Source organism: Chlamydotis macqueenii, unplaced genomic scaffold (genome assembly GCF_036417535.1).
Source record: "Chlamydotis macqueenii isolate bChlMac1 unplaced genomic scaffold, bChlMac1.mat HAP1_SCAFFOLD_187, whole genome shotgun sequence".
In the NCBI taxonomy this organism is placed as follows: Eukaryota; Metazoa; Chordata; class Aves; order Otidiformes; family Otididae; genus Chlamydotis; species Chlamydotis macqueenii.
In genome coordinates, this window is record NW_028239079.1 from 234,070 (window position 1) to 305,634 (window position 71,565).

At 45.5% G+C, this 71,565-nt stretch overlaps 1 long non-coding RNA gene across 2 annotated transcripts; it reads left to right on the plus strand.

Moving 5' to 3' along the window:
- Window positions 1–52,689: 52,689 nt before the first annotated feature.
- Window positions 52,690–57,084, plus strand: LOC147596074 (uncharacterized). Of its 2 annotated transcripts, none has more exons than XR_015261624.1 (3): window positions 52,690–52,990; window positions 53,087–53,579; window positions 56,883–57,084. It is a non-coding gene; the product is annotated as an uncharacterized LOC147596074 (long non-coding RNA). The 2 variants fall into 2 exon arrangements; XR_015261625.1 differs by lacking the exon at window positions 56,883–57,084 and adding an exon at window positions 54,944–55,134.
- The last annotated feature ends 14,481 nt before the right edge of the window (window positions 57,085–71,565 follow it).

Genomic DNA, 71,565 nt, shown 5'->3' on the forward strand with positions numbered 1-71,565 from the left:
CTTTTTGGCGCTGCCTCCCCATGACCCCTCTGTCTTGGGATCCTGGGGGCGCTGCCTGTGTTCCCCAACTTGCCCAGTGCCCCCCACCCCCAACGTGAGTTGCCACGTAAGGCGCGCACGGTTTTGGTGGGACTACCCCCCTGTGCTGCCCAGCGCTGAATAAACATACCTACTTTACAATCTTACAGATTGTGGAGTCCGTTTTCCGCACGTCAGTTTGGCGAGCCAGCCAGGAGGATCTCTGCTTGGCTGCGGGATCGACTGCGGAGCGGACGCCCCTAGGCGCGCCCCGAGCACTTTCCTCGGAGGAGCCTCCGCTGCCAGCCGCTCACCGCAGGAGCAGACAACGACCTCCTGAAGCCGCGGACCAAACGGTATGTTTAATGGTAGGGGCCTGTAAGTCGTACGCGTGGCTGGGGCAGCTGGTAAATCGCGCAGAGACGTCTGGCGTGCAGCATAGTCCCCGTTGGTTGGGTACCCAGGTTAGTTTGGAGCATCAAAGGGGACTCGCTGACCGATAGAGCGGCCGCTAGCGATCTTGGGGGTAGATCGAGCGAGTCCGAGGTAACCGCTGCATCCCATTGCTGGGAGCCAGGATGGACCTGCTGATGATCGGTACATGAGAAGCAGGAGAAGGGTAAGCGGGCCTCTTTAACCCGGATTTGGAGATAGTTTAACATCAGTAGGTGAGTTTGTTCTTGCAACCGTTTTGCAGCTGCTTTAAAAGGCTGGTATGAATGAGGGATCCCTGTGCTGTATGGTTAAGAGAGTGTGGTTGAGTGATTGATTGTAAGTGTGGTGTGGAGGAGTGAAATAGTTAGTCTAAATTTGAATCATTCATTGAGACCCTCTCACAGAGGAAATATAAAATGGGCAACACTCAAGGGGGAATATTAAGGAGAAGCCCCCTGGGCTGCATACTCGCCCACTGGAAAGATATTGCCGGGGGTGGAGGTACGGAAAGTAAAAAGACTCTTATTAAATATTGCAATCAGTGGTGGCCATTGTATAAGTTAGAGGGTGAAGTCAAGTGGCCGTTCAATGGAACGTTGGATTACAATACTTTGTTGCAGCTTATGTTGTTTCTTAGAAGAGAAGGGAAATGGGACGAGGTGTCGTATGCAGATATGTTTTTTACCCTACGAAATCACCCAGAGTGGCAAAGGGACTGTGGGATGATATCCCCGCAGGACCCTATGGTACTCGCACTCGAACGGGAGAACAAGGGGGGTGGGGGCAGGTTAAAAAGGTGCTGTTCATCATGCAGCATTGGGCAGAGGTGTACGAAAGCAGATAAAGTACGCCAGGTTCCAGAACAAGATTTAAGTGATTTGTTTAAACCTCCCCCCCGATCACAGGACCAGGACGCAGACTCGGAAGGGACATCGAATCCCCCTGATAGCCCTGTATCTTCCCGTACTAGACAGAAATCTGCTCCGACAATCTTACAAGCACCCCTCCGGGAGGCGGTGGGGCCGGATGGCGGAACAATGTTAATTAAAGTACCCTTCTCCACCGCTGACTTGGGAGAGTGGAGAAAAATTGCTAAAGATTACAGAAGCGATCCGGTAAGTGTGGCTAAACATTTCCAGTTCATTGTAAAACAACATAATCCGGACTGGAAAGACATACAGCTGCTATTAGAATACATGACTGAAACGGAGAAGCAGTTGATTTTAAAAACGGCAGGAAATCTAGCCGAGGATTATTATAAAGTTACCGGGGGAGATGTTAAGGAACACTTCCCCCTCCAGGACCCGAAATGGGAGGTAAACAGGTCAGTACATATGGAAAGATTGCAGGAATATCAGGAGTGGATTTCGAAGGGGATGGAACGGGCAATCCCTAAGACTATAAATTGGTCAGCCTTATATGCAATTAAACAAGGTCCTTCCGAGTCTCCATCTGAATTCCCGGATCGACTGAGGGATGTGATGCGTCGTAGCACGCCGCTGGACCCGGGGTCTGAGGAAGGGATACAGCAACTAGTTTCTCTGCTCTGTTCCTGGGTCAGTCTACGGGGGACATAAGACGAAAGCTTCAAAAGTTGCGTCCTGCGGAAAGCAGGAATTTAGAGATCTTGCTGGATGAGGCTTGGAGAGTGTTCAGTAATAGAGAAGAAGGGTATCGGCAGGGACAAAGAAGGTTGGTGGCTGTCGTTCGGGGAGATGGGGAGTGGAGAGGTAGGCGAAATCAGCCTCGGTTGGGGTTGGAAAAGGATCAGTGTGCAATGTGCAAGGGCTTTGGCCACTGGAAAAAGGAATGCCCAAGGAACAAGAAAGAAGGCCGGAGGATCCCGGCGAATGTGAGGATAGCTCATGTGATAGAAGACTGACGGGAACCTGGGGAGTCTACCCTAGCGGATCCACTGGTTATAATTAAGCTAGGGGAAAAACAACAACAAGTAGAATTCTTAGTAGATACAGGGGCAACATATTCGGTTCTGAATCAAGCTTTGATGCCCCTGGGAAATGATTATGTCATGGTAAAAGGAGCGACTGGCCAAAGTGAAAAGGCATATTTTTGTAAGCCTCTAAAATACAAATTGGGAAAACAATGGGGTATCCACAAATTTTTATATATGCCCAACTCCCCGAAAGCACTTTTGGGGAGAGATCTATTGGAACAATTGGGAGCAAAAATTATATTTGAAAAAGGAGAAATTACTCTGGAGGTAAAAGATCAGCAATATATTCAGATATTGAGTCTAACCTTAACCAGTCTCCCCTCAGAAGGAAAAATTAATGAGGCAATCCTAAACCAAGTGTACCCGGGGGTATGGGCTACTGATGTACCTGGAAGGGCGAAAAGTGCTCCACCTGTTGAAGTTAAGGTTAAGGAAGGCCGACGACCGGTAAGAATTAAACAATGTCCCCTAAAGAAGGAAGACAGAGAAGGAATCCGGCCGGTGATAGAAAAATTTCTACAGTTAGGACTATTAAAGGAGTGAGTGTCAGAATTCAATACCCCTATATTACCTGTTCGGAAACCCGATGGGTCATATAGGGTGGTCCAAGACTTACGGGCGGTGAATAAGATAACTGAGGACCTCTACCCAGTAGTGGCCAATCCATATACCCTGCTGACTGTGTTGACACCTGAACTAATTTGGTTTACTGTTTTAGATTTGAAGGATGCTTTCTTTTGCCTCCCTCTCCATGAAGCCAGTCAAAAATTGTTTGCGTTCGAATGGGAAAACCCTAAAAGTGGTCGGAAGACCCAGCTCACTTGGACGGTGTTGCCACAAGGATTTAAAAATAGTCCTACCATTTTTGGGAATCAGCTTGCAAAAGACTTAGAATCCTGGGAAACCCCATCTGGGGAAGGAAAATTGTTGCAGTATGTAGATGATATCCTGATTGCCACGAAAACAGAGGAAGACTGTATGGCATGGACGGTGAGTCTGTTGAATTTCTTGGGACTCCAGGGATACCGTGTCTCCAGGAAGAAAGCCCAGGTAATGCAACGTAAAGTGAATTATTTGGGCTATGAAATTAGTGCGGGGCAGAGAACTTTGGGACAGGCCCGCAAAGAGGCAATATGCCAGACTCAGAGACCTCAGACAGTAAAGGAGTTACGGACTTTTCTGGGAATGACCGGGTGGTGCCGATTGTGGATCTATAATTATGGACTGCTTGTTAAACCACTGTATGCTCTGACAGCTACTGAGCAGAAGCACCTTGAGTGGAACAAAGAGACCGAACGAGCCTTTGAGCTACTGAAAAAGGCGTTGATGTCGGCCCCGGCCTTAGGACTCCCAGATGTGAGTAAGCCGTTTCTTCTTTTCTCCCATGAGAAACAGGGTATTGCCCTGGGAATATTAGCACAAGATCTGGGTCCATATCGACGGGCAGTTGCCTATCTCTCTAAGCAGTGAGACGCCACTGCAAAGGGTTGGCCTGGATGCCTACGGGCGGTTGCAGCTGTGATACTGAACATACAGGAAGCCCGAAAGTTTACCCTGGGCCAGAAAATGACTGTTTTGGTGTCTCATACAGTATCAGCAGTACTGGAAGCAAAGGGTGGGCACTGGCTCTCTCCACAAAGGTTCCTGAGATATCAAGCTGTATTAGTAGAACAGGACGATGTGGAAATCGTGGTCACTAACATTGTCAACCCAGCTTCTTTTCTCGGTGGGAACACAGGAGAACCAGTGCACCATGACTGTTTGGAAACCATCGAAGCAACATATGCAAGCCGCCCAGACCTGAAGGATAGCCCCATGGAAAATGGGGAAAACTGGTTCACAGACGGGAGCAGTTATGTCTTAAATGGCAATCGACACGCGGGATATGCCATCACTACCAGCCAGCAGGTAATAGAGTCAGGGCCTTTGCCCATGAACACCTCCGCACAGAAGGCAGAAATAATTGCCCTAACCCGAGCCCTGGAGTTGGCCCAGGGCAAAACTGTGAACATTTACACGGACTCAAAATATGCCTTCGGAGTTGTGCACGCACATGGAGCAATCTGGAAAGAAAGAGGACTATTGAACTCCCAGGGAAAAAATATCAAACATGCAGAAGAAATTTTGAAGCTACTAGAAGCTGTCCAGCTCCCTGAGAAAGTGGCAATTATGCATATTAAGGCACAGCAGAGAGTGAGCTCCGATTTGGAGAAAGGGAATGAACTGGCGGACAGAGAGGCAAAACAAGCGGCCAAAATGAAGGTGAGAATAGAAGGGGCTCTAATTCCTGATAGGCAAATCTCTCTAGAAGGTAAGCCAGAATATACCAAGGAAGATCAGAAACTTATCACAGACTTGGAAGGGTCATATAATGAAGAGGGGTGGGCTTATACCCCACAGGGAAGACTAATTATTCCCTCTTGTTTACTGTGGCACTTGATACGGGAGGAACATAGAAAAAGGCATTGGGGAACAGAGGCTCTGTATGAACATTTGATAAGGGAAATCGTGGCTAGAAACTTATATACCACAGTGAGACAGGTGACTCAACAGTGTGACCTTTGCCTCCAGACTAATCCAAAAAATACTCCCAAACCAGAAATGGGCCAGATTGGGAAGGGCAATGGGCCTGGACAACAATGGCAGGTTGATTTTACAGAACTTCCAAGAAAAGGGGGGTATCGCTATTTGCTGGTATTAACTGATACCTTTTCAGGTTGGCCAGAAGCGTTCCCAACTAGGACAGCCAAGGCTCGGGAGGTAACTAAAGTGTTGGTACAAGAGAGAATACCACGTTTTGGGGTTCCAGCAACCATATCCTCAGACAGAGGACCACATTTTGTCTCAAAAATAGTGCAACAAATCAGCCACCATTTAGGTATAGATTGGCAACTTCATACCCCGTATCGCCCTCAGTCGAGTGGCCAAGTAGAGAAAATGAATCACTTAATCAAACAGCAAATTGTGAAATTGGGACCAGAAGCAAACTTAACGTGGCCTCAGTCACTCCCTTTAGCCCTTCTGCGTATACGAACGAGACCAAGGGCAAAGGAAGGACTGAGTCCCTTTGAAATTTTGTATGGACGACCCTATGGAATACAGAGGGGAATGTCTACGCAAGCTGGGGATGAAATTATGACTTCCTACACGGTGGCATTGGGCAAACAGCTCAATAAAATTGGAAAGCATGTAATTGGGACCCGGGGAAGAGGTCTAGATGAACCTGTGCATGATATACAACCTGGAGATGATGTATATGTAAAGTCTCTTGCAGAAAAAACCTTGGAACCACAGTGGGAAGGACCATACCAGGTACTCCTCACCTCCTTTACAGCAATCAAGATCAGAGAGCAGAATGCCTGGATACACCACACTAGGGTAAAAAAGGCACCACAAAAACTCTGGACTTCTGAAGTTCAGGGACCCCTAAAGCTTAAACTGAGAAGGTAGAATGTGGATTAAGGTTTGTGTAATCCTGGTAAATCTACAAATGATGAACATAGCTGGCAGTAAAAGAATTTACTAATTTTCTAGAAAAGGGGGGACTGAGAGAAGGAGTTAAAGAAATCTTAATAGATATGGCATTGATTAATTATTGCTGTGCATCCTAAGGAATCAAGTTGATAAATAGTGCTTAATGTTTTGTTAACTACTTGCTTAATAATTTGCTAACCATTGTGCAAACTATTTGAAGCAGAAAGTCTTGCAGTTCTTCACGAAAGACAGTTCCCGGTAAGGACTAGGGGGGTCGCTTCAAGAACCAGCTAAAACCGACCCTGCAGCTTGAATGAAAGCCAAGGGATAACTGAGTTTGCGCAGGAACAAAAGGTTACTAGCGGTGACGAAGAGGAGTCACCTGCCTTCATCCCCACGACCCCCGACGACCACCAGCAGGAGGCACTGCGCAAGCCCAGACAGGAGGAGTTTATGAAAATGACCCCTTGGGACTAATTTTAATACGAAGCGGGGATAGGTCATGCATATGTCTAGGCGTATTGTGAAACTTGATGTATATGTAACATTTGGTTGTGTAAATTTAAAGTGAGTTGCCACGTAAGGCGCGCACGGTTTTGGTGGGACTACCCCCCTGTGCTGCCCAGCGCTGAATAAGCATACCTACTTTACAATCTTACGGATTGTGGAGTCCGTTTTCCGCACGTCAGGAGGAACCGGCCGTGGCTCGTCCGGCTGAACACCCAGGAGCGGAGCGGTAGGGGGCTGCTGCCACCTGGTGACGGAAAGCGGGAACTGCAGCTCGGGAGTCGCGCATGCGCAGTGCTCTGCCCTTCTCCCGGCAGGCACTGTGTTCGGCCTTCGGACTGCGCATGCGGCCGGGAGCAGCATGGCGGTGTGCGGCCGGCGGGTCCCGGCGGCGGTGACGGGTGAGTACCGAGGGCACCCGTGAGGTGAGCGAGCCCCTTTCGTGGCTGCAGCGCTGTCTCCTGCCCGCCCGGGGAGCCTCAAGCCGCCCGCTCGGAGCCGAGCCGGGCGAGGGCAGCCCCGGGGAGTGACCCGAGAGCAGAGAGAAGGGAAGAGGGGCAGGAGGGGGCCCCCCCTCCCGGGCGGAGACGCCGGGCACCTCCCCAGCTCGCCAGAGCTCCCCCCGAGCCTCCCCCGGCCCCGTGCAGCTGCCCGCCGCTCCGGCGCGTCCCCTGAAGCCTGTCCCGTAGCACCGGGCCACGCCCTGCCCTGAAGGCTGCGAGGGGGGACCTCAGTGTATCTGGAGAATCCCCTGCGGCAGCAGGCGCTCCGGCCAGGGGCCGCGTGCGGTAATAACGGTCGCTGCTTCTTCTTTCCCTCTCCCAGAGGCCGTGGCTGTCCGTTCCTCCCCTGGGAACGCTGTTGACTGCACTCGCCTCAGGCTTGTGTGGGCTGTCTCTGCCCGGCCGCGCTCTCCTGGCGGTGCGGGAGCGAAAATGAACGGATGGAGCTGTTACCGAAATCCGGAATAAAACTCCTTAACAGCAATGAGAAGTTAAGAAGCAGGCACTTCTTTATTGCAGCGCTGGGCGCACGGGGGATCGCTCCACCTAGCGTGCGCACCCATTTGATCAGCAGCACGGGTTAAATACACATTAATTATACATATTCATTAAATTCCAAGAAATAATATGCATAAACATAAATTTTCTGAGAAACCATTACATCATTTCCCTACCCACTCGCGCATGCCCAGTCTTTTGAGTCGAGGGTCTTTTGGTGGTCTTGGTGGTCATCAAAACGCCCCCTCCTCAAATTCGCTGGTCAAACTCCTCCTTGAAATCTCCATATCTGGTCTTGAGAACAGGTCGCGGTGCTGCTTGATTTTCCTGGCTCCAAAGTGATGGCTCAGGGCCTATTTCTGCAGGTGGGGTTTGGGGGTGTTTGGGACTTACCATTGTATTAAAGATATGCTAGGCTAGCTTCTAACAAATGCGTATTATAAGATCTCTAGGGTCCCACTCCCTCTAAGGACAAATAGATTTCGTATAAAACTTAACCTATGTGACTACAGTTCTACAGTTAGCAAGAATCACCTCATACTGATATTTAATTTTCAACATTTATGTCATGTAACATTTCCCCCCTTTGAGACTTATTTAATTTTTTTTCAATAAGTCTCATTTACTTATAACTAATCTCCATAATCAGTAAACCAAAAAGTATTATTAGCATTACTACTAAAATTCCTTTGATAGATTTCATTATTTTGATATGATTTTGTCTAATTCATTAAAAATGAGAGACTGTTAACTTTAAATGACATATTTCTTTAGAAATCCATTGTTTCTGTTTTGGAGGCTGTGCTTCTTGACTCTCAAATAATGAATCCAAGAATCAATATCTTCAAATTTAGGGGCTGTATATATTGCTAGAAGCACCTGATATGGTTCTTTCCATTTTTATTGAAGAGTTTCTGATTCCCAAATTTTCAGGTACACGTAATCTCCTGGTTAAAAATGATGAACTGGGGAATCTAAAGAAAGAGGCTCTGTGGCAGTTCCATATCCATATCAGAGTTCTTCCAAGGGATATCAAATACAATTCCATTTCATTATCCCCAGTAGCAGTCACATTTTGAACAAGGGTTAGAGTCTGGTAAGATTTTCCATACATTAACATATGGACTAATTTTAGTCCTAGATCTGGATTGAATCTTGATTCTCGGAAGTGCTTAAGGAAGAGCATGAGGCCATTTTAAAGATATTTTCTGACAAATTTTACTTGTCTATTAGATTGTGGCCTTCAAGGAGTGTGTAAATTCAATTTGATTCCCAGAATTTTCCTCAATATTTGAATAATTTCAGACACAAAATGAGGACCTCTATTTGATTATATTCTTTTGGGGATTCCAAACCATGATATTATTTCTTTTAACATATTTTTAGCCACTTCTCTTGCCTATTGGTGCGACAGGAAAAGAAAATCTTTTGGCCATATTTACTAATACCAATAGATATCTATATCCATTTTGTTGTGGCAATTCTGAAAAATCAATCTGCCAATAATTTTCAGGCAAGTTTCCCATATATATGGTTCCTGGGGGTGGTTATTTAATATTTCTCGGGTTATTCTTTAAACAAGTTTCACACTTTTTGTTACTGATTTTATTAGCTTTATCATCCTAACACTAATCACCTGTCTTCTTAAATCACTGATCATTGCCTCTGTTTCCCAATGAATTTTTCTATGCTTTTAGCTTTGATTGTGGTGAGACCACAACTTGATTTTTAGGACTAATGATCATTTTTCATATTTATTTGAATTGATTTAGCTAATTCCAAATCAACCTTACTGTAATTTGGGGTTTGTTGCTCAAATTTCACTTCTTTAACTAGTATTATTGTCATGATGCCTTTTTCTGCTCTCTTCTTTGCCTTTTTATTGACTAATTTATTTCCAATATTCACTGGGAAATTCCCAAATTGGTGGGCTTTGCAGTGCATTATTGCAACTTCTTTGGGTTTCTGCACCACTTGGAGCAATTGCAGAATTTCTTCTTGGTGTTTAATGGATGTTCCTTGTGCTGTCAGCATTCCTCTTTCTTTCCATGTGGCTCCATGGGCATGTACTACTCCAAAAGCATACTTTAAATCAGTCCATATATTCACTTTTTATGTTCTGTCCATTTTAGGGCTTTTATGAGGGCTAGTTATCAATTCCGCCTTTTGTGCTGAGGTGTTCACTGAGAGCGGCTTTGCATCAATAACAGAGTTTGTTATTGTTATTGTATATCCAGCCAATCTTCTTCCATTTCTCACAAGGCTGCTTCCATCAGTACATATCTCGAATTCTGGGTCAGGTATGTTCACTCTTCTGTTACTTCTGCTGGAATAAACTTGTTTGATGGTCTGTAGACAGTCATGACTTAGAACTTCTTCTATTGAACTTAAAAAGATGGCAGGATTTATTGTTGTAGTTGTTTTTGATTTGACATCATCTTGTTCCAACAGGACAATTTGATGTTTGAGCATCCTGCTTGGGGATAACCAGTGTCCTCCTTTCTGTTCCAGAACAGAAAGTACCATATGCGGTACATAAGCTGTTCTTGGGTGTCCCGTTGTCAGCTTACAAGCTTCTTAAGTCAGGAGGACAGTTGCTGCTACAGCCCATAGACAACCTGGTCATCCTTAGCTAACATTGTCCAATTGTTTGGAGAAATAACCAACCGGTCTTCTTCATTCTCCATTTTTCTGAGAAAGGATTCTTCTGAGGGCCGAATGTTGTCTTTCATGAACAAACAGTTCAAAGGGTTTGGTTAAATCGGGCAACCCTAGAGCAGGAGTGAACATCAGAGCTACCTTTACATTCTGGAATGCCTTTCGAGCTTCAGGTTCTCACACAAGGGGTCCCTCCTTCAATTCCTTTAATCCACAGGTGACACCAGCCAGCCATTCCCAGAAACGTTTGCAGCTCCTTAGCTCCTTTTGGCTCTGGCATTTGGCAAATTGCCTCTTTTCTCTCATTTCCCAGTTGTCTTTGTCCCTGTGTGATTTCAAATCCCAAATACATGACAGTCTCTTTTCCAATCTGTGCTTTCTTCTTGGAAAATCTGTTATCACTTTGGCCCAAGAAATTTAGCAGGTTAGTAGTCAAGTTGAAATATTCTTCTCTGGTTTCTGTGGCTATTAAAATATCATCTACATATTGCAACACCAGTCTTTCAGGATAAATTATTTTGCATGTTTCTAATTCCTTAGCCAATTGATTTCCAAAGATCATTGGGCTATTTTTAAATCCTTGAGGTAGCACTGCCCAGGTGAGCTGAGTCTTCTGCCCAGTTGTGGGATTTTGCAGTTCAAAGGCAAAATATGCCTGACTATTTTTGTCAAGAAGAATACAGAAAAAGGCATCCTATAAGTTCAATACAGTGAACCACTTGTGATTTTCTTTTAAAGCTGTCAACAAGGATACAGGTTTGCCACTAAGGGGTGAATATCTTGAACTATTAAATTTATTGCTATTAAAATCTTGTACTAACCTATATTCCTCACTTTCTGGCTTTTTCACAGGTAAAATGGGAGTATTGAATTCTGATTCACATTCGACTAATAGTCGATATTTTTTTAAGAAATTTTCAATCATTTTCTCAAGGCCTCTTCTAGCTTCTAATTTTAAAGGGTACTGTTTTTGTCTTACCAGTTTGGTGCTCTCCTTTAGAAAAATCTTTACCGGTTCTGCTGCTTTTGAATGTCCGGGAACTTCGCCAGCCCACACCAAAGGGTTACTGCATTGTCCACTTCTTGAGGGATTTCATATGGCTCTGAAGTTGTCTGCAACATAAAAATTCTTGCCTCTCTGGCTTTTGATTAGGGTATATTTAATTGAATGTCACAGTTTTAAAAATTAATTTGTGCTTTCAATTTGCTCAATAAATCTCTCCCCAATAAGGCAACAGGACACTCTGGTATATATAAAAATTGGCCAGTTCCCCATTTTTACCCACCTTAAAGTTAAGGATTGAATGAAAAATTTATTTTCAGCTTTCCCTGTGGCACCAATTTTGTCTACATGCTTTTTACTCAATTTTCTTCTACCAGTACTTAGAATGAATAGCTCCAGTATCAAAATAGAAAATCCATGGTTTGGGTCCCCAGCTGGATTGTAACCAGGGGTTCTGCTGGGGAATTCTCCCCCAGTCCTCTTTGCACCTCTGACAAAGGCATCTGCTGTGCTGCCAGTTTTTTGTTTCTTTTTCAGAATAAGGACACGCATTTTTCCAGTGCCACCATGCTTCACACTTTGCACACTGATATTCCCAATCTCTCTCCTATTGCAGTTATTTTATCCATTCCTCTACCACACCCCGATCTCATCCCCGGTTTGTTCCCCTACTGCTTGTCAAAGTGGTAGGGGGGGCAAGGCTTGAGCCGCTCCTTGTTCTATCTGGTCTTGTCAGCTTCCAGTTCTCCCTGCAATAGGACTGAAACCCTCATAATTCAGCTGTCCCACTCTACAGCTCCCACCGGGGGTTCGGTGTTCTGGCCCCTTTTTCTACTGTTTCATTTGTTAAACCTGCATCAACACTTCCAGACCACACATAAAGATAATACAGAAATTTAACACATGAATTCTATGCTTTCCTCTTCAGTTCCACATTTTAAACATCACTTTCTATACTACAAGCCAGGATCTTTTCAACCTTTTTCCTTTTTTTTTTTTTTTTTTTTTTTTAATGCCAAAACCATCGGATCCTTGGGGACGTATCTGCAATCTTTCTGCCACTTGGGATGATTTCCCAAAGTAAAGAACAAATCAACATCGGGGACCACATCTCACTTTCCTTCCCTTCTACAAGATAACATCAACTGTAAAATATTGTATCAATTTTTTTTTTTTCTAGTTACTGGGTCTCCCCTTATATCCTCCCAATGTTTAAGAACACATCCCAGTGGAGACTTCATTAATATTTCCCCTACCATTGAGGTAGACATAGAAGATATGTGTTTTCCCATATTTTACAAAGGAGTTTTTGGTACCAAAAAGACAATAACACTGTTCTACAAACAAAGTCAATCCCGTCACCAAGAAAAGTTTAAAACCCCAAATGCAATACTGTATATCATTCAAGTCCCTACACTGCAAGACATGCATACAGCCTTAAAAACAAAACAAAACAAAACAAAACAAAACGCACTGAAGCAACAATTAGCAGCTTGTAAATCACTTCTAAAACACCCTGGGGCCCCTTTCCAAGCTATGTACAAATCTTACCAATACTCCCCATACTCTTACTCTTAAACAATTTAGATTAAATGCCAAATACCAGATAAATGCAAATGACAATTGTCCCAAATACAAAAACCAAACAAATGCAAATGACAATTGTCCCAAATACACAAATGTCCAACCCAGCAATAGCTTTCGCTTATGACTTACGGGCAGACGCCTAGGCTTCCAAACCAAACGGGTACCCTCTAAGCCCCAACCCTGCGAAGCTTTCGCCGCGCCTTACGGGCAGGCTATCCAGAGCAGACAGATTTCAAAGAAGAAGTGCCTTACCCTTTTCTCCAGGGAACGTTGCGAGGAGCTTTGTGAGTCGAGAGCGATGGGTCTCCCCGAGAATACCTCGGTGCCGGCTGGAGTTCGATCAACACTCGATCTCGTTCAGTCTCACTCGCAAGGTCCCATCTGGGTCGCCAAAACTGTTACCGAAATCCGGAATAAAACTCCTTAACAGCAATGAGAAGTTAAGAAGCAGGCACTTCTTTATTGCAGCGCTGGGCGCACGGGGGATCGCTCCACCTAGCGTGCGCACCCATTTGATCAACAGCACGGGTTAAATACACATTAATTATACATATTCATTAAATTCCAAGAAATAATATGCATAAACATAAATTTTCTGAGAAACCATTACATCATTTCCCTACCCACTCGCGCATGCCCAGTCTTTTGAGTCGAGGGTCTTTTGGTGGTCTTGGTGGTCATCAAAACGCCCCCTCCTCAAATTCGCTGGTCAAACTCCTCCTTGAAATCTCCATATCTGGTCTTGAGAACAGGTCGCGGTGCTGCTTGATTTTCCTGGCTCCAAAGTGATGGCTCAGGGCCTATTTCTGCAGGTGGTGTTTGGGGGTGTTTGGGACTTACCATTGTATTAAAGATATGCTAGGCTAGCTTCTAACAAATGCGTATTATAATATCTCTAGGGTCCCACTCCCTCTAAGGACAAATAGATTTCGTATAAAACTTAACCTATGTGACTACAGTTCTACAGTTAGCAAGAATCACCTCATACTGATATTTAATTTTCAACATTTATGTCATGTAACAGAGCGCTTACTGCCTGTGGAGAGGAGCTGCTGCAGCTGAAGCTGGAGAGGCCACAGAAAGGTAAAGAAGAAGAAGAAACCAAAGGCCAGCCAGCCAGCAGCTGCCTCCCGCTGCAGGCCAGAGAGAGCCTAGCCTGCCTCTCCGGGTGAGGAAGGATCCCTCTTTGTACTCTTCAGCAGGCCAGACCGCCAGTGCGCACTGCACAGTCTGTATGTGGAACCTGAAGCACGGTACGGCCACATAGCGCGCGAGCGAGCGAGCGTGGGTGGGTGGCTACGTGTCTAGGAAGCTTTTTGTCTAAGAGCTGTAAGACACCCACGTATTCTCTTAGGTGGAGGACAGCCAAGTGGTCGGAGTTACAGAAGAGGAGAGAAGCAGAAAGCAGCATCTGACCTGTCAGATTCTCCCAGCAGTGCCGGGAGTGAGAGCTGTGGTGAGTCCCCGGCCCCTGGGGCTCTGCCTCCTCTCTTGTGCGTCCCTGTCCTTCCCTGCCGCTCCCGTGACCCCTACCTTTCCCAAGCTGCTGTGATTTGTTGTTGTTGTTATTGTTTCCTTCTACCTCTCCTCTTCTGTCTGTTCTTGTATGCTCTTCCCCCTTTCTCTCTCCCTTTAAATCTCTTGTTCTACCGCTTCCTTTTGTTTTGTATCCCTGCACTTTTGTTCTGCTCCCTTTCCTTCCTTTGTTTGTCCTCTGTCTCTGTCCTGCGGCCCATTGCTGTTTTTGCCTTTTCCATCTCTTTGTCCTGATCTGCATCCGTCTTCTCCCCCCACCTAATTTCTCCAGCCTGTTTTCTGGCCTGCTTTTCTTTGCGCCTCTGCATGCCTGCCCTGTGCCTCTGCCTTTCTATCTCTCTCTTTCTTTTCTTATCTTTCTTTCTCTATCTCTTTGTCTTGCGTACTGTCACTGTTTTTTTTTTTCTGTTCTGTATCTCACTGTCTGTGACGTCCTCTGTGCCCCTGGATGTGTTTGCAGCCCCTGGGTGCAGAGCTGATGGCTGAGGACAGGCACAGGGAAGGGGGTGATGTGCTGTGGGGCTTTGGCAAGGGCCCCTGCTCCTGATGGGCTCCAGCTGGGGCTGGAGGTGGGGCAGCCCCAGATGGGTCCAGTGAGGCTGAGGGTGGCCCTGGCCCTGGCCCTGGCCCTGCTGTATGAGGGGCCTCCAGCTGTAAAGGGGGCCGCCTGGGCATGGCTGCTGGAGGGGACTGAGGAGTGAATCACAGGCAGGTGCCTCCAGCAAGGAGTGGCTGGTCCATCTGAGCCCTCCCTGACAGAGCAGACACCAGGACGCAGTGCCAGGAGCTCCGTGCCTCTGTCGGCCACGTGTGCGAGCCACCACGTTCTGCTACATTTGTCATTCAGCCCTGTCCAGAACGTAGCTGTGGTAGAAGTTAGATAGCATGCATGGTCTTGCTAGAAATGAAGCCTGGAGCATTTGTTTTCTTGTAGGAAGCTAAAGCAGGTGGTTTTTGATAATGTTGTCATTGCATGTAATGACATACTTTTCTAGTTAGCTTGGTATGACACCTATTTTTTTCTACCTACACCCCAGAAAAAGTAAGTTGAGCTTTGCGTCTCTCAGCATCTGAAGCACCACGAGCGGCAGTTGCGGCGCCGGACTTCTTGGCAATGAGTGGAGCCGGTGAGCAGAGCACTGCGGCGCTTTTGAGGAGGAGAGTGCCATAGAAGAGATTGGTGGTAAGTGGTGTGATGTTGAAGGGCGGTGCTGTTTGGTAGGTTTTATTTTTGGGGTTTTTTTTTTGCAGATGGTGATGAGGAGCTGGGCGAGGAAGCGCCATCTTAGTTAGCATGGGGTTGTTCTTTTGAGGATGGAATCTGATTTCTGGCCATTTGAGAGCTAAGTTGAGGGACCACAGCCGAGGAGGGAACAAGGTTGAAAACTGCAGGGAGGGTGTAGTAAATTGATGGGAGGAAGAGGGCTCCCTGGGAACAGTCTCTCTCGGGAAGGTGAAGGGGGAGACGTTACTGGTCAGTGTACGCTGGGCAAGAGTGTTGCAGCCTGGGGCGGTCTGCCTTTTATGCAGTCTCTAGGCTGGATAATGTTTGTGGGCCTGTAGAGGCGCTGGCAAGGGCCGGCGAGGAGCAGCATGAGCTTTCAGTGCTGGCACTTTTGGTGTGGCAGCAATCGTCTGACGTCCGTTATTTTGAGGCCTTTTTTCCGGTGGGTGGCCGTGCGGAGTTGACAGTGAAAGCGGGAGCACTGGCGTCCAGGAAATCCCAGAGCCCTCCTCTGCTCGGAGGCAGTTCACGAGGACAGAAGTGTTGCTGTGCTCCTTAACAAACAAATATTCAACTTGGCACATAGAGGGTGAGGAGATCTCGGCTGTACTTAGGGTTGAGAAAATGTATGTAGGCATCTGTGTCTGTCCCCTGCCTGTATGTAGGACAGCGGTTCGAGTGAAACTAAAGCTGCCAATGAGTCAAAAAAAGGCCTGGGTGTCTGAAAAATGCAAAAGCTTTAAAGGCCGGTATCAGCAGCTGTACCAAAGGTGCTGCAAGATACTCTGTCCTTCACGTGGTTTTAGTCCTGAGAAACCTCGCCCCAAAAGGAAGATTCCTGCCTAGCTTCAAACTAAGGGGTTTTTCCCTCTCTCTGCTGAATGTCTGCTGCCAGCGTTTCACCGTGGTCGCCCTTTCCTTGGCCGTGAAAGTACGAGATGGATGGAAAGGAGCCGCAGCGGTCTGCAAGTACAAGGTACGTCTGCGATGCGTGACTGCATTTTTCCTAAGGGACTTGCCGCATGGATTTTAGAGTGAATGTTAAGAATGTGGCGATTTTCCTTCCGTAGTCTTTTAACTAAATATTCAGACACAGGAAAAATCAAATGAGGTGTGGTCTGGAGCATAGTCTGGCCATGGGAAAAAAAATATTCTGGACAAGGAAAAAAAAAAAAAGCCACTCAATTTGGGGATAGTTGGTGTGACCCAGTGGGAGACGGAGGGGTTCTCGCTGGGGATTACGCAGTGTGGGTCCATTGTCCGGTGTGGGTCATCTCGTGCAGGTTATGCCGGGTGAGTTACGTGCTGTGGATTGTCCTGCGTGGACTCCCTGCTATAGGTCATCCTTACGCACCTTTCTTCCCGCACGTACCCCTTGTCCTTGCGTGTCCGTCTCTCCCTCGTATCCGTCCCCACTGTCCCGCTCTGTGTTTCTCAGCCCTCCTGACGCGTGGATCAAACTCTACAACTCGGAGAGAGTTATAAAGCAGGCATGTTTATTTGGCACCGGGTGCGTGGGGGATTGCTTCTCCAAAAGCACGCACACTGACAGCACATTTTACCAAAAATGTATCCGGTGCAGGTACACACATTCCTAGGATTGCACAATACAGACATACATGTGCATAAGCGAGGCGGGGTTATTAAAAAACCACTTGCGTTAGCATTTCAGATCTGTCTCTGGTGGTCGTTTACTTCTTCAGGGGTCTGATCTTCCTCTAGATGAACTTCAGTCATTCACCCATGCTCTCCTTTCACTTGGGGATTTCAGCAGTTTCTGAACGACTCCTGTTATCATGTCCTTTGCTTGACATATTAGTCCTTGACTGAATACCAGTTTCTTGACAAGTACCAGTCCCTGATAAGCTTAAGTGAGTTTCAAGGCAAAGAGGATTGTTAGGCATTGTCTAGCAGACAGTTAGTCTCCTAAATCAAGCAGTATGCAGACAGTCAGTCTTCTAAATCAAGCAATATTTAGCAGACCGTTAATTCCCTGTATCACTTGCAAATGCTTTTCACTAAAACACCCCCCCACCGTGTGAGGTTTTCCTCCCTTGTGAGTTTTTTTTCCCCTGTGTTTTGCCCGTTGCGTGCCCTGCACTCTTGTTTTGTGTCCCTGTTCGACGCCCCCCTTTTTGGCGCTGCCTCCCCATGACCCCTCTGTCTTGGGATCCTGGGGGCGCTGCCTGTGTTCCCCAACTTGCCCAGTGCCCCCCACCCCCAACGTGAGTTGCCACGTAAGGCGCGCACGGTTTTGGTGGGACTACCCCCCTGTGCTGCCCAGCGCTGAATAAACATACCTACTTTACAATCTTACAGATTGTGGAGTCCGTTTTCCGCACGTCAGTTTGGCGAGCCAGCCAGGAGGATCTCTGCTTGGCTGCGGGATCGACTGCGGAGCGGACGCCCCTAGGCGCGCCCCGAGCACTTTCCTCGGAGGAGCCTCCGCTGCCAGCCGCTCACCGCAGGAGCAGACAACGACCTCCTGAAGCCGCGGACCAAACGGTATGTTTAATGGTAGGGGCCTGTAAGTCGTACGCGTGGCTGGGGCAGCTGGTAAATCGCGCAGAGACGTCTGGCGTGCAGCATAGTCCCCGTTGGTTGGGTACCCAGGTTAGTTTGGAGCATCAAAGGGGACTCGCTGACCGATAGAGCGGCCGCTAGCGATCTTGGGGGTAGATCGAGCGAGTCCGAGGTAACCGCTGCATCCCATTGCTGGGAGCCAGGATGGACCTGCTGATGATCGGTACATGAGAAGCAGGAGAAGGGTAAGCGGGCCTCTTTAACCCGGATTTGGAGATAGTTTAACATCAGTAGGTGAGTTTGTTCTTGCAACCGTTTTGCAGCTGCTTTAAAAGGCTGGTATGAATGAGGGATCCCTGTGCTGTATGGTTAAGAGAGTGTGGTTGAGTGATTGATTGTAAGTGTGGTGTGGAGGAGTGAAATAGTTAGTCTAAATTTGAATCATTCCTTGAGACCCTCTCACAGAGGAAATATAAAATGGGCAACACTCAAGGGGGAATATTAAGGAGAAGCCCCCTGGGCTGCATACTCGCCCACTGGAAAGATATTGCCGGGGTTGGAGGTACGGAAAGTAAAAAGACTCTTATTAAATATTGCAATCAGTGGTGGCCATTGTATAAGTTAGAGGGTGAAGTCAAGTGGCCGTTCAATGGAACGTTGGATTACAATACTTTGTTGCAGCTTATGTTGTTTCTTAGAAGAGAAGGGAAATGGGACGAGGTGTCGTATGCAGATATGTTTTTTACCCTACGAAATCACCCAGAGTGGCAAAGGGACTGTGGGATGATATCCCCGCAGGACCCTATGGTACTCGCACTCGAACGGGAGAACAAGGGGGGTGGGGGCAGGTTAAAAAGGTGCTGTTCATCATGCAGCATTGGGCAGAGGTGTACGAAAGCAGATAAAGTACGCCAGGTTCCAGAACAAGATTTAAGTGATTTGTTTAAACCTCCCCCCCGATCACAGGACCAGGACGCAGACTCGGAAGGGACATCGAATCCCCCTGATAGCCCTGTATCTTCCCGTACTAGACAGAAATCTGCTCCGACAATCTTACAAGCACCCCTCCGGGAGGCGGTGGGGCCGGATGGCGGAACAATGTTAATTAAAGTACCCTTCTCCACCGCTGACTTGGGAGAGTGGAGAAAAATTGCTAAAGATTACAGAAGCGATCCGGTAAGTGTGGCTAAACATTTCCAGTTCATTGTAAAACAACATAATCCGGACTGGAAAGACATACAGCTGCTATTAGAATACATGACTGAAACGGAGAAGCAGTTGATTTTAAAAACGGCAGGAAATCTAGCCGAGGATTATTATAAAGTTACCGGGGGAGATGTTAAGGAACACTTCCCCCTCCAGGACCCGAAATGGGAGGTAAACAGGTCAGTACATATGGAAAGATTGCAGGAATATCAGGAGTGGATTTCGAAGGGGATGGAACGGGCAATCCCTAAGACTATAAATTGGTCAGCCTTATATGCAATTAAACAAGGTCCTTCCGAGTCTCCATCTGAATTCCCGGATCGACTGAGGGATGTGATGCGTCGTAGCACGCCGCTGGACCCGGGGTCTGAGGTAGGGATACAGCAACTAGTTTCTCTGCTCTGTTCCTGGGTCAGTCTACGGGGGACATAAGACGAAAGCTTCAAAAGTTGCGTCCTGCGGAAAGCAGGAATTTAGAGATCTTGCTGGATGAGGCTTGGAGAGTGTTCAGTAATAGAGAAGAAGGGTATCGGCAGGGACAAAGAAGGTTGGTGGCTGTCGTTCGGGGAGATGGGGAGTGGAGAGGTAGGCGAAATCAGCCTCGGTTGGGGTTGGAAAAGGATCAGTGTGCAATGTGCAAGGGCTTTGGCCACTGGAAAAAGGAATGCCCAAGGAACAAGAAAGAAGGCCGGAGGATCCCGGCGAATGTGAGGATAGCTCATGTGATAGAAGACTGACGGGAACCTGGGGAGTCTACCCTAGCGGATCCACTGGTTATAATTAAGCTAGGGGAAAAACAACAACAAGTAGAATTCTTAGTAGATACAGGGGCAACATATTCGGTTCTGAATCAAGCTTTGATGCCCCTGGGAAATGATTATGTCATGGTAAAAGGAGCGACTGGCCAAAGTGAAAAGGCATATTTTTGTAAGCCTCTAAAATACAAATTGGGAAAACAATGGGGTATCCACAAATTTTTATATATGCCCAACTCCCCGAAAGCACTTTTGGGGAGAGATCTATTGGAACAATTGGGAGCAAAAATTATATTTGAAAAAGGAGAAATTACTCTGGAGGTAAAAGATCAGCAATATATTCAGATATTGAGTCTAACCTTAACCAGTCTCCCCTCAGAAGGAAAAATTAATGAGGCAATCCTAAACCAAGTGTACCCGGGGGTATGGGCTACTGATGTACCTGGAAGGGCGAAAAGTGCTCCACCTGTTGAAGTTAAGGTTAAGGAAGGCCGACGACCGGTAAGAATTAAACAATGTCCCCTAAAGAAGGAAGACAGAGAAGGAATCCGGCCGGTGATAGAAAAATTTCTACAGTTAGGACTATTAAAGGAGTGAGTGTCAGAATTCAATACCCCTATATTACCTGTTCGGAAACCCGATGGGTCATATAGAGTGGTCCAAGACTTACGGGCGGTGAATAAGATAACTGAGGACCTCTACCCAGTAGTGGCCAATCCATATACCCTGCTGACTGTGTTGACACCTGAACTAATTTGGTTTACTGTTTTAGATTTGAAGGATGCTTTCTTTTGCCTCCCTCTCCATGAAGCCAGTCAAAAATTGTTTGCGTTCGAATGGGAAAACCCTAAAAGTGGTCGGAAGACCCAGCTCACTTGGACGGTGTTGCCACAAGGATTTAAAAATAGTCCTACCATTTTTGGGAATCAGCTTGCAAAAGACTTAGAATCCTGGGAAACCCCATCTGGGGAAGGAAAATTGTTGCAGTATGTAGATGATATCCTGATTGCCACGAAAACAGAGGAAGACTGTATGGCATGGACGGTGAGTCTGTTGAATTTCTTGGGACTCCAGGGATACCGTGTCTCCAGGAAGAAAGCCCAGGTAATGCAACGTAAAGTGAATTATTTGGGCTATGAAATTAGTGCGGGGCAGAGAACTTTGGGACAGGCCCGCAAAGAGGCAATATGCCAGACTCAGAGACCTCAGACAGTAAAGGAGTTACGGACTTTTCTGGGAATGACCGGGTGGTGCCGATTGTGGATCTATAATTATGGACTGCTTGTTAAACCACTGTATGCTCTGACAGCTACTGAGCAGAAGCACCTTGAGTGGAACAAAGAGACCGAACGAGCCTTTGAGCTACTGAAAAAGGCGTTGATGTCGGCCCCGGCCTTAGGACTCCCAGATGTGAGTAAGCCGTTTCTTCTTTTCTCCCATGAGAAACAGGGTATTGCCCTGGGAATATTAGCACAAGATCTGGGTCCATATCGACGGGCAGTTGCCTATCTCTCTAAGCAGTGAGACGCCACTGCAAAGGGTTGGCCTGGATGCCTACGGGCGGTTGCAGCTGTGATACTGAACATACAGGAAGCCCGAAAGTTTACCCTGGGCCAGAAAATGACTGTTTTGGTGTCTCATACAGTATCAGCAGTACTGGAAGCAAAGGGTGGGCACTGGCTCTCTCCACAAAGGTTCCTGAGATATCAAGCTGTATTAGTAGAACAGGACGATGTGGAAATCGTGGTCACTAACATTGTCAACCCAGCTTCTTTTCTCGGTGGGAACACAGGAGAACCAGTGCACCATGACTGTTTGGAAACCATCGAAGCAACATATGCAAGCCGCCCAGACCTGAAGGATAGCCCCATGGAAAATGGGGAAAACTGGTTCACAGACGGGAGCAGTTATGTCTTAAATGGCAATCGACACGCGGGATATGCCATCACTACCAGCCAGCAGGTAATAGAGTCAGGGCCTTTGCCCATGAACACCTCCGCACAGAAGGCAGAAATAATTGCCCTAACCCGAGCCCTGGAGTTGGCCCAGGGCAAAACTGTGAACATTTACACGGACTCAAAATATGCCTTCGGAGTTGTGCACGCACATGGAGCAATCTGGAAAGAAAGAGGACTATTGAACTCCCAGGGAAAAAATATCAAACATGCAGAAGAAATTTTGAAGCTACTAGAAGCTGTCCAGCTCCCTGAGAAAGTGGCAATTATGCATATTAAGGCACAGCAGAGAGTGAGCTCCGATTTGGAGAAAGGGAATGAACTGGCGGACAGAGAGGCAAAACAAGCGGCCAAAATGAAGGTGAGAATAGAAGGGGCTCTAATTCCTGATAGGCAAATCTCTCTAGAAGGTAAGCCAGAATATACCAAGGAAGATCAGAAACTTATCACAGACTTGGAAGGGTCATATAATGAAGAGGGGTGGGCTTATACCCCACAGGGAAGACTAATTATTCCCTCTTGTTTACTGTGGCACTTGATACGGGAGGAACATAGAAAAAGGCATTGGGGAACAGAGGCTCTGTATGAACATTTGATAAGGGAAATCGTGGCTAGAAACTTATATACCACAGTGAGACAGGTGACTCAACAGTGTGACCTTTGCCTCCAGACTAATCCAAAAAATACTCCCAAACCAGAAATGGGCCAGATTGGGAAGGGCAATGGGCCTGGACAACAATGGCAGGTTGATTTTACAGAACTTCCAAGAAAAGGGGGGTATCGCTATTTGCTGGTATTAACTGATACCTTTTCAGGTTGGCCAGAAGCGTTCCCAACTAGGACAGCCAAGGCTCGGGAGGTAACTAAAGTGTTGGTACAAGAGAGAATACCACGTTTTGGGGTTCCAGCAACCATATCCTCAGACAGAGGACCACATTTTGTCTCAAAAATAGTGCAACAAATCAGCCACCATTTAGGTATAGATTGGCAACTTCATACCCCGTATCGCCCTCAGTCGAGTGGCCAAGTAGAGAAAATGAATCACTTAATCAAACAGCAAATTGTGAAATTGGGACCAGAAGCAAACTTAACGTGGCCTCAGTCACTCCCTTTAGCCCTTCTGCGTATACGAACGAGACCAAGGGCAAAGGAAGGACTGAGTCCCTTTGAAATTTTGTATGGACGACCCTATGGAATACAGAGGGGAATGTCTACGCAAGCTGGGGATGAAATTATGACTTCCTACACGGTGGCATTGGGCAAACAGCTCAATAAAATTGGAAAGCATGTAATTGGGACCCGGGGAAGAGGTCTAGATGAACCTGTGCATGATATACAACCTGGAGATGATGTATATGTAAAGTCTCTTGCAGAAAAAACCTTGGAACCACAGTGGGAAGGACCATACCAGGTACTCCTCACCTCCTTTACAGCAATCAAGATCAGAGAGCAGAATGCCTGGATACACCACACTAGGGTAAAAAAGGCACCACAAAAACTCTGGACTTCTGAAGTTCAGGGACCCCTAAAGCTTAAACTGAGAAGGTAGAATGTGGATTAAGGTTTGTGTAATCCTGGTAAATCTACAAATGATGAACATAGCTGGCAGTAAAAGAATTTACTAATTTTCTAGAAAAGGGGGGACTGAGAGAAGGAGTTAAAGAAATCTTAATAGATATGGCATTGATTAATTATTGCTGTGCATCCTAAGGAATCAAGTTGATAAATAGTGCTTAATGTTTTGTTAACTACTTGCTTAATAATTTGCTAACCATTGTGCAAACTATTTGAAGCAGAAAGTCTTGCAGTTCTTCACGAAAGACAGTTCCCGGTAAGGACTAGGGGGGTCGCTTCAAGAACCAGCTAAAACCGACCCTGCAGCTTGAATGAAAGCCAAGGGATAACTGAGTTTGCGCAGGAACAAAAGGTTACTAGCGGTGACGAAGAGGAGTCACCTGCCTTCATCCCCACGACCCCCGACGACCACCATCAGGAGGCACTGCGCAAGCCCAGACAGGAGGAGTTTATGAAAATGACCCCTTGGGACTAATTTTAATACGAAGCGGGGATAGGTCATGCATATGTCTAGGCGTATTGTGAAACTTGATGTATATGTAACATTTGGTTGTGTAAATTTAAAGTGAGTTGCCACGTAAGGCGCGCACGGTTTTGGTGGGACTACCCCCCTGTGCTGCCCAGCGCTGAATAAGCATACCTACTTTACAATCTTACAGATTGTGGAGTCCGTTTTCCGCACGTCAGGAGGAACCGGCCGTGGCTCGTCCGGCTGAACACCCAGGAGCGGAGCGGTGGGGGGCTGCTGCCACCTGGTGACGGAAAGCGGGAACTGCAGCTCGGGAGTCGCGCATGCGCAGTGCTCTGCCCTTCTCCCGGCAGGCACTGTGTTCGGCCTTCGGACTGCGCATGCGGCCGGGAGCAGCATGGCGGTGTGCGGCCGGCGGGTCCCGGCGGCGGTGACGGGTGAGTACCGAGGGCACCCGTGAGGTGAGCGAGCCCCTTTCGTGGCTGCAGCGCTGTCTCCTGCCCGCCCGGGGAGCCTCAAGCCGCCCGCTCGGAGCCGAGCCGGGCGAGGGCAGCCCCGGGGAGTGACCCGAGAGCAGAGAGAAGGGAAGAGGGGCAGGAGGGGGCCCCCCCTCCCGGGCGGAGACGCCGGGCACCTCCCCAGCTCGCCAGAGCTCCCCCCGAGCCTCCCCCGGCCCCGTGCAGCTGCCCGCCGCTCCGGCGCGTCCCCTGAAGCCTGTCCCGTAGCACCGGGCCACGCCCTGCCCTGAAGGCTGCGAGGGGGGACCTCAGTGTATCTGGAGAATCCCCTGCGGCAGCAGGCGCTCCGGCCAGGGGCCGCGTGCGGTAATAACGGTCGCTGCTTCTTCTTTCCCTCTCCCAGAGGCCGTGGCTGTCCGTTCCTCCCCTGGGAACGCTGTTGACTGCACTCGCCTCAGGCTTGTGTGGGCTGTCTCTGCCCGGCCGCGCTCTCCTGGCGGTGCGGGAGCGAAAATGAACGGATGGAGCTGTTACCGAAATCCGGAATAAAACTCCTTAACAGCAATGAGAAGTTAAGAAGCAGGCACTTCTTTATTGCAGCGCTGGGCGCACGGGGGATCGCTCCACCTAGCGTGCGCACCCATTTGATCAGCAGCACGGGTTAAATACACATTAATTATACATATTCATTAAATTCCAAGAAATAATATGCATAAACATAAATTTTCTGAGAAACCATTACATCATTTCCCTACCCACTCGCGCATGCCCAGTCTTTTGAGTCGAGGGTCTTTTGGTGGTCTTGGTGGTCATCAAAACGCCCCCTCCTCAAATTCGCTGGTCAAACTCCTCCTTGAAATCTCCATATCTGGTCTTGAGAACAGGTCGCGGTGCTGCTTGATTTTCCTGGCTCCAAAGTGATGGCTCAGGGCCTATTTCTGCAGGTGGGGTTTGGGGGTGTTTGGGACTTACCATTGTATTAAAGATATGCTAGGCTAGCTTCTAACAAATGCGTATTATAAGATCTCTAGGGTCCCACTCCCTCTAAGGACAAATAGATTTCGTATAAAACTTAACCTATGTGACTACAGTTCTACAGTTAGCAAGAATCACCTCATACTGATATTTAATTTTCAACATTTATGTCATGTAACATTTCCCCCCTTTGAGACTTATTTAATTTTTTTTCAATAAGTCTCATTTACTTATAACTAATCTCCATAATCAGTAAACCAAAAAGTATTATTAGCATTACTACTAAAATTCCTTTGATAGATTTCATTATTTTGATATGATTTTGTCTAATTCATTAAAAATGAGAGACTGTTAACTTTAAATGACATATTTCTTTAGAAATCCATTGTTTCTGTTTTGGAGGCTGTGCTTCTTGACTCTCAAATAATGAATCCAAGAATCAATATCTTCAAATTTAGGGGCTGTATATATTGCTAGAAGCACCTGATATGGTTCTTTCCATTTTTATTGAAGAGTTTCTGATTCCCAAATTTTCAGGTACACGTAATCTCCTGGTTAAAAATGATGAACTGGGGAATCTAAAGAAAGAGGCTCTGTGGCAGTTCCATATCCATATCAGAGTTCTTCCAAGGGATATCAAATACAATTCCATTTCATTATCCCCAGTAGCAGTCACATTTTGAACAAGGGTTAGAGTCTGGTAAGATTTTCCATACATTAACATATGGACTAATTTTAGTCCTAGATCTGGATTGAATCTTGATTCTCGGAAGTGCTTAAGGAAGAGCATGAGGCCATTTTAAAGATATTTTCTGACAAATTTTACTTGTCTATTAGATTGTGGCCTTCAAGGAGTGTGTAAATTCAATTTGATTCCCAGAATTTTCCTCAATATTTGAATAATTTCAGACACAAAATGAGGACCTCTATTTGATTATATTCTTTTGGGGATTCCAAACCATGATATTATTTCTTTTAACATATTTTTAGCCACTTCTCTTGCCTATTGGTGCGACAGGAAAAGAAAATCTTTTGGCCATATTTACTAATACCAATAGATATCTATATCCATTTTGTTGTGGCAATTCTGAAAAATCAATCTGCCAATAATTTTCAGGCAAGTTTCCCATATATATGGTTCCTGGGGGTGGTTATTTAATATTTCTCGGGTTATTCTTTAAACAAGTTTCACACTTTTTGTTACTGATTTTATTAGCTTTATCATCCTAACACTAATCACCTGTCTTCTTAAATCACTGATCATTGCCTCTGTTTCCCAATGAATTTTTCTATGCTTTTAGCTTTGATTGTGGTGAGACCACAACTTGATTTTTAGGACTAATGATCATTTTTCATATTTATTTGAATTGATTTAGCTAATTCCAAATCAACCTTACTGTAATTTGGGGTTTGTTGCTCAAATTTCACTTCTTTAACTAGTATTATTGTCATGATGCCTTTTTCTGCTCTCTTCTTTGCCTTTTTATTGACTAATTTATTTCCAATATTCACTGGGAAATTCCCAAATTGGTGGGCTTTGCAGTGCATTATTGCAACTTCTTTGGGTTTCTGCACCACTTGGAGCAATTGCAGAATTTCTTCTTGGTGTTTAATGGATGTTCCTTGTGCTGTCAGCATTCCTCTTTCTTTCCATGTGGCTCCATGGGCATGTACTACTCCAAAAGCATACTTTAAATCAGTCCATATATTCACTTTTTATGTTCTGTCCATTTTAGGGCTTTTATGAGGGCTAGTTATCAATTCCGCCTTTTGTGCTGAGGTGTTCACTGAGAGCGGCTTTGCATCAATAACAGAGTTTGTTATTGTTATTGTATATCCAGCCAATCTTCTTCCATTTCTCACGAGGCTGCTTCCATCAGTACATATCTCGAATTCTGGGTCAGGTATGTTCACTCTTCTGTTACTTCTGCTGGAATAAACTTGTTTGATGGTCTGTAGACAGTCATGACTTAGAACTTCTTCTTCTATTGAACTTAAAAAGATGGCAGGATTTATTGTTGTAGTTGTTTTTGATTTGACATCATCTTGTTCCAACAGGACAATTTGATGTTTGAGCATCCTGCTTGGGGATAACCAGTGTCCTCCTTTCTGTTCCAGAACAGAAAGTACCATATGCGGTACATAAGCTGTTCTTGGGTGTCCCGTTGTCAGCTTACAAGCTTCTTAAGTCAGGAGGACAGTTGCTGCTACAGCCCATAGACAACCTGGTCATCCTTAGCTAACATTGTCCAATTGTTTGGAGAAATAACCAACCGGTCTTCTTCATTCTCCATTTTTCTGAGAAAGCATTCTTCTGAGGGCCGAATGTTGTCTTTCATGAACAAACAGTTCAAAGGGTTTGGTTAAATCGGGCAACCCTAGAGCAGGAGTGAACATCAGAGCTACCTTTACATTCTGGAATGCCTTTCGAGCTTCAGGTTCTCACACAAGGGGTCCCTCCTTCAATTCCTTTAATCCACAGGTGACACCAGCCAGCCATTCCCAGAAACGTTTGCAGCTCCTTAGCTCCTTTTGGCTCCGGCATTTGGCAAATTGCCTCTTTTCTCTCATTTCCCAGTTGTCTTTGTCCCTGTGTGATTTCAAATCCCAAATACATGACAGTCTCTTTTCCAATCTGTGCTTTCTTCTTGGAAAATCTGTTATCACTTTGGCCCAAGAAATTTAGCAGGTTAGTAGTCAAGTTGAAATATTCTTCTCTGGTTTCTGTGGCTATTAAAATATCATCTACATATTGCAACACCAGTCTTTCAGGATAAATTATTTTGCATGTTTCTAATTCCTTAGCCAATTGATTTCCAAAGATCATTGGGCTATTTTTAAATCCCTGAGGTAGCACTGCCCAGCTGAGCTGAGTCTTCTGCCCAGTTGTGGGATTTTGCAGTTCAAAGGCAAAATATGCCTGACTATTTTTGTCAAGAAGAATACAGAAAAAGGCATCCTATAAGTTCAATACAGTGAACCACTTGTGATTTTCTTTTAAAGTTGTCAACAAGGATACAGGTTTGCCACTAAGGGGTGAATATCTTGAACTATTAAATTTATTGCTATTAAAATCTTGTACTAACCTATATTCCTCACTTTCTGGCTTTTTCACAGGTAAAATGGGAGTATTGAATTCTGATTCACATTCGACTAATAGTCGATATTTTTTTAAGAAATTTTCAATCATTTTCTCAAGGCCTCTTCTAGCTTCTAATTTTAAAGGGTACTGTTTTTGTCTTACCAGTTTGGTGCTCTCCTTTAGAAAAATCTTTACCGGTTCTGCTGCTTTTGAATGTCCGGGAACTTCGCCAGCCCACACCAAAGGGTTACTGCATTGTCCACTTCTTGAGGGATTTCATATGGCTCTGAAGTTGTCTGCAACATAAAAATTCTTGCCTCTCTGGCTTTTGATTAGGGTATATTTAATTGAATGTCACAGTTTTAAAAATTAATTTGTGCTTTCAATTTGCTCAATAAATCTCTCCCCAATAAGGCAACAGGACACTCTGGTATATATAAAAATTGGCCAGTTCCCCATTTTTACCCACCTTAAAGTTAAGGATTGAATGAAAAAATTATTTTCAGCTTTCCCTGTGGCACCAATTTTGTCTACATGCTTTTTACTCAATTTTCTTCTACCAGTACTTAAAATGAATAGCTCCAGTATCAAAATAGAAAATCCATGGTTTGGGTCCCCAGCTGGATTGTAACCAGGGGTTCTGCTGGGGAATTCTCCCCCAGTCCTCTTTGCACCTCTGACAAAGGCATCTGCTGTGCTGCCAGTTTTTTGTTTCTTTTTCAGAATAAGGACACGCATTTTTCCAGTGCCACCATGCTTCACACTTTGCACACTGATATTCCCAATCTCTCTCCTATTGCAGTTATTTTATCCATTCCTCTACCACACCCCGATCTCATCCCCGGTTTGTTCCCCTACTGCTTGTCGAAGTGGTAAGGGGGGCAAGGCTTGAGCCGCTCCTTGTTCTATCTGGTCTTGTCAGCTTCCAGTTCTCCCTGCAATAGGACTGAAACCCTCATAATTCAGCTGTCCCACTCTACAGCTCCCACCAGGGGTTCGGTGTTCTGGCCCCTTTTTCTACTGTTTCATTTGTTAAACCTGCATCAACACTTCCAGACCGCACATAAAGATAATACAGAAATTTAACACATGAATTCTATGCTTTCCTCTTCAGTTCCACATTTTAAACATCACTTTCTATACTACAAGCCAGGATCTTTTCAACCTTTTTCCTTTTTTTTTTTTTTTTTTTTTTTTTTTTTTTTAATGCCAAAACCATCGGATCCTTGGGGACGTATCTGCAATCTTTCTGCCACTTGGGATGATTTCCCAAAGTAAAGAATAAATCAGCATCGGGGACCACATCTCACTTTCCTTCCCTTCTACAAGATAACATCAACTGTAAAATATTGGATCCATTTTTTTTTTTTCTAGTTACTGGGTCTTCCCTTATATCCTCCCAATGTTTAAGAACACATCCCAGTGGAGACTTCATTAATATTTCCCCTACCATTGAGGTAGACATAGAAGATATGTGTTTTCCCATATTTTACAAAGGAGTTTTTGGTACCAAAAAGACAATAACACTGTTCTACAAACAAAGTCAATCCCGTCACCAAGAAAAGTTTAAAACCCCAAATGCAATACTGTATATCATTCAAGTCCCTACACTGCAAGACATGCATACAGCCTTAAAAACAAAACAAAACAAAACAAAACGCACTGAAGCAACAATTAGCAGCTTGTAAATCACTTCTAAAACACCCTGGGGCCCCTTTCCAAACTATGTACAAATCTTACCAATACTCCCCATACTCTTACTCTTAAACAATTTAGACTAAATGCCAAATACCAGATAAATGCAAATGACAATTGTCCCAAATACAAAAACCAAACAAATGCAAATGACAATTGTCCCAAATACACAAATGTCCAACCCAGCAATAGCTTTCGCTTATGACTTACGGGCAGACGCCTAGGCTTCCAAACCAAACGGGTACCCTCTAAGCCCCAACCCTGCGAAGCTTTCGCCGCGCCTTACGGGCAGGCTATCCAGAGCAGACAGATTTCAAAGAAGAAGTGCCTTACCCTTTTCTCCAGGGAACGTTGCGAGGAGCTTTGTGAGTCGAGAGCGATGGGTCTCCCCGAGAATACCTCGGTGCCGGCTGGAGTTCGATCAACACTCGATCTCGTTCAGTCTCACTCGCAAGGTCCCATCTGGGTCGCCAAAACTGTTACCGAAATCCGGAATAAAACTCCTTAACAGCAATGAGAAGTTAAGAAGCAGGCACTTCTTTATTGCAGCGCTGGGCGCACGGGGGATCGCTCCACCTAGCGTGCGCACCCATTTGATCAACAGCACGGGTTAAATACACATTAATTATACATATTCATTAAATTCCAAGAAATAATATGCATAAACATAAATTTTCTGAGAAACCATTACATCATTTCCCTACCCACTCGCGCATGCCCAGTCTTTTGAGTCGAGGGTCTTTTGGTGGTCTTGGTGGTCATCAAAACGCCCCCTCCTCAAATTCGCTGGTCAAACTCCTCCTTGAAATCTCCATATCTGGTCTTGAGAACAGGTCGCGGTGCTGCTTGATTTTCCTGGCTCCAAAGTGATGGCTCAGGGCCTATTTCTGCAGGTGGTGTTTGGGGGTGTTTGGGACTTACCATTGTATTAAAGATATGCTAGGCTAGCTTCTAACAAATGCGTATTATAATATCTCTAGGGTCCCACTCCCTCTAAGGACAAATAGATTTCGTATAAAACTTAACCTATGTGACTACAGTTCTACAGTTAGCAAGAATCACCTCATACTGATATTTAATTTTCAACATTTATGTCATGTAACAGAGCGCTTACTGCCTGTGGAGAGGAGCTGCTGCAGCTGAAGCTGGAGAGGCCACAGAAAGGTAAAGAAGAAGAAGAAACCAAAGGCCAGCCAGCCAGCAGCTGCCTCCCGCTGCAGGCCAGAGAGAGCCTAGCCTGCCTCTCCGGGTGAGGAAGGATCCCTCTTTGTACTCTTCAGCAGGCCAGACCGCCAGTGCGCACTGCACAGTCTGTACGTGGAACCTGAAGCACGGTACGGCCACATAGCGCGCGAGCGAGCGTGGGTGGGTGGCTACGTGTCTAGGAAGCTTTTTGTCTAAGAGCTGTAAGACACCCACGTATTCTCTTAGGTGGAGGACAGCCAAGTGGTCGGAGTTACAGAAGAGGAGAGAAGCAGAAAGCAGCATCTGACCTGTCAGATTCTCCCAGCAGTGCCGGGAGTGAGAGCTGTGGTGAGTCCCCGGCCCCTGGGGCTCTGCCTCCTCTCTTGTGCGTCCCTGTCCTTCCCTGCCGCTCCCGTGACCCCTACCTTTCCCAAGCTGCTGTGATTTGTTGTTGTTGTTATTGTTTCCTTCTACCTCTCCTCTTCTGTCTGTTCTTGTATGCTCTTCCCCCTTTCTCTCTCCCTTTAAATCTCTTGTTCTACCGCTTCCTTTTGTTTTGTATCCCTGCACTTTTGTTCTGCTCCCTTTCCTTCCTTTGTTTGTCCTCTGTCTCTGTCCTGCGGCCCATTGCTGTTTTTGCCTTTTCCATCTCTTTGTCCTGACCTGCATCCGTCTTCTCCCCCCAACTAATTTCTCCAGCCTGTTTTCTGGCCTGCTTTTCTTTGCGCCTCTGCATGCCTGCCCTGTGCCTCTGCCTTTCTATCTCTCTCTTTCTTTTCTTATCTTTCTTTCTCTATCTCTTTGTCTTGCGTACTGTCACTGTTTTTTTTTTTCTGTTCTGTATCTCACTGTCTGTGACGTCCTCTGTGCCCCTGGATGTGTTTGCAGCCCCTGGGTGCAGAGCTGATGGCTGAGGACAGGCACAGGGAAGGGGGTGATGTGCTGTGGGGCTTTGGCAAGGGCCCCTGCTCCTGATGGGCTCCAGCTGGGGCTGGAGGTGGGGCAGCCCCAGATGGGTCCAGTGAGGCTGAGGGTGGCCCTGGCCCTGGCCCTGGCCCTGCTGTATGAGGGGCCTCCAGCTGTAAAGGGGGCCGCCTGGGCATGGCTGCTGGAGGGGACTGAAGAGTGAATCACAGGCAGGTGCCTCCAGCAAGGAGTGGCTGGTCCATCTGAGCCCTCCCTGACAGAGCAGACACCAGGACGCAGTGCCAGGAGCTCCGTGCCTCTGTCGGCCACGTGTGCGAGCCACCACGTTCTGCTACATTTGTCATTCAGCCCTGTCCAGAACGTAGCTGTGGTAGAAGTTAGATAGCATGCATGGTCTTGCTAGAAATGAAGCCTGGAGCATTTGTTTTCTTGTAGGAAGCTAAAGCAGGTGGTTTTTGATAATGTTGTCATTGCATGTAATGACATACTTTTCTAGTTAGCTTGGTATGACACCTATTTTTTTCTACCTACACCCCAGAAAAAGTAAGTTGAGCTTTGCGTCTCTCAGCATCTGAAGCACCACGAGCGGCAGTTGCAGCGTCGGACTTCTTGGCAATGAGTGGAGCCGGTGAGCAGAGCACTGCGGCGCTTTTGAGGAGGAGAGTGCCATAGAAGAGATTGGTGGTAAGTGGTGTGATGTTGAAGGGCGGTGCTGTTTGGTAGGTTTTATTTTTGGGTTTTTTTTTTTTGCAGATGGTGATGAGGAGCTGGGCGAGGAAGCGCCATCTTAGTTAGCATGGGGTTGTTCTTTTGAGGATGTAATCTGATTTCTGGGCATTTGAGAGCTAAGTTGAGGGACCACAGCCGAGGAGGGAACAAGGCTGAAAACTGCAGGGAGGGTGTAGTAAATTGATGGGAGGAAGAGGGCTCCCTGGGAACAGTCTCTCTCGGGAAGGTGAAGGGGGAGACGTTACTGGTCAGTGTACGCTGGGCAAGAGTGTTGCAGCCTGGGGCGGTCTGCCTTTTATGCAGTCTCTAGGCTGGATAATGTTTGTGGGCCTGTAGAGGCGCTGGCAAGGGCCGGCGAGGAGCAGCACGAGCTTTCAGTGCTGGCACTTTTGGTGTGGCAGCAATCGTCTGACGTCCGTTATTTTGAGGCCTTTTTTCCGGTGGGTGGCCGTGCGGAGTTGACAGTGAAAGCGGGAGCACTGGCGTCCAGGAAATCCCAGAGCCCTCCTCTGCTCGGAGGCAGTTCACGAGGACAGAAGTGTTGCTGTGCTCCTTAACAAACAAATATTCAACTTGGCACATAGAGGGTGAGGAGATCTCGGCTGTACTTAGGGTTGAGAAAATGTATGTAGGCATCTGTGTCTGTCCCCTGCCTGTATGTAGGACAGCGGTTCGAGTGAAACTAAAGCTGCCAATGAGTCAAAAAAAGGCCTGGGTGTCTGAAAAATGCAAAAGCTTTAAAGGCCGGTATCAGCAGCTGTACCAAAGGTGCTGCAAGATACTCTGTCCTTCACGTGGTTTTAGTTCTGAGAAACCTCGCCCCAAAAGGAAGAGTTAGATTCCTGCCTAGCTTCAAACTAAGGGGTTTTTCCCTCTCTCTGCTGAATGTCTGCTGCCAGCGTTTCACCGTGGTCGCCCTTTCCTTGGCCGTGAAAGTACGAGATGGATGGAAAGGAGCCGCAGCGGTCTGCAAGTACAAGGTACGTCTGCGATGCGTGACTGCATTTTTCCTAAGGGACTTGCCGCATGGATTTTAGAGTGAATGTTAAGAATGTGGTGATTTTCCTTCTGTAGTCTTTTAACTAAATATTCAGACACAGGAAAAATCAAATGAGGTGTGGTCTGGAGCATAGTCTGGCCATGGGAAAAAAAATATTCTGGACAAGGAAAAAAAAAAAAGCCACTCAATTTGGGGATAGTTGGTGTGACCCAGTGGGAGATGGAGGGGTTCTCGCTGGGGATTACGCAGTGTGGGTCCATTGTCCGGTGTGGGTCATCTCGTGCAGGTTATGCCGGGTGAGTTACGTGCTGTGGATTGTCCTGCGTGGACTCCCTGCTATAGGTCATCCTTACGCACCTTTCTTCCCGCACGTACCCCTTGTCCTTGCGTGTCCGTCTCTCCCTCGTATCCGTCCCCACTGTCCCGCTCTGTGTTTCTCAGCCCTCCTGACGCGTGGATCAAACTCTACAACTCGGAGAGAGTTATAAAGCAGGCATGTTTATTTGGCACCGGGTGCGTGGGGGATTGCTTCTCCAAAAGCACGCACACTGACAGCACATTTTACCAAAAATGTATCCGGTGCAGGTACACACATTCCTAGGATTGCACAATACAGACATACATGTGCATAAGCGAGGCGGGGTTATTAAAAAACCACTTGCGTTAGCATTTCAGATCTGTCTCTGGTGGTCGTTTACTTCTTCAGGGGTCTGATCTTCCTCTAGATGAACTTCAGTCATTCACCCATGCTCTCCTTTCACTTGGGGATTTCAGCAGTTTCTGAACGACTCCTGTTATCATGTCCTTTGCTTGACATATTAGTCCTTGACTGAATACCAGTTTCTTGACAAGTACCAGTCCCTGATAAGCTTAAGTGAGTTTCAAGGCAAAGAGGATTGTTAGGCATTGTCTAGCAGACAGTTAGTCTCCTAAATCAAGCAGTATGCAGACAGTCAGTCTTCTAAATCAAGCAATATTTAGCAGACCGTTAATTCCCTGTATCACTTGCAAATGCTTTTCACTAAAACACCCCCCCACCGTGTGAGGTTTTCCTCCCTTGTGAGTTTTTTTTCCCCTGTGTTTTGCCCGTTGCGTGCCCTGCACTCTTGTTTTGTGTCCCTGTTCGACGCCCCCCTTTTTGGCGCTGCCTCCCCATGACCCCTCTGTCTTGGGATCCTGGGGGCGCTGCCTGTGTTCCCCAACTTGCCCAGTGCCCCCCACCCCCAACGTGAGTTGCCACGTAAGGCGCGCACGGTTTTGGTGGGACTACCCCCCTGTGCTGCCCAGCGCTGAATAAACATACCTACTTTACAGTCTTACAGATTGTGGAGTCCGTTTTCCGCACGTCAGTTTGGCGAGCCAGCCAGGAGGATCTCTGCTTGGCTGCGGGATCGACTGCGGAGCGGACGGCCCTAGGCGCGCCCCGAGCACTTTCCTCGGAGGAGCCTCCGCTGCCAGCCGCTCACCGCAGGAGCAGACAACGACCTCCTGAAGCCACGGACCAAACGGTATGTTTAATGGTAGGGGCCTGTAAGTCGTACGCGTGGCTGGGGCAGCTGGTAAATCGCGCAGAGACGTCTGGCGTGCAGCATAGTCCCCGTTGGTTGGGTACCCAGGTTAGTTTGGAGCATCAAAGGGGACTCGCTGACCGATAGAGCGGCCGCTAGCGATCTTGGGGGTAGATCGAGCGAGTCCGAGGTAACCGCTGCATCCCATTGCTGGGAGCCAGGATGGACCTGCTGATGATCGGTACATGAGAAGCAGGAGAAGGGTAAGCGGGCCTCTTTAACCCGGATTTGGAGATAGTTTAACATCAGTAGGTGAGTTTGTTCTTGCAACCGTTTTGCAGCTGCTTTAAAAGGCTGGTATGAATGAGGGATCCCTGTGCTGTATGGTTAAGAGAGTGTGGTTGAGTGATTGATTGTAAGTGTGGTGTGGAGGAGTGAAATAGTTAGTCTAAATTTGAATCATTCCTTGAGACCCTCTCACAGAGGAAATATAAAATGGGCAACACTCAAGGGGGAATATTAAGGAAAAGCCCCCTGGGCTGCATACTCGCCCACTGGAAAGATATTGCCGGGGGTGGAGGTACGGAAAGTAAAAAGACTCTTATTAAATATTGCAATCGGTGGTGGCCATTGTATAAGTTAGAGGGTGAAGTCAAGTGGCCGTTCAATGGAACGTTGGATTACAATACTTTGTTGCAGCTTATGTTGTTTCTTAGAAGAGAAGGGAAATGGGACGAGGTGTCGTATGCAGATATGCTTTTTACCCTACGAAATCACCCAGAGTGGCAAAGGGACTGTGGGATGATATCCCCGCAGGACCCTATGGTACTCGCACTCGAACGGGAGAACAAGGAGGGTGGAGGCAGATTAAAAAGGTGCTGTTCATCATGCAGCATTGGGCAGAGGTGTACGAAAGCAGATAAAGTACGCCAGGTTCCAGAACAAGATTTAAGTGATTTGTTTAAACCTCCCCCCCCGATCACAGGACCAGGACGCAGACTCGGAAGGGACATCGAATCCCCCTGATAGCCCTGTATCTTCCCGTACTAGACAGAAATCTGCTCCGACAATCTTACAAGCACCCCTCCGGGAGGCGGTGGGGCCGGATGGCGGAACAATGTTAATTAAAGTACCCTTCTCCACCGCTGACTTGGGAGAGTGGAGAAAAATTGCTAAAGATTACAGAAGCGATCCGGTAAGTGTGGCTAAACATTTCCAGTTCATTGTAAAACAACATAATCCGGACTGGAAAGACATACAACTGCTATTAGAATACATGACTGAAACGGAGAAGCAGTTGATTTTAAAAACGGCAGGAAATCTAGCCGAGGATTATTATAAAGTTACCGGGGGAGATGTTAAGGAACACTTCCCCCTCCAGGACCCGAAATGGGAGGTAAACAGGTCAGTACATATGGAAAGATTGCAGGAATATCAGGAGTGGATTTCGAAGGGGATGGAACGGGCAATCCCTAAGACTATAAATTGGTCAGCCTTATATGCAATTAAACAAGGTCCTTCCGAGTCTCCATCTGAATTCCCGGATCGACTGAGGGATGTGATGCGTCGTAGCACGCCGCTGGACCCGGGGTCTGAGGAAGGGATACAGCAACTAGTTTCTCTGCTCTGTTCCTGGGTCAGTCTACGGGGGACATAAGACGAAAGCTTCAAAAGTTGCGTCCTGCGGAAAGCAGGAATTTAGAGATCTTGCTGGATGAGGCTTGGAGAGTGTTCAGTAATAGAGAAGAAGGGTATCGGCAGGGACAAAGAAGGTTGGTGGCTGTCGTTCGGGGAGATGGGGAGTGGAGAGGTAGGCGAAATCAGCCTCGGTTGGGGTTGGAAAAGGATCAGTGTGCAATGTGCAAGGGCTTTGGCCACTGGAAAAAGGAATGCCCAAGGAACAAGAAAGAAGGCCGGAGGATCCCGGCGAATGTGAGGATAGCTCATGTGATAGAAGACTGACGGGAACCTGGGGAGTCTACCCTAGCGGATCCACTGGTTATAATTAAGCTAGGGGAAAAACAACAACAAGTAGAATTCTTAGTAGATACAGGGGCAACATATTCGGTTCTGAATCAAGCTTTGCTGCCCCTGGGAAATGATTATGTCATGGTAAAAGGAGCGACTGGCCAAAGTGAAAAGGCATATTTTTGTAAGCCTCTAAAATACAAATTGGGAAAACAATGGGGTATCCACAAATTTTTATATATGCCCAACTCCCCGAAAGCACTTTTGGGGAGAGATCTATTGGAACGATTGGGAGCAAAAATTATATTTGAAAAAGGAGAAATTACTCTGGAGGTAAAAGATCAGCAATATATTCAGATATTGAGTCTAACCTTAACCAGTCTCCCCTCAGAAGGAAAAATTAATGAGGCAATCCTAAACCAAGTGTACCCGGGGGTATGGGCTACTGATGTACCTGGAAGGGCGAAAAGTGCTCCACCTGTTGAAGTTAAGGTTAAGGAAGGCCGACGACCGGTAAGAATTGAACAATATCCCCTAAAGAAGGAAGACAGAGAAGGAATCCGGCCGGTGATAGAAAAATTTCTACAGTTAGGACTATTAAAGGAGTGAGTGTCAGAATTCAATACCCCTATATTACCTGTTCGGAAACCCGATGGGTCATATAGGGTGGTCCAAGACTTACGGGCGGTGAATAAGATAACTGAGGACCTCTACCCAGTAGTGGCCAATCCATATACCCTGCTGACTGTGTTGACACCTGAACTAATTTGGTTTACTGTTTTAGATTTGAAGGATGCTTTCTTTTGCCTCCCTCTCCATGAAGCCAGTCAAAAATTGTTTGCGTTCGAATGGGAAAACCCTAAAAGTGGTCGGAAGACCCAGCTCACTTGGACGGTGTTGCCACAAGGATTTAAAAATAGTCCTACCATTTTTGGGAATCAGCTTGCAAAAGACTTAGAATCCTGGGAAACCCCATCTGGGGAAGGAAAATTGTTGCAGTATGTAGATGATATCCTGATTGCCACGAAAACAGAGGAAGACTGTATGGCATGGACGGTGAGTCTGTTGAATTTCTTGGGACTCCAGGGATACCGTGTCTCCAGGAAGAAAGCCCAGGTAATGCAACGTAAAGTGAATTATTTGGGCTATGAAATTAGTGCGGGGCAGAGAACTTTGGGACAGGCCCGCAAAGAGGCAATATGCCAGACTCAGAGACCTCAGACAGTAAAGGAGTTACGGACTTTTCTGGGAATGACCGGGTGGTGCCGATTGTGGATCTATAATTATGGACTGCTTGTTAAACCACTGTATGCTCTGACAGCTACTGAGCAGAAGCACCTTGAGTGGAACAAAGAGACCGAACGAGCCTTTGAGCTACTGAAAAAGGCGTTGATGTCGGCCCCGGCCTTAGGACTCCCAGATGTGAGTAAGCCGTTTCTTCTTTTCTCCCATGAGAAACAGGGTATTGCCCTGGGAATATTAGCACAAGATCTGGGTCCATATCGACGGGCAGTTGCCTATCTCTCTAAGCAGTGAGACGCCACTGCAAAGGGTTGGCCTGGATGCCTACGGGCGGTTGCAGCTGTGATACTGAACATACAGGAAGCCCGAAAGTTTACCCTGGGCCAGAAAATGACTGTTTTGGTGTCTCATACAGTATCAGCAGTACTGGAAGCAAAGGGTGGGCACTGGCTCTCTCCACAAAGGTTCCTGAGATATCAAGCTGTATTAGTAGAACAGGACGATGTGGAAATCGTGGTCACTAACATTGTCAACCCAGCTTCTTTTCTCGGTGGGAACACAGGAGAACCAGTGCACCATGACTGTTTGGAAACCATCGAAGCAACATATGCAAGCCGCCCAGACCTGAAGGATAGCCCCATGGAAAATGGGGAAAACTGGTTCACAGACGGGAGCAGTTATGTCTTAAATGGCAATCGACACGCGGGATATGCCATCACTACCAGCCAGCAGGTAATAGAGTCAGGGCCTTTGCCCATGAACACCTCCGCACAGAAGGCAGAAATAATTGCCCTAACCCGAGCCCTGGAGTTGGCCCAGGGCAAAACTGTGAACATTTACACGGACTCAAAATATGCCTTCGGAGTTGTGCACGCACATGGAGCAATCTGGAAAGAAAGAGGACTATTGAACTCCCAGGGAAAAAATATCAAACATGCAGAAGAAATTTTGAAGCTACTAGAAGCTGTCCAGCTCCCTGAGAAAGTGGCAATTATGCATATTAAGGCACAGCAGAGAGTGAGCTCCGATTTGGAGAAAGGGAATGAACTGGCGGACAGAGAGGCAAAACAAGCGGCCAAAATGAAGGTGAGAATAGAAGGGGCTCTAATTCCTGATAGGCAAATCTCTCTAGAAGGTAAGCCAGAATATACCAAGGAAGATCAGAAACTTATCACAGACTTGGAAGGGTCATATAATGAAGAGGGGTGGGCTTATACCCCACAGGGAAGACTAATTATTCCCTCTTGTTTACTGTGGCACTTGATACGGGAGGAACATAGAAAAAGGCATTGGGGAACAGAGGCTCTGTATGAACATTTGATAAGGGAAATCGTGGCTAGAAACTTATATACCACAGTGAGACAGGTGACTCAACAGTGTGACCTTTGCCTCCAGACTAATCCGAAAAATACTCCCAAACCAGAAATGGGCCAGATTGGGAAGGGCAATGGGCCTGGACAACAATGGCAGGTTGATTTTACAGAACTTCCAAGAAAAGGGGGGTATCGCTATTTGCTGGTATTAACTGATACCTTTTCAGGTTGGCCAGAAGCGTTCCCAACTAGGACAGCCAAGGCTCGGGAGGTAACTAAAGTGTTGGTACAAGAGAGAATACCACGTTTTGGGGTTCCAGCAACCATATCCTCAGACAGAGGACCACATTTTGTCTCAAAAATAGTGCAACAAATCAGCCACCATTTAGGTATAGATTGGCAACTTCATACCCCGTATCGCCCTCAGTCGAGTGGCCAAGTAGAGAAAATGAATCACTTAATCAAACAGCAAATTGTGAAATTGGGACCAGAAGCAAACTTAACGTGGCCTCAGTCACTCCCTTTAGCCCTTCTGCGTATACGAACGAGACCAAGGGCAAAGGAAGGACTGAGTCCCTTTGAAATTTTGTATGGACGACCCTATGGAATACAGAGGGGAATGTCTACGCAAGCTGGGGATGAAATTATGACTTCCTACACGGTGGCATTGGGCAAACAGCTCAATAAAATTGGAAAGCATGTAATTGGGACCCGGGGAAGAGGTCTAGATGAACCTGTGCATGATATACAACCTGGAGATGATGTATATGTAAAGTCTCTTGCAGAAAAAACCTTGGAACCACAGTGGGAAGGACCATACCAGGTACTCCTCACCTCCTTTACAGCAATCAAGATCAGAGAGCAGAATGCCTGGATACACCACACTAGGGTAAAAAAGGCACCACAAAAACTCTGGACTTCTGAAGTTCAGGGACCCCTAAAGCTTAAACTGAGAAGGTAGAATGTGGATTAAGGTTTGTGTAATCCTGGTAAATCTACAAATGATGAACATAGCTGGCAGTAAAAGAATTTACTAATTTTCTAGAAAAGGGGGGACTGAGAGAAGGAGTTAAAGAAATCTTAATAGATATGGCATTGATTAATTATTGCTGTGCATCCTAAGGAATCAAGTTGATAAATAGTGCTTAATGTTTTGTTAACTACTTGCTTAATAATTTGCTAACCATTGTGCAAACTATTTGAAGCAGAAAGTCTTGCAGTTCTTCACGAAAGACAGTTCCCGGTAAGGACTAGGGGGGTCGCTTCAAGAACCAGCTAAAACTGACCCTGCAGCTTGAATGAAAGCCAAGGGATAACTGAGTTTGCGCAGGAACAAAAGGTTACTAGCGGTGACGAAGAGGAGTCACCTGCCTTCATCCCCACGACCCCCGACGACCACCATCAGGAGGCACTGCGCAAGCCCAGACAGGAGGAGTTTATGAAAATGACCCCTTGGGACTAATTTTAATACGAAGCGGGGATAGGTCATGCATATGTCTAGGCGTATTGTGAAACTTGATGTATATGTAACATTTGGTTGTGTAAATTTAAAGTGAGTTGCCACGTAAGGCGCGCACGGTTTTGGTGGGACTACCCCCCTGTGCTGCCCAGCGCTGAATAAGCATACCTACTTTACAATCTTACAGATTGTGGAGTCCGTTTTCCGCACGTCAGGAGGAACCGGCCGTGGCTCGTCCGGCTGAACACCCAGGAGCGGAGCGGTGGGGGGCTGCTGCCACCTGGTGACGGAAAGCGGGAACTGCAGCTCGGGAGTCGCGCATGCGCAGTGCTCTGCCCTTCTCCCGGCAGGCACTGTGTTCGGCCTTCGGACTGCGCATGCGCCCGGGAGCAGCATGGCGGTGTGCGGCCGGCGGGTCCCGGCGGCGGTGACGGGTGAGTACCGAGGGCACCCGTGAGGTGAGCGAGCCCCTTTCGTGGCTGCAGCGCTGTCTCCTGCCCGCCCGGGGAGCCTCAAGCCGCCCGCTCGGAGCCGAGCCGGGCGAGGGCAGCCCCGGGGAGTGACCCGAGAGCAGAGAGAAGGGAAGAGGGGCAGGAGGGGGCCCCCCCTCCCGGGCGGAGACGCCGGGCACCTCCCCAGCTCGCCAGAGCTCCCCCCGAGCCTCCCCCGGCCCCGTGCAGCTGCCCGCCGCTCCGGCGCGTCCCCTGAAGCCTGTCCCGTAGCACCGGGCCACGCCCTGCCCTGAAGGCTGCGAGGGGGGACCTCAGTGTATCTGGAGAATCCCCTGCGGCAGCAGGCGCTCCGGCCAGGGGCCGCGTGCGGTAATAACGGTCGCTGCTTCTTCTTTCCCTCTCCCAGAGGCCGTGGCTGTCCGTTCCTCCCTTGGGAACGCTGTTGACTGCACTCGCCTCAGGCTTGTGTGGGCTGTCTCTGCCCGGCCGCGCTCTCCTGGCGGTGCGGGAGCGAAAATGAACGGATGGAGCTGTTACCGAAATCCGGAATAAAACTCCTTAACAGCAATGAGAAGTTAAGAAGCAGGCACTTCTTTATTGCAGCGCTGGGCGCACGGGGGATCGCTCCACCTAGCGTGCGCACCCATTTGATCAACAGCACGGGTTAAATACACATTAATTATACATATTCATTAAATTCCAAGAAATAATATGCATAAACATAAATTTTCTGAGAAACCATTACATCATTTCCCTACCCACTCGCGCATGCCCAGTCTTTTGAGTCGAGGGTCTTTTGGTGGTCTTGGTGGTCATCAAAACGCCCCCTCCTCAAATTCGCTGGTCAAACTCCTCCTTGAAATCTCCATATCTGGTCTTGAGAACAGGTCGCGGTGCTGCTTGATTTTCCTGGCTCCAAAGTGATGGCTCAGGGCCTATTTCTGCAGGTGGGGTTTGGGGGTGTTTGGGACTTACCATTGTATTAAAGATATGCTAGGCTAGCTTCTAACAAATGCGTATTATAAGATCTCTAGGGTCCCACTCCCTCTAAGGACAAATAGATTTCGTATAAAACTTAACCTATGTGACTACAGTTCTACAGTTAGCAAGAATCACCTCATACTGATATTTAATTTTCAACATTTATGTCATGTAACATTTCCCCCCTTTGAGACTTATTTAATTTTTTTTCAATAAGTCTCATTTACTTATAACTAATCTCCATAATCAGTAAACCAAAAAGTATTATTAGCATTACTACTAAAATTCCTTTGATAGATTTCATTATTTTGATATGATTTTGTCTAATTCATTAAAAATGAGAGACTGTTAACTTTAAATGACATATTTCTTTAGAAATCCATTGTTTCTGTTTTGGAGGCTGTGCTTCTTGACTCTCAAATAATGAATCCAAGAATCAATATCTTCAAATTTAGGGGCTGTATATATTGCTAGAAGCACCTGATATGGTTCTTTCCATTTTTATTGAAGAGTTTCTGATTCCCAAATTTTCAGGTACACGTAATCTCCTGGTTAAAAATGATGAACTGGGGAATCTAAAGAAAGAGGCTCTGTGGCAGTTCCATATCCATATCAGAGTTCTTCCAAGGGATATCAAATACAATTCCATTTCATTATCCCCAGTAGCAGTCACATTTTGAACAAGGGTTAGAGTCTGGTAAGATTTTCCATACATTAACATATGGACTAATTTTAGTCCTAGATCTGGATTGAATCTTGATTCTCGGAAGTGCTTAAGGAAGAGCATGAGGCCATTTTAAAGATATTTTCTGACAAATTTTACTTGTCTATTAGATTGTGGCCTTCAAGGAGTGTGTAAATTCAATTTGATTCCCAGAATTTTCCTCAATATTTGAATAATTTCAGACACAAAATGAGGACCTCTATTTGATTATATTCTTTTGGGGATTCCAAACCATGATATTATTTCTTTTAACATATTTTTAGCCACTTCTCTTGCCTATTGGTGCGACAGGAAAAGAAAATCTTTTGGCCATATTTACTAATACCAATAGATATCTATATCCATTTTGTTGTGGCAATTCTGAAAAATCAATCTGCCAATAATTTTCAGGCAAGTTTCCCATATATATGGTTCCTGGGGGTGGTTATTTAATATTTCTCGGGTTATTCTTTAAACAAGTTTCACACTTTTTGTTACTGATTTTATTAGCTTTATCATCCTAACACTAATCACCTGTCTTCTTAAATCACTGATCATTGCCTCTGTTTCCCAATGAATTTTTCTATGCTTTTAGCTTTGATTGTGGTGAGACCACAACTTGATTTTTAGGACTAATGATCATTTTTCATATTTATTTGAATTGATTTAGCTAATTCCAAATCAACCTTACTGTAATTTGGGGTTTGTTGCTCAAATTTCACTTCTTTAACTAGTATTATTGTCATGATGCCTTTTTCTGCTCTCTTCTTTGCCTTTTTATTGACTAATTTATTTCCAATATTCACTGGGAAATTCCCAAATTGGTGGGCTTTGCAGTGCATTATTGCAACTTCTTTGGGTTTCTGCACCACTTGGAGCAATTGCAGAATTTCTTCTTGGTGTTTAATGGATGTTCCTTGTGCTGTCAGCATTCCTCTTTCTTTCCATGTGGCTCCATGGGCATGTACTACTCCAAAAGCATACTTTAAATCAGTCCATATATTCACTTTTTATGTTCTGTCCATTTTAGGGCTTTTATGAGGGCTAGTTATCAATTCCGCCTTTTGTGCTGAGGTGTTCACTGAGAGCGGCTTTGCATCAATAACAGAGTTTGTTATTGTTATTGTATATCCAGCCAATCTTCTTCCATTTCTCACGAGGCTGCTTCCATCAGTACATATCTCGAATTCTGGGTCAGGTATGTTCACTCTTCTGTTACTTCTGCTGGAATAAACTTGTTTGATGGTCTGTAGACAGTCATGACTTAGAACTTCTTCTTCTATTGAACTTAAAAAGATGGCAGGATTTATTGTTGTAGTTGTTTTTGATTTGACATCATCTTGTTCCAACAGGACAATTTGATGTTTGAGCATCCTGCTTGGGGATAACCAGTGTCCTCCTTTCTGTTCCAGAACAGAAAGTACCATATGCGGTACATAAGCTGTTCTTGGGTGTCCCGTTGTCAGCTTACAAGCTTCTTAAGTCAGGAGGACAGTTGCTGCTACAGCCCATAGACAACCTGGTCATCCTTAGCTAACATTGTCCAATTGTTTGGAGAAATAACCAACCGGTCTTCTTCATTCTCCATTTTTCTGAGAAAGCATTCTTCTGAGGGCCGAATGTTGTCTTTCATGAACAAACAGTTCAAAGGGTTTGGTTAAATCGGGCAACCCTAGAGCAGGAGTGAACATCAGAGCTACCTTTACATTCTGGAATGCCTTTCGAGCTTCAGGTTCTCACACAAGGGGTCCCTCCTTCAATTCCTTTAATCCACAGGTGACACCAGCCAGCCATTCCCAGAAACGTTTGCAGCTCCTTAGCTCCTTTTGGCTCCGGCATTTGGCAAATTGCCTCTTTTCTCTCATTTCCCAGTTGTCTTTGTCCCTGTGTGATTTCAAATCCCAAATACATGACAGTCTCTTTTCCAATCTGTGCTTTCTTCTTGGAAAATCTGTTATCACTTTGGCCCAAGAAATTTAGCAGGTTAGTAGTCAAGTTGAAATATTCTTCTCTGGTTTCTGTGGCTATTAAAATATCATCTACATATTGCAACACCAGTCTTTCAGGATAAATTATTTTGCATGTTTCTAATTCCTTAGCCAATTGATTTCCAAAGATCATTGGGCTATTTTTAAATCCCTGAGGTAGCACTGCCCAGCTGAGCTGAGTCTTCTGCCCAGTTGTGGGATTTTGCAGTTCAAAGGCAAAATATGCCTGACTATTTTTGTCAAGAAGAATACAGAAAAAGGCATCCTATAAGTTCAATACAGTGAACCACTTGTGATTTTCTTTTAAAGTTGTCAACAAGGATACAGGTTTGCCACTAAGGGGTGAATATCTTGAACTATTAAATTTATTGCTATTAAAATCTTGTACTAACCTATATTCCTCACTTTCTGGCTTTTTCACAGGTAAAATGGGAGTATTGAATTCTGATTCACATTCGACTAATAGTCGATATTTTTTTAAGAAATTTTCAATCATTTTCTCAAGGCCTCTTCTAGCTTCTAATTTTAAAGGGTACTGTTTTTGTCTTACCAGTTTGGTGCTCTCCTTTAGAAAAATCTTTACCGGTTCTGCTGCTTTTGAATGTCCGGGAACTTCGCCAGCCCACACCAAAGGGTTACTGCATTGTCCACTTCTTGAGGGATTTCATATGGCTCTGAAGTTGTCTGCAACATAAAAATTCTTGCCTCTCTGGCTTTTGATTAGGGTATATTTAATTGAATGTCACAGTTTTAAAAATTAATTTGTGCTTTCAATTTGCTCAATAAATCTCTCCCCAATAAGGCAACAGGACACTCTGGTATATATAAAAATTGGCCAGTTCCCCATTTTTACCCACCTTAAAGTTAAGGATTGAATGAAAAAATTATTTTCAGCTTTCCCTGTGGCACCAATTTTGTCTACATGCTTTTTACTCAATTTTCTTCTACCAGTACTTAAAATGAATAGCTCCAGTATCAAAATAGAAAATCCATGGTTTGGGTCCCCAGCTGGATTGTAACCAGGGGTTCTGCTGGGGAATTCTCCCCCAGTCCTCTTTGCACCTCTGACAAAGGCATCTGCTGTGCTGCCAGTTTTTTGTTTCTTTTTCAGAATAAGGACACGCATTTTTCCAGTGCCACCATGCTTCACACTTTGCACACTGATATTCCCAATCTCTCTCCTATTGCAGTTATTTTATCCATTCCTCTACCACACCCCGATCTCATCCCCGGTTTGTTCCCCTACTGCTTGTCGAAGTGGTAAGGGGGGCAAGGCTTGAGCCGCTCCTTGTTCTATCTGGTCTTGTCAGCTTCCAGTTCTCCCTGCAATAGGACTGAAACCCTCATAATTCAGCTGTCCCACTCTACAGCTCCCACCAGGGGTTCGGTGTTCTGGCCCCTTTTTCTACTGTTTCATTTGTTAAACCTGCATCAACACTTCCAGACCGCACATAAAGATAATACAGAAATTTAACACATGAATTCTATGCTTTCCTCTTCAGTTCCACATTTTAAACATCACTTTCTATACTACAAGCCAGGATCTTTTCAACCTTTTTCCTTTTTTTTTTTTTTTTTTTTTTTTTTTTTTTTAATGCCAAAACCATCGGATCCTTGGGGACGTATCTGCAATCTTTCTGCCACTTGGGATGATTTCCCAAAGTAAAGAATAAATCAGCATCGGGGACCACATCTCACTTTCCTTCCCTTCTACAAGATAACATCAACTGTAAAATATTGGATCCATTTTTTTTTTTTCTAGTTACTGGGTCTTCCCTTATATCCTCCCAATGTTTAAGAACACATCCCAGTGGAGACTTCATTAATATTTCCCCTACCATTGAGGTAGACATAGAAGATATGTGTTTTCCCATATTTTACAAAGGAGTTTTTGGTACCAAAAAGACAATAACACTGTTCTACAAACAAAGTCAATCCCGTCACCAAGAAAAGTTTAAAACCCCAAATGCAATACTGTATATCATTCAAGTCCCTACACTGCAAGACATGCATACAGCCTTAAAAACAAAACAAAACAAAACAAAACGCACTGAAGCAACAATTAGCAGCTTGTAAATCACTTCTAAAACACCCTGGGGCCCCTTTCCAAACTATGTACAAATCTTACCAATACTCCCCATACTCTTACTCTTAAACAATTTAGACTAAATGCCAAATACCAGATAAATGCAAATGACAATTGTCCCAAATACAAAAACCAAACAAATGCAAATGACAATTGTCCCAAATACACAAATGTCCAACCCAGCAATAGCTTTCGCTTATGACTTACGGGCAGACGCCTAGGCTTCCAAACCAAACGGGTACCCTCTAAGCCCCAACCCTGCGAAGCTTTCGCCGCGCCTTACGGGCAGGCTATCCAGAGCAGACAGATTTCAAAGAAGAAGTGCCTTACCCTTTTCTCCAGGGAACGTTGCGAGGAGCTTTGTGAGTCGAGAGCGATGGGTCTCCCCGAGAATACCTCGGTGCCGGCTGGAGTTCGATCAACACTCGATCTCGTTCAGTCTCACTCGCAAGGTCCCATCTGGGTCGCCAAAACTGTTACCGAAATCCGGAATAAAACTCCTTAACAGCAATGAGAAGTTAAGAAGCAGGCACTTCTTTATTGCAGCGCTGGGCGCACGGGGGATCGCTCCACCTAGCGTGCGCACCCATTTGATCAACAGCACGGGTTAAATACACATTAATTATACATATTCATTAAATTCCAAGAAATAATATGCATAAACATAAATTTTCTGAGAAACCATTACATCATTTCCCTACCCACTCGCGCATGCCCAGTCTTTTGAGTCGAGGGTCTTTTGGTGGTCTTGGTGGTCGTCAAAACGCCCCCTCCTCAAATTCGCTGGTCAAACTCCTCCTTGAAATCTCCATATCTGGTCTTGAGAACAGGTCGCGGTGCTGCTTGATTTTCCTGGCTCCAAAGTGATGGCTCAGGGCCTATTTCTGCAGGTGGGGTTTGGGGGTGTTTGGGACTTACCATTGTATTAAAGATATGCTAGGCTAGCTTCTAACAAATGCGTATTATAAGATCTCTAGGGTCCCACTCCCTCTAAGGACAAATAGATTTCGTATAAAACTTAACCTATGTGACTACAGTTCTACAGTTAGCAAGAATCACCTCATACTGATATTTAATTTTCAACATTTATGTCATGTAACAGAGTGCTTACTGCCTGTGGAGAGGAGCTGCTGCAGCTGAAGCTGGAGAGGCCACAGAAAGGTAAAGAAGAAGAAGAAACCAAAGGCCAGCCAGCCAGCAGCTGCCTCCCGCTGCAGGCCAGAGAGAGCCTAGCCTGCCTCTCCGGGTGAGGAAGGATCCCTCTTTGTACTCTTCAGCAGGCCAGACCGCCAGTGCGCACTGCACAGTCTGTACGTGGAACCTGAAGCACGGTACGGCCACATAGCGCGCGAGCGAGCGTGGGTGGGTGGCTACGTGTCTAGGAAGCTTTTTGTCTAAGAGCTGTAAGACACCCACGTATTCTCTTAGGTGGAGGACAGCCAAGTGGTCGGAGTTACAGAAGAGGAGAGAAGCAGAAAGCAGCATCTGACCTGTCAGATTCTCCCAGCAGTGCCGGGAGTGAGAGCTGTGGTGAGTCCCCGGCCCCTGGGGCTCTGCCTCCTCTCTTGTGCGTCCCTGTCCTTCCCTGCCGCTCCCGTGACCCCTACCTTTCCCAAGCTGCTGTGATTTGTTGTTGTTGTTATTGTTTCCTTCTACCTCTCCTCTTCTGTCTGTTCTTGTATGCTCTTCCCCCTTTCTCTCTCCCTTTAAATCTCTTGTTCTACCGCTTCCTTTTGTTTTGTATCCCTGCACTTTTGTTCTGCTCCCTTTCCTTCCTTTGTTTGTCCTCTGTCTCTGTCCTGCGGCCCATTGCTGTTTTTGCCTTTTCCATCTCTTTGTCCTGATCTGCATCCGTCTTCTCCCCCCAACTAATTTCTCCAGCCTGTTTTCTGGCCTGCTTTTCTTTGCGCCTCTGCATGCCTGCCCTGTGCCTCTGCCTTTCTATCTCTCTCTTTCTTTTCTTATCTTTCTTTCTCTATCTCTTTGTCTTGCGTACTGTCACTGTTTTTTTTTTTCTGTTCTGTATCTCACTGTCTGTGACGTCCTCTGTGCCCCTGGATGTGTTTGCAGCCCCTGGGTGCAGAGCTGATGGCTGAGGACAGGCACAGGGAAGGGGGTGATGTGCTGTGGGGCTTTGGCAAGGGCCCCTGCTCCTGATGGGCTCCAGCTGGGGCTGGAGGTGGGGCAGCCCCAGATGGGTCCAGTGAGGCTGAGGGTGGCCCTGGCCCTGGCCCTGGCCCTGCTGTATGAGGGGCCTCCAGCTGTAAAGGGGGCCGCCTGGGCATGGCTGCTGGAGGGGACTGAGGAGTGAATCACAGGCAGGTGCCTCCAGCAAGGAGTGGCTGGTCCATCTGAGCCCTCCCTGACAGAGCAGACACCAGGACGCAGTGCCAGGAGCTCCGTGCCTCTGTCGGCCACGTGTGCGAGCCACCACGTTCTGCTACATTTGTCATTCAGCCCTGTCCAGAACGTAGCTGTGGTAGAAGTTAGATAGCATGCATGGTCTTGCTAGAAATGAAGCCTGGAGCATTTGTTTTCTTGTAGGAAGCTAAAGCAGGTGGTTTTTGATAATGTTGTCATTGCATGTAATGACATACTTTTCTAGTTAGCTTGGTATGACACCTATTTTTTTTCTACCTACACCCCAGAAAAAGTAAGTTGAGCTTTGCGTCTCTCAGCATCTGAAGCACCACGAGCGGCAGTTGCAGCGTCGGACTTCTTGGCAATGAGTGGAGCCGGTGAGCAGAGCACTGCGGCGCTTTTGAGGAGGAGAGTGCCATAGAAGAGATTGGTGGTAAGTGGTGTGATGTTGAAGGGCGGTGCTGTTTGGTAGGTTTTATTTTTGGGTTTTTTTTTTTGCAGATGGTGATGAGGAGCTGGGCGAGGAAGCGCCATCTTAGTTAGCATGGGGTTGTTCTTTTGAGGATGGAATCTGATTTCTGGCCATTTGAGAGCTAAGTTGAGGGACCACAGCCGAGGAGGGAACAAGGCTGAAAACTGCAGGGAGGGTGTAGTAAATTGATGGGAGGAAGAGGGCTCCCTGGGAACAGTCTCTCTCGGGAAGGTGAAGGGGGAGACGTTACTGGTCAGTGTACGCTGGGCAAGAGTGTTGCAGCCTGGGGCGGTCTGCCTTTTATGCAGTCTCTAGGCTGGATAACGTTTGTGGGCCTGTAGAGGCGCTGGCAAAGGCCGGCGAGGAGCAGCACGAGCTTTCAGTGCTGGCACTTTTGGTGTGGCAGCAATCGTCTGACGTCCGTTATTTTGAGGCCTTTTTTCCGGTGGGTGGCCGTGCGGAGCTGACAGTGAAAGCGGGAGCACTGGCGTCCAGGAAATCCCAGAGCCCTCCTCTGCTCGGAGGCAGTTCACGAGGACAGAAGTGTTGCTGTGCTCCTTAACAAACAAATATTCAACTTGGCACATAGAGGGTGAGGAGATCTCGGCTGTACTTAGGGTTGAGAAAATGTATGTAGGCATCTGTGTCTGTCCCCTGCCTGTATGTAGGACAGCGGTTCGAGTGAAACTAAAGCTGCCAATGAGTCAAAAAAAGGCCTGGGTGTCTGAAAAATGCAAAAGCTTTAAAGGCCGGTATCAGCAGCTGTACCAAAGGTGCTGCAAGATACTCTGTCCTTCACGTGGTTTTAGTCCTGAGAAACCTCGCCCCAAAAGGAAGAGTTAGATTCCTGCCTAGCTTCAAACTAAGGGGTTTTTCCCTCTCTCTGCTGAATGTCTGCTGCCAGCGTTTCACCGTGGTCGCCCTTTCCTTGGCCATGAAAGTACGAGATGGATGGAAAGGAGCCGCAGCGGTCTGCAAGTACAAGGTACGTCTGCGATGCGTGACTGCATTTTTCCTAAGGGACTTGCCGCATGGATTTTAGAGTGAATGTTAAGAATGTGGTGATTTTCCTTCTGTAGTCTTTTAACTAAATATTCAGACACAGGAAAAATCAAATGAGGTGTGGTCTGGAGCATAGTCTGGCCATGGGAAAAAAAATATTCTGGACAAGGAAAAAAAAAAAGCCACTCAATTTGGGGATAGTTGGTGTGACCCAGTGGGAGACGGAGGGGTTCTCGCTGGGGATTACGCAGTGTGGGTCCATTGGCCGGTGTGGGTCATCTCGTGCAGGTTATGCCGGGTGAGTTACGTGCTGTGGATTGTCCTGCGTGGACTCCCTGCTATAGGTCATCCTTACGCACCTTTCTTCCCGCACGTACCCCTTGTCCTTGCGTGTCCGTCTCTCCCTCGTATCTGTCCCCACTGTCCCGCTCTGTGTTTCTCAGCCCTCCTGACGCGTGGATCAAACTCTACAACTCGGAGAGAGTTATAAAGCAGGCATGTTTATTTGGCACCGGGTGCGTGGGGGATTGCTTCTCCAAAAGCACGCACACTGACAGCACATTTTACCAAAAATGTATCCGGTGCAGGTACACACATTCCTAGGATTGCACAATACAGACATACATGTGCATAAGCGAGGCGGGGTTATTAAAAAACCACTTGCGTTAGCATTTCAGATCTGTCTCTGGTGGTCGTTTACTTCTTCAGGGGTCTGATCTTCCTCTAGATGAACTTCAGTCATTCACCCATGCTCTCCTTTCACTTGGGGATTTCAGCAGTTTCTGAACGACTCCTGTTATCATGTCCTTTGCTTGACATATTAGTCCTTGACTGAATACCAGTTTCTTGACAAGTACCAGTCCCTGATAAGCTTAAGTGAGTTTCAAGGCAAAGAGGATTGTTAGGCATTGTCTAGCAGACAGTTAGTCTCCTAAATCAAGCAGTATGCAGACAGTCAGTCTTCTAAATCAAGCAATATTTAGCAGACCGTTAATTCCCTGTATCACTTGCAAATGCTTTTCACTAAAACACCCCCTCACCGTGTGAGGTTTTCCTCCCTTGTGAGTTTTTTTTCCCCTGTGTTTTGCCCGTTGCGTGCCCTGCACTCTTGTTTTGTGTCCCTGTTCGACGCCCCCCTTTTTGGCGCTGCCTCCCCATGACCCCTCTGTCTCGGTATCCTTGGGGTGCTGCCTGTGTTCCCCAACTTACCCAGTGCCCCCACCCCCAACTTTTATGGAGATTGTTTCCATTCTAAAATGAAAACACTCTAAATGTTTTCATTAGAAACTTACAAGTGTGTTCATTTGTATCAGTTGCATGTCTTGGGTTTTCTTTTGCTGTATTTTTTTTTTTTGTTCCGCTTTTCCTTACCAGTGGTGGTTGTTTTTTTCCTTAATATTAAACTGTTTTTATCTCAAGACCCAAGAGTTGTCACGTTGACCTTTCTGAGTCTCTCCCCATCCCACAGGGTCGGGGGCAGTGAGCGAGCACAGTTGCTGGCTGGGGTTAAACCACGGCACAAGGTCAGCTGCAAGCTCTGCCTGGCTGATGCTTTAGGCTGTCGATGTCATTCCTAGTGTCTTGACAGTTTGTCTTTGTTCTTTGTCGTTGCTTTTTAGTGCCTTTTCCTCTGCTGTTTTGGGCAGCAGTGGTTGTGGAGCCGCTCCAGGTAGCCACTCTCTCAAGGGCAAGGGGGTGGCAAAGCCGCAAGCTGGTGCGCAGTCCGGTCGGACGAAGGCAGCCACCTGTCACTGTGGATCGGTATTCCGGAAGACGTAACTGAAGGCTGTCTGACCGGCAGCTGCCTGTGCTGTGTGCAAGAGACAGCCTGCCTCTCTGGGTGAGGAAGATCCCGTTTTGAAGGCCGCAGCAGGCTAGATCGCCAAAGAGCGCCGCAGGGTCTGTACACATAATTTAAAAAGGGGGCACGGTCAAGTACTGGGTGAGCGAGGCTACGTTTCTAGGAAGCTTTGTCTCATAAGAGCTGTAACGCATCCCCCTCTTTTCTTAGGTTGGGGACAGTCAAGCAACTGGAGTGACAGAAGAGGAAGGGAAGAGCAGAGAAAGAAGGGTCTGAACTGGCAAACCCTCCCTGGAGCGCCGAGAGCTGCGGTGAGTCCCGGGCCCTCGGGGCCCCTTCTCCCCTCCTCTCCATCCCAGGGCCTCCTTGGCCCTCCCCCAGCTGCCTCTCTTTCCCTTTTTCTTTCTCACGCTGCTGTGATTTTCTTGGCTTCCCTGTATCTCTCTTCTCGTTCTATTTTTTTTTTGTTTTCTCAGTCTTTCTCTTTCCCCTTCTCTCTCTTCTTGTACAGCACCCTTTCTTTTTCTATCTGGGCTCTTGTTCTCCCCTCTCCTCTTCCTTTTTTCCACCCTCTGGCTCTGTCCTGCAGCCCATCGCTGTTTTTTCCTTTTATTTCCCTTTGTGCCGTTCTGCATCCTTCTCTTTTTTTCTTTGCAGTTTCTCTGGTCTGTTTTCTGGCATTTGTTTCCTCCCTGTGCCTGTACGTGCTGCTCTGAGTCCCTGCCTTCCTGTCTCTCTCCTCCCTTCCCTTTCTTGCTTTATCCCTTTGTCTTGCTTGGTGTTGCGGTTTTTCTTCCATTCTGCCTCTCATTCCGTCCTGTTCATCCCTTGCTGTCTCTGGGCCTTCATGCTGTTCCCTGGCCCTTTTTATTAAGTTGATGTGCCTTTGTAGCTCTTTTGAGATCTATCTTTATCTCTCCAACCCCTGTGGCTCTCACAAGTGCATGCTCTCTCTCTTTCAATGCTTTTTTGTTCTGTCTGTCTTGCTCCCTGTCTTGTCGTTTCTTGCTATATCCCTTTCATAGAATCATAGAATCATAGAATCACATGGTTGGATGGGACCTATAAGATCATCTAGTCCAACCGTCTTCTCACTACCATTGCTGCCACAGCTACTAAACCATATCCTGTAGCTTCTCATCAAGCCACCTCTTGAACACTGCCAGGGACGGAGACTCCACCACCTCCCTGGGCAGGCCGTTCCAGTGCCTTACCACTCTTTGAGAGAAAAAGTTTTTCCTCAAGTCCAATCTAAACCTCCTCTGGTACAACTTGTGGCCATTTCCTCGGGTCCTGCTTGTTGCCTGGAAGAAGAGGCCAAACCCCTGTTCATCACAACCTGCCTTCAGGAAGCTATAGAGTGCAATGAGGTCCCGATCCTTGCTCATATTCATGTTCTTCTCTGTCCGGCTGTCTATCCAAGGTTTTTTTCCCACCCCCATCTCCGTCTGGCTGCTGCCATTTTTTTTCTCTGCCTTCTCCCTTGTCCCTCTTTCTGTCTCTTTTCCTTGGTCAGTGTTTCCCCCCCCGCCATTTTGTCCCGATCTCACTCCTATTCCTATTTATTTTCCTCTTTTTGTCCTTTTCCTCTGCTTCCTTCCACTTTATTGTCTGTTTGTTTCTTTCTCTGTCCCGTTTGCTCTCCTGTCTTTTCTAACTGTGCTCCCCTGTACAGCTGGGTGTCTCTTCTTTCCTTTCTCTTTCCCTCACTGTTTTTTTCCTTTTCTGGTATCTCTCTCCCACTGCCTATCACAGTTGATTTTTCCTCCAGAGCTGTCCTGCTCTCTGTCCTTTTATTCTCTCTCTGTCATTCTGTGCTGCTCCCCATGGTTGTTTTCTAATTTCTCCGTCTTGGTCCTGCAGGCCATTGCTTGTATTCATGTTCTTCTCTGTCCTCCTGACAATCTAAGGTTGATGGTTTTTTCCCATCTCCATCCTGCTGCTGCTGTTTCTTTTCTCTGCCATCTCCCTCTCCCTCTTTCTGTCTCTTTTCCTTGGTCAGTTTTTTTTTTTCCCTTTTTTGTCCAGATCTCACTCCTATTTTTTCCTGGTTTTGTCCTGTTGCCCTGCTTCCTCCTACTTTATTTTCTGTTTTTCTCTCTGTGTCCCGTTTGCTCTCCTGTCTTTTCTAACTGTATTCCCCTGTTCAGCTGGGTGTCTCTTCTTTCCTTTCTCTTTCCCTCACTGTTTTTTTCCTTTTCTGGTATCTCTCTCCCACTGCCTATCACAGTTGATTTTTCCTCCAGAGCTGTCCTGCTCTCTGTTCCTTTATTCTCTCTCTGTCATTCTGTGCTGCTCCCCGTGGTTGTTTTTTAATTTCTCCGTCTCGGTCCTGCAGGCCATCGCTATTTTGTTTTGCTTCCGTTCCCGTGCCCTGCTTTCTGTCTTTGTTTCTCTTTGCCTTTGTTCAGCCTCCCAGCATTTTTTCCTTTCCCATTCTGTCCTGCTCCCTATCCCTCTTGCTGTCCCAAATCTGGGTTTGTTTACCCAGTGCGCAGTACGCCAGGCTTACGCACGGAGCAGAGGTATTTATTTCTGTAATTTCTGCACAGCGATGGGTGCTAGGGGCTAAACCCACAAAGCTAGCCCACCTGCTTGTAATGCTCAGTTTAAATTCTACATTCTCTGTCTTGCAGCTGCACGCTATTTGATTGTTTCCCCTCCATCTCTCTCTGCCTGCGGCTCCCTATCTGTCTGGTAAGCCGTCACTGTTATTTTTTTGTTTCTCCATGTCATTCTGTCTAGCTTCTCAGTCCCCGTTTTTTAATTCTTCCCTCTTCCCTGTATGCCAGTCGTGTTCCTATTATTTCACATTGTGTTCTGCCTGGTCCTCTGTCCGTATTTATCCATTGCTCCCTCTCTGCCCTGTGGCCTGTCGCACTTGCCCATTTAATTTCTGCCTCTCTCTCTGTCCAGCTCCCAGTCTCTGGTTTTCCATTTCCTCCCTCTGTGCCCTCTAGCCTGTCGCTTTTCTCCTTTATCCAGCTTGCCGTCTCTGGCTCCCCGATGCACCTGATTTTCCATTCTGCCCCTGTTCTTTCTGTATGCATTGCTACACTGTTTGTTTTTTTTTCCCAGCTCTCTCTTTTTTTCAGGCTCCTTGACCCTATTTCTTAATTCTTCCCTCTCTGCCCTCTAAGCATGCAGCTGTATGATTTGTTTTGTGTTGTCCCCTTGCTGTCACCTCTTCTGTCCAACCTTTGATGTCCTGGCGTCCTGTCCCTGTTGTTTCACTGTTGTTTCATTCCTCCCTCTCTGCCCTGTTCTTGTTATGGCTTTAGCTTTCTCCATCTCTCTCGGTCTCGCTTCCTGCACCTAGTTGTCTTTACCTCCCTGTCGTATTGCCCAGCTCAGGTTTTTCCTGCATCTCCATCCTGCTCCCCATCCTTCTTTGCTGGTCTCTGTCCCGCTCCCTCTCCCTCTTTCTGCTGCCTCTCTTCCTCTCTCCACTGCTTCTTTGCCCACCTCTGTCAGGCTCCCTGTCCTTCTCTGTCCCCATCCTTCTCTCGCTATCCTGTTTCCTGCCTCGTGCTTTCTCGCTACGCCCCTCTGTCTTGCAAGCTGCCTCTCTTCTCTTCTCTTGTGGTGTTCCGTGCCCTGCTCTTTGTTTTTAGCAGCCTCCAAGTCTGCTCAGCAGCCCGGCGCTCCAGGACACAGCCGACCCACCGTACGTTCCCTGCCGAACCAACGAGCGTGGCTCCTGGAATGACTTGGCAGTCGTTCCAGTGACACGGAGAGGGGATCGGAGGCTGCAAGCTCCAGAGCAGACTCGCTGCTCGGACTTATGTGCGTGACTGAATAAACACTCGCTGTCTCCTTTGACTTCATGGCTGCGTTTCTGCTCCCTTTGCCCGGGGCCATGGGAGGTGAGGAGCCCAGGGGAGGAGGTGATGCAGTGTGGGGGTCAGGCGATGGCCCCCAGTTCCTGCCGGGCTCCAGCTGTGGGCCGGGGCTGGAGGAGCCCCAGGTGCGGGCAGTGAGGGTGATGGAGACGGCCCCTCCCTGTAAAGGGGTGGGTGCTGCTGGAGGGGCTGGTGCTGCCCTGCCCCGGGTGGCCGTGGAGGGGCCAGTGCGAGCCACGGGGGGCGTGGAGCGGTCCCGAGCGCCGCCGGGCTGCGGCTGCGCCTGCAGCGATGGAGAAGGTGAGCGGGGCCGGGCGATGGACCGGCGGGTCTCGGAAAAAGCCCCGAGGAGCGCAGCGGCCGGGCTGGCGCGGTCTGTGTGCGGGTACAGGAAGTGGCGGGGGCGCGGCCGTGCTGCGGCGTGCTGCAGTCAGCGGTGGGGGCTGCCAGCGTCCGCGCTGGGGGTTGCGAGGCTCTGCAGTGGCGCTCGGCGCAGGGGTAACGGTGTGCCCCACAGGAAAGGCTGCTTTGTGCGGCATGCTGGGAACTGTAGTCCTGGGGTACAGGGCTTGCGGTTGGCCGTTATGGCTTCGCAGAGCATGCCGGGAGCTGAAGTCCTGAGGCACGAGGCGTCTGCTCCGCCATGATGTCTCCGCGGAGCATCCTGGGAGGTGTAGTCTTTCCGCACCCAGGGCCGAGCACCCATCCTGTGTTTGCCAGTGCGTGCAGGTAGGTTTAGTTTTTGCTGCCACGCCGCCGCATTGCTCTCGGGCTTATGTGGAGCATGTGCTCCCTCCTGTATGGCCTGAAGTCCATTGATATTGTTTTTCCATCTGGGCCCCTCCCTGTGGCTCCCTTGCCCTATTTCTCAAGCCCACGTCTCTGTCCTGGGGCTGATTGCTGTCGTATTGGGGTTACGTGGCAAGGTTATGTTAGCTGTGGCGGCAGGGCCGGGCAGGGGCTGCAGGGATGGGTTCTGTGAGAAGACACTGGGAGCTGCCTCCGCGCTGGACACAGCCACTTCTAGTTCCAAGACCCCTTTGCTGCCGGTCAAAGCCGAGACCGTCAGCAACACCGGTAGCACCTCTGCGATGAACGTTTTAGAGCAGGTAAAAAATGCTGCGCGCAAGCTGTGATAGAGAAAATGCGAACCAGCCCTGCCGATGCCAAGGTCAGTGAAAAAGGGGGCTGGGGGGGGCACTCCAGATGCCAGAGCAGAGGTTTCCCTGCAGCCTGTGGTGATGACCACGCTCAGGCAGGCTGTCGTCCGGCAGCGCGTGGAGCACCCCACAGCAGAGCAGGAGGATGTGCCTGAAGGAAGGCGTGACTGTGCAGAGAGATTGCGCCGGAGGCATCTCCTGGCAGAATCCGCGACTCCGTGGAGAAGAGCCTAGGCTGCAGCAATAAAAAAAGTTTGAGGACAAAGTAGCGACCGAGACTACATGCGATGAACTGACTGCACCTCTCACCCCGTGTCACCCTGCGTTGCTCAGGGCTACGATGTACAGCAGTAAGCAGTGAAGGTGAGACCAGGAAAAGGGAGAGGGGGTGGGGGAAAGCTGTTCTTTTTAGATTTGGTCTTATTTCTGTTGATTCTACTCTGACTTTGAGCGACAATAAATTTAATGGATTTCCCCAAGTTGAGTCTGTTTACGCCTGTGATGGTCATTGGTGAGCGATCTCTCTGTATGTCCGCCTACAAGGTTTTTGTTGTATTTTGTCATCCTGTCTTGCTGAGGAGCGGGAGCTATAGAGCAGCTCTGAGGGCACACGGCAGCCATCCAATATTAAGTCACTGCAGTTTCCTCCCATCGGGCTCCCTGTCTGTCTTCTTGTAATCGTTGGCTATGTTTCTTGCACCCGACCACTTCTGTAATTTTCTTTCTATCTCTCCAACCCTATCTTTTTAATTCTTGCCTAAGTCGCTCCAACTCAGTAGGTATGTACATTTTTTTTTGCCACCTTATCCTGTTTCTCTGACCTAATTCTAATTCTTTGATAGTGTTTCTCGTACCCTGTCCCTTTTCAGATTTTCTTCCTATGTCTCCCTCTGATCAGCTCCTCTACTTTTTAAGTCTTGAGTATGCTACCTGTATCCTGGCAATTTCAAAATTTTCTTGGTATGTCTGCCACTCTCCATCTCCCTGCCTGTAATTCTTAATTCTTCCCTCTGTTTTGTGCCCTGATACTTTTAAGACTTTCTGTTTCTTTGTCACTAATTTGTTAGTTCCTGGTTGCTTATGTTTGTTGTAGGTTGCTGCTTCTCAAAATTTCCTTTCTACATCCACCTCTATCTATCTCTCTGTTTCTAGTTTTGATTTTTGCCAATGTTCCCGCCCCCCCTTTATAATTTTCACCGTTCCTTGTCTTGTCTTCATCTTGGTGTTCTGGTGGTTCCTTCTGCATTTCTCTCCTGCCCTCTGTCTCTTATTCACTGCCCTATCCCCGTCTTTCTGTGTATTCACACAATGTCTTGGCTCTCCTCTCTATACACACTTCTCTGGCTCCACATCTCTCGTTTGCAGCATCCCGTTTTCCAATTCCCCATCCCCCACCTTTTCTCTATGTCCTTCCTCCTGCTTTTCTCTTTCCTCTTTCTCCCTGTGTCCTGCTGCATTTTTTGGATGGAGCCTTGTAGCTAACTCACTGCTGGGATTTTTTCAATGTGCATTCATGAATAGACTTTTCCTGCCTCCTCTGTGCCCCTGGATGTGTTTGCAGCCCCTGAGGGCATAGCTTTTGGCTGAAGACAGTTGCAGGGGAGGGGGTGATGGGCTGCGGGGCTTTGGGAAGGGCCCCTGCTCCTGATGGGCTCCAGCTGGGGCTGGAGGTGGGGCAGCCCCAGGTGGGGCCAGTGAGGCTGGTCCTGCAGTGTGAAGGGGCTCCAGCTATAAAGGGGATAGAGAGGGCAGGAGTGCTTGAGGGAGCTGATGAAGGGGAACCAGCTGAGGAGTGAGTCCAAGAGGGTTCCAGAGGCAGGTGCCTCCCAGCTGTCCTTTTCAGAGCACACACCACCACGCTGTGTTGGGAGCTCAGTAGCTCTGTCCACCACGCGCATGAGCCAACACGTATCAGGGAAGCCTCACAGATGAGGAGCATCGAGGTGTCCACTGTGTGCTTGCCGAACAGCTGAGGGTCGGGCAGGTGGCACAGTACAGGACCAAGCATCAGAGAAGGGGAGAGGAGTCATGGCGGTGAGGGTCTCCTGCCAGCACCAGGAGCTGCGGTCAGTTGCTTGTCCTGTTCTCTGCATTCGGGTTCAGGTTTGCATCCCTTCTGCAATTGCCTCCCATCCTCTTTTCCCCTGTCTCCTCCTCTGTCCATCCACATATCTGTATGGCTCCCAAAAACATGTTGTTATTTTGCCCACTCTGCCCCATACTGTCTAGTCTTTAAATTTTTTTCTTATGTTTCTCTCTAACTGGAGCTCTGTCCCTAGTTTAGTCTTCCCACATTTCATTGTACCGCAATAATTTAAAAAATATATTTCTATGTATCTCCCTTCTGGACGCCGTTTCTTAGTACATTCCCCTGCTCTTCAGTACATAAATTTCACAAACTTAATATCTCTATCTCCTTCCATTTCCCTCTCTTTTCATATTTTTTATATATTCTTGCTCCTTGATTTATCCCCTTAGTTTTCAATTTTTATTTATATATATGTGTACCTCTGACAAGCCCCTTGGTCTTATTTTTTCATTGTTCCTTCTGGGAATTGTACTCTGTTGTTTTCTAAATTTTGCCTTTACAGCTCCACTCATCTCGTGTTCTCTGCCTGTGTTTTTTTATCTCTTTGTGCCTGTCTTCTACCTTTTAAATTACGTTTTGGTAATTTCATCTATTTAGTTTACAACCCCTATTTGGTTCTTCCTCTGTTCCTCATCCCTTTGCATGGTAAATTTTATTTCTACTTTTCCGTTTCAGTTTGCCATTAGTGTTTATCGATTTTATTTCATTTTCTTCATCCCTGTCGCTTTTGACAGTTTCTTTTTACTTTTATTTTTATTTGCTGTCTTTACATTTTTCATTTTTTCCTGTTGTAATAAATGCCTTTACTTTCTAAATTTTCCTTCTACGACTATTTTAGGTAGTTGTGTTTTTTAAAAGTTTTCTCTATATCGCTCTAATCTCTGACCATTTCAATTTTCTACTTTTGTCTCTGTCCTTATTTTGTCATCTCTTAATTAGCTCTTGTATTTTATTTGCGTCACTGCTTTTGATTTTTTGCTATGTCTCTATTAGTTTATGGTCCCTAGTTTGAAATTTTAACATGTATTTCCCTGATCTGCCTCACTTTTAAAAGCTTCTTTATACGTCGTCTTTTTTTTCCCCACTCGATGTGTTTACGCTAATTATTTCTTCCCTTGTCTTAGCATCCTTGCTTTTTACATTTTTCTACATCTCTGGCTTAGTTTGTGGTCATGTGTTTTCGTTTTCTTTCCATTTATTTCCCTCCTCCCCTCGCTTTTGAAATGTTTATTCTGTGGCTGCATTTTTCCTTCCACGTCTTTGTTTTTTGGTATTTCTCCTCTTTCGTTACTGTTGTCGCCCTTTAGATTTTCTTTCTACGTCTCCGTTTTAGTTTGATGTAACTCTGTTTATTTTTTTCATGTTTATTTCCCTACTCCCTGTAATTTAAAAAAAATTATACCTTTATCTGTCTTGCTTGCTGTCTTTATGTTTTGGCTTTAAATCATTTCTCACCGTTCCTTAGTGCCCCAACTTCTTCATTTTTCTTAATATATCTGTTTTAGGTAGCTGTTTGTAATTTTTTTTTTTTTCTAGTTTTTGTCTTATTTTCTCTAACACGCACCACTTTTCTGTGCCCACTTTTCTTCCGTCTGCTGTCTTTTAAAAATCTATTTATTTCCTTAGCATTCTCAGTTTTTAAACTTTCTTGCTAAGTCTCTTTTAGCTTGCTGTCCCTATGAATTTAGCTTTCCTTTTATTTCCCTATTCCCCATTGCTTTTTCAGCATTCCTTCAATGTCTACTTTTATGCCCTTTGCAGTTTTTAACAGAAGAATTTCTTCTTGTTCCACAGAACCCTCACTTTGAACATTCTTTTCCTACACTTTCTTTTTCTTTTTTTTTTTTGTTTTTGTTCGACGGCACTGTGTTTTCATTTTTTCCTTATTTCCTCAATCTTCAATTGCCTTTGAAATGTTCTCTTTACTTCTGTCTGGTGTCGGCCTTTATTTTGCAATCTGTATTTTTTTTTTTTTAATTATGTCCTGATGTGGTGGTTTAGCCCGGATCACCACACAGTTTCTTATTCACCCTGCCCCTACCTAGTGGGACAGGGGAGAGAAATTGGGAAGAAAGGAAAACTCGTGGGTTGAGATAAAAACAGTTTACTGAAAATACTAAAAACTACAAAGCTAACAGGATATAAGGGTATTAATATATACAAAATATACAAAATGAACAATGTACAATTTCTCACCACCCGATGTCCGAATGACCGACGCAGCCCGTCCTGAGCAGCGATCACAGGAACAACACCGAGCAGCAAGCAAGGGGGAGAGCAAGCTAGCAAGGTAGAGGGAACGATGCCAGCAAGCAAGAGAGTAGAAAAGGATGCCAAGGGTGCCCAAACGGATACCCGACAAGGAAAGGAATAACTGAAAATGATGCCCCCTCCCATGGGCAACCCCCACTTATATACTGAGCATGACGTTTATGGCATGGAATACTCTCTTTGGCCAGTTTGGATCAATTATTCTGTCTGTCTTTTGCCCAGCTTCCCGCATCTGCACGTTAACGAGACTTGGAAAGCCAGACAGTGTCCTTGGTCTCATTCACAACAACTCGTATCATCAGAATGTTTTTATCAACATTCTTCACACACAAAATCCAAAACACACTGGCTACTGAGAAGAAAATTAACTCCATCCCTGCTGAAACCAGGACACCTGACTATCTCTAGTGCCCTTGTTGCATCTACGTTTTTCTTTGTACTTTTATTCTGTTTGCTATCTTTAAAAAAAAATATATATTTCTTGTCTGTATTCATGCCTCTTATTGTAAAACTTTCTAGATCCTTGTTACAGTTTTTCATTTGTGGTTTTTAATTTTTTCTCGATTTCTCTGATACCCATCACCAAGTCTTCTGTTTTTATCCGCTTCCCTGAATCTATTTGCCTGTTTTCTCCTTTATTTATTTGGTGCCTTTCCTCAGCGCCCTTGCTTTGTTCTATTTTATACGTCCCTTTTAGCTCACTGGTGCTTCTTTTTCATTTTCCCCCACTTATTTCTATAGTCCTATTTTGTTTTAAAACATTCCGTTTCTGTCTCTCTTTTATTCCCTTTCCTCTCTTTTCTTTTAATCGTGTCTTCTCCTTTCTTACCGCCCTTGCTTTTTCATTTTTATGTCTAAGTCTCTGTCTTTGGTGGTTACCTTGAGCAAAAGGTGAAAGGGAGAAGATTGCGCTGTGCCTTTTGCGGTGGACACGTTGTGCTTGATTTGTGCTCAACTGAAACACTTTTAAAACTTTTAGGTTTGTGCAGACAGACAAGGGACTCGAGGAAGTCGCCAGCCTCGCGATTCGAGCAGCAGCAGCGAGCCGTACGAGTCGGTCCACGCTGCGTATGCTTCAAAGCTAGGTTCAACTAAAGCACTCCAAGAAAGCAGTCCCCAGAGGGTCCTGAAGACCACCAAAGACCCGTGCAGAAGACCGTAAAGGACTTGAAGCACACGTGTAAGTAAGACGCGAGTACTACAGTTAGTTCCAGGCAAGAGAATGAATTTGTATACGCATTCTGAGAAATGTATTGCATCCAGATAGAGTTGGGCAAGATAAGGTTTGTCCGTTACGATTTGCAACACGTACGCTAGGTGGAACCTATCCCCGTGTACCTAGCAGCGTCATGAAAGAATGCCAGCTTTTTAAAACTCCAGAATCGAATCTTGGAGAGTTTCTTTTGGCCGAGGCTACGGTATCGGGTTGCTGTCCCCCTTTAAGAATTTTTCCCTTATGGTCTTCATCCCTGCAGTCCAGCAAATATTTGTCTGATTTCAGTTCCCTCCCAGCCTTTAATTTGCTGTATTCGTTTTTAAATTCTATCTCATCTTTCATTAGTGTCCTCGCCTTAAAAATTTTCTTTCTATGTGTCTGTCTCGGTTTCACGAGACCATTTTGTCTTCTTTTTCCTTAAATGTCACTGCTTTAAAAAGCATCTGTCTACCTTCGTGCTGGTGATTGTCTTGATTTTTCCCTTCTTTAGTTATTTTTTGTCTGTCGTTAGTGTGGTGGCTTTTTGAAGTTTATTTTTACCTCTGGTTAGGTCCTTGTTTTCTGCGTTTTTAAGGTTTTTTTTTCATGATTTAGTTATTACTTTTTGCTTTTTTTGTTCATTGTTTCTTGTCTTTCCTTAGCATCCTGGCTTTTTAGAGATTCTTTTTACATCTCTGTTGTGGTCTGCTGTCTCTATTTCCCTCATGCTTCTTGTATTTTATTTCATTAATTCTTTTTTTTTTTTTTTTCCCTCTATGTCTACCTTTACATTGGTCTCTTATTTTTTTTCTGCATTTTTTTTCTTGTCTGTTTTTAGTGCCACCACTTTTACAAATATCTGCCTCTGTTTGCGTTTGAGTTCTCTGACTGTATTGTGTGTTCCTTCTTGTCTTAAACCTCGGGCTTTAAAAATTTTCTACTTTTATGTCTTTCAGCATTATTAGTTTTTAACCTTTCCCACACCCCCCCGAGTTTTCCCTAGAGCTGTTGCTTTTTAGATTTTCCTTCTCTATCTACGTTTTAGTTTGATGTTGCTAAGTTTTTTTTTTTTTCTTTTCATAAAGCCCCTTGGTCTTATTTTTTCATTGTTCCTTCTGGGAATTGTACTCTGTTGTTTTCTAAGTTTTGCCTTTACAGCTCCACTCATCTCGTGTTCTCTGCCTGTGTTTTTTATCTCTTTGTGCCTGTCTTCTACCTTTTAAATTAAGTTTCGGTGATTTCATCTATTTAGTTTACAACCCCTATTTGGTTCTTCCTCTGTTCCTCATCCCTTTGCATGGTTAATTTTCTTTCTACTTTTTTTGTTTCAGTTTACCATTATTTTTTGTTGTTTTTTTTTCATTTTCTTTATCCCTGTAGCTTGTGATATTTTATTTTTATTTTATTTTTTGTCTTTAAATTTTTTTTTTTTTTTTGTTATAAGTGCATTTATTTTATAAATTTTCCTTCTACTATTGTTTTAGGTAGGTGTGTTTTTTCAAATTTTTCTATTTATTGGTGTTATGTTTTACTGTTTAAATTTTCTATTTTTATGTCTTTTCTGTATTTTGTTGTCCCTTAATTAGATATTATGTTGTGTTTGCGTCTCTACATTTCAAATTTTTTATATGCTTATGTTAGTTTATCGTTTTTAGTTTGAAATTTTAACATGTCTTTCCGTGATCTGCCTCACTTTAAAAGGTGTATTCATTCATCATCTTTTTTCCCCGTCCTGATGTGTTTATGCTAATTATTTCTTGTTTTTTATTAGCATCCTTGCTTTTTACATTTTTGTACACACCTGGTTAAGTTTGGGGTCAGGTTTTTTTTTTTTCCCTTTTATTTCTGTGTTCTTGTCGCTTTTGCAATGTTTATTCTGTGGCTGTATTTTTCCTTCCACGTCTTTTTTTTTTTTTTTTTTGGTATGTCTAGTGTTTTGGTAATGTTGTTCCCCATTAGATTTTTTTTTTGTCTTCGTTTTATTTTGATGTAAATATTTTTTTTATTATTCTCTGTAGTGCCTGTAATTTAAAAAACTTTGTATATTTATATTGCTTGCTGTCTTTATTTATTGGTTTTTAAATTTTTTGTCACGTTTCCTTAGCGTCTGAATTCTTCATTTTTTTTTAATACATCTGTTTTAGGTAGCTGTCTGCCTTTTTTTTTTTTTTTTTTTTTTTTTTTACTTTTTGTCTTATTTTCTCTAACACTCACCACTTTTTCGTACCTACTTTTCTTTTGTGTGCTGTCTTTTAAAAACTATTTATTTCCTTAGCATTCTTGATTTTGATAGTTTCTTCCTAATTCTTTTTTTGCCGTGCTGTACCTATTTTTTTAGATTTCCTTTTATCAGCTATTCCCCGTTCCTTTTTCAGCATTTCAGTGGCTAATTTTATGCTCTTTGCAGTTTTAAAATAATAATTTCTTGTTGTTCCACAGAATCCTGACTTTCAAAATTCTCTTTCTCCTTTTTTAATTTTTGTTGGTTGACATTGAGTGTTTTATTTCTTTTTTTTTTGTCATTTCTTTAATCTTCAATTGATGTTGATATGTTGTCTTTACTTCTATCTGGTTTATGTCTTTATTTTGCTATCTTTATTTTTTTTTTTAATTACATTCCAACAATGTCTAGTGTCCTTGATTTTTAAATTTTGTACGTCTCTTAGGTGGACTCTGTTATTTGGGAATTTTTCACCCAATTTCATTATTTCTATTTTATTTTGATATTGCTACTTGTTATTTTTTTCATTATTTCTGTAATCTTACTGTATTCTAACATATTATGATTTTTAATCTCCTTGCTGTATTTATTTTTGAAGCATTTCTTGTATTTATTGGAGCATTTGCTTTTCACATTTTTTTTTGCATTTCTGGTTTAGGTTTTCATCAGGTTTTTTTTTTATGCTTGTTTCTATAAATCATTTTGCTTTTTGAATGTTCTGCATTTATCTTGTTTGCTGTCTTTATGTTGTTGCTTTTTTGCCAATGTTTTTTGCCTTTCATTTGCAACCTTGCTTTTTCAAGTATCTCTACATGACTGAGTTTGTCATCTTTACGGTTTAATTTTTCTATTTATTTACCTGAATGATCTTGCTTTTTCCTTGCTTATTCTATGTGTACTCTACTTTTATTAAAAAAAACCAAAACAGTATAGTGTTTATCCAGTCCTGTGATTTTTGTAGTTTTTGTTCTATCTTGGTTTTAGTGTGCTGTTCCTATTTTTTGGGTTTTTTTTTGTCTATTTTGGGAATGCCCTGTGCTTTTTTCAGGTTTTTTAATGTTTATTGCATTGGTTAGTTTTCATTATTTATCAACCTTCCTTAGTGTTGCTGCTTTTTAATTTTTTTTCTACATCTACATTTTAGTTTGCCCTCAATGTTTTTTAATTTTTTGTTATTTCCCCCATCTCTGTTGCTTTAAAAAGTTTGTCTAGTTTTATTGGGTTTTTTGTATTCATTTTGCAGTATCTATTTTTATACCTTGAATTTTGTTAGCCTCCTCGCTTTTTAGATTTTATTTGTACATGTGTTTAGCTCCCTGTGTTGATTTCAAATTTTTTTTCATTTATTTCCATTATCTCAGTTGTTTATGTTTTCTACCTTTATCCCATTTCCCGTTTTTAAATTGCTCTTTCATATTTTACTTAGTCTCAGTGTTTCCTTAGAGGTATTGATTTTTCCATTTATTGTTACATTTATTTTGGTTAGCTGTCCCTATCTTTCATTTTTTCCCTTATTTCTTTGTTACCACATGTTTTTTAAATACTCTTTCTATGCATCCTTTATTTCTGTTCCCTGTTTTTACACAATTATTTCTAATCCTTTGGTGCTGCCGTTAGCTTGTAAATTTTTTTGCACAGATGTGTTTTGGTTTGCCATTTTTGTCTTTTTAAAATTTTTTCTTTATGTCGTTATTCATTTGTGTAGGTTTGGGTTGGGGGATTGTATTTTCTGGCTAGACGGGGTCAGCTGTTCCAGGTATATCCGTCTCAGTTTCCTGCACCCGCACATTAGCGGACCCTGGAAGACAAGATAGTGGTCTTGGTCTGTATCAGAACAAGTAACAACATCAGTGTGTTTGTCAATATTGTTCTGATAGGAAATTAAAAAAAACACATTAGGTATTGAGAGGAAATGTAAGTCCATCTTAGATGAAACTAGAACAATCTCTCTAAACTCTGTAGGTTTTCGTATTTTCTGTCTCATTTTAATCAGCTTAATATTTATTGTAGTGTTTTTCTGGTTTGTGCTATACACCACTTATTTGTGATTTTTTTACCCCGTTGTTCATGTTTTAACACATTGTTTTTACATTTCAATTTTTTTTCTATTTTCCTAATCTTTTCTTTGTAAGATCCACTGCCTTTGTTTACTTTTATAGCAGTCACTGTTTTTTTTTTTAACCAAATCGTTTCTTAATTTTCTTTAGTCATGGTGATTTTTGGAATTTTTTCTATGTATAGAAAGTGTTAAGATAGTGGGCTTGGTTTGTATCCGAAGAAGTAATAATATCAGTGTGTTTGTCAATATTGTTCTGTTGTTGTTAGGTGTCCTTTTTTTTTTTTGTGCCTTTATTTTTTTTATTCCTCTTGATTTTAAATTGGTTTTTTTTGTATGTTTAATCTTATTTCAGTCCTAGTTGTGTTTTTTATTACCTGTTTGTCACCAAGTCGGTTTTCAAATTTTCTTCTTGTTATGTGTAATTTTCTCTAGGTAACTGTTCCTATCGTTCCATTTTTGTCTGTCTGTGTGTTGTAGTTCAGCCCTGATCGGACCAGACTACGCAGTCTCTCTCTCACTCCCCCCACCTTCTGAGAGAACAGGGAGAGAAAATATAAGGAAAAACGGCTCGAGGTTTGAGATAAGGACAGGGAGAAATCCTTAAAGTTACCGTCACGGGCAAAACAGACTCAACTTGGGGAAAACTATTCATTTATTACTACAAACAGCAGGATAATGAGACAGGGAACAAGATAACCTCCATCCACCCCTCCCTCTTCCCAAGCTTAACATTATCTCTACTACCTTCCCCCCCCGAGCGGCACAGGGGGGAAGAGGGAATGGGGGTTGCAGTCAGTTCATCATATGTTGTTTTACGCCGCTGCTTCATGGTCGGGGGAAGAACTCCTCACATTCCTCCCCTGCTCCATTGTGGGGTCCCTCCCACGGGCCACAGTCCTTTGTGGAACTGCTCCGGCATGGGTCATCTCTTCCACGGGGTGCAGTCTCTCCAGAACAGCTGTCCCAGCGGGCCCTCCACGGGCCACAGCTGCCTTCAGGCATCCACCTCCCCCGGTATGGGGTCCTTCACGGGCTCCAAGTGGATCTCTGCTCCTCCGTGGACCTCCATGGGCTGCAGGGGGACAACCTGCTCCACCATGGTCGTCACCACAGGCTGCAGGGGAATCTTGGCCAGGAGCCGCATTACTCCTCCCCCTCCTTCTGAACTGACCTTGGTGTCTGCAGCCGTTCCTCACAACAGGCTGGTAGATGTCTCTCAGGATCCTTTTTACATCTCATTCACTTCTCATCTCCTCTCCACTTCTTGCAGCTGGGCTGGACCGAGTTGGGCCCAATCGGCTGCCTGGCGAGAGGCCAGAGGGTGAGGCCTGCAAGGCCCATGAGGCCTGCGCCTCCCCCTCTGCGCCTCTGCCCCCGCTCAGCTTCTTCACATCTTCTCTCCTCTCTCTTTTTTTCCTGTTTTCCCCTTCTTAAATACGTTATCGCAGAGGCGTTATCACGAGACATTCTGCTACCACTCGGCTCGGCCTTGGCCAGCAGCAGGTCCGCCCTAGGCCCGGCCGAGTCCCCTGAACAAAGGGGAGCGACTTCTAGCAGTTTCCTACAGAAGCTACCACCTTAGGCCCCCCCTTACTAACAAAACCACGACACTGTGTTTTTTTTTATTTTCAAACTTCTTACCATTGGTGTTTGTTTATTTCATTTTCTATGTCAACTTTCAAATTTTTTTTATGTTTACTGTGTGCTGTCACTCTAAAAATTTTTGTTTTACGTCTACTTTTATCAGGATGTCTCTCTCTGGTTTTTCATGTTCTGCCGTATGTCTTGTATGCTGTCACCTTGTAAATTTACCTTTCTCCTCTTTATTTTTATTTGATTTTTCATATTTACTTTTTAATGTTGTAGTTTGTCCTGTACCCAGTCGCTTTTTACATTTTCTTTCTGTGTCTTTCTCTGTTTAATTTTTTTGGCTGTTTTTAATTTTTTTTCTTTATCTTTATGCCCTTGCTATTAAATTTTTGTTCATACATTCCCTTTTATGGATTTTTTGGTCTTTATTTTTGGGTTTTTTTTTTTTCTATGAGTCCTGTACGCTGTCACCTTTAACATTTTCTTTCTGTCTACTTTTATTCAGGTTCATGATTTTTTATTGGTTCCTTATTTTTTCATGTCTTTGTGGGTCCTTGTGTCGTTTTTTTTTTTTTCTGTGTCTTTTTATCTGGGTCATTGTAATTTTTTTTTTCCATTCTAGTCTGTAGTGTACCTTGTTGTTTTGTTTATTTTTTTATCTATGTGTTTGTTTACTTTGATATGTCTGTTATCCTTTTTCCTATTTTAATTTCTTTTTTTCTTGCAGTTTAAAAATTTTTTTTTTTATGTTTGCTTTTATTCAGGTCCCATGTCTATTTAATTTTTTCTCATGTCCCACCTACTCTCTCAATTTTTGAATTGTATTTCCGCTTCCCTGTTTACTTTGCATCTTGTGCTTGTCTATTCATTTTTTGATCTTCTTATGGTGCTGTTTTCTATTTGTTTTGTTCTATGCCCAGTTTTATCTAGCATTCTGTCCCTACTTGCATTCTTTTTTCCTTTTTGCCTTATACCACGTTGACTTTAGGATTTTATTTCTACGTCTACTGTTACTGAGCTGCGTATTTTTATTTTTTTATGTCTGTCACTCACGTTGAGCTTTTAAAAATTTTATTTTTGTCTCAGACGGTTTTTCTCTTGTCTCCATTTCTTTGTGAGGCTTCAGAGGGTCTCCTCGGCTGGCTTTTACCTCTGGAACGTAATTTGTATATTTGTTTGTCAGAACATCTCATCGGGTCATTCCTTATGCTCAGAGATGTAATTTAGTCCCACCTTCCATTTTGTTAATCTTCCTCACGCATCCTGTGCCGTCTGTTCCAATTTCTTCCCAATACCTTTGCGCCTTCAAGCTGCTTTCTATTTCTCCGCGTATTTCGGCTCCCCTCTGTTTCTCGCACGTCGCTTCCTGTAAGCGTCCTTGTGTTCTCTGGCCATCCTTCAGGTATGCGGCAAGTTTTTTGTCTTTGTTAATTGAGGAGACAAGTCTTCCTCGGGCTTTCAATTTGTGTCAGAGCGTTCATACTGTTCTTCCGCCCCATCCAGTGTCTGTGTTTCATCATCAGTTCCCCAAGGATATCTGTACTCTGTTTGGATCTCATCCCTAGTACCTCGTTGTGTCAGCGGTCCTTCATTTGCCTCTAATTCCACACTCCTCTCGCCCCCACCAGAGCTCTCTGTCATTTCCTCAGCAGAGTTGTGGAGTCTGCATCTCTGATGCAGGCTAGCAGTTTGGTTCTGTCTTCCCTCTAGCCATGTCTGTATTTGTTTCCTGGCCCTAAGATGCAATGTTTGTTCCGTTTTGATTTCGTCTGCAGTTGCTGCTTTCATGAGCCGAATGCAGGTTTCACAGTAAGCCTCGGTTGCTATTCCCACGGGTGGAGTGCAGTTTCTGTGGAAGCCAGAGGCGTAA